The sequence below is a fragment of the Taudactylus pleione genome, unplaced genomic scaffold (genome assembly GCF_031769625.1).
Source record: "Taudactylus pleione unplaced genomic scaffold, aTauple2 ptg000038l, whole genome shotgun sequence".
NCBI lineage: Eukaryota > Metazoa > Chordata > Amphibia > Anura > Myobatrachidae > Taudactylus > Taudactylus pleione.
Genome location: NW_028284440.1, coordinates 901,851 through 973,939, shown reverse-complemented (window position 1 = coordinate 973,939; position 72,089 = coordinate 901,851). Strand labels below are relative to the sequence as shown.

The 72,089-nt window shown below is 44.6% G+C and overlaps 1 protein-coding gene across 1 annotated transcript; it reads right to left on the bottom strand.

The window, feature by feature from the left end:
- Positions 1 to 45,952: 45,952 nt before the first annotated feature.
- On the bottom strand, positions 45,953 to 54,561 carry DYRK2 (dual specificity tyrosine phosphorylation regulated kinase 2). The gene is made up of 3 exons (XM_088452480.1): positions 54,347 to 54,561; positions 52,470 to 52,594; positions 45,953 to 50,739 (listed from the first exon to the last, which is right to left on the bottom strand). The coding sequence occupies exons 1-3, from the start codon at positions 54,390 to 54,392 to the stop codon at positions 49,150 to 49,152; spliced, it is 1,761 nt and encodes a 586-aa protein (XP_088308606.1). The 5' UTR covers positions 54,393 to 54,561; the 3' UTR covers positions 45,953 to 49,149.
- Between the last annotated feature and the right edge of the window lie 17,528 nt (positions 54,562 to 72,089).

Below are 72,089 nucleotides of genomic sequence, written 5' to 3'. Positions count from 1 at the left end.
GATACTTCTTTTGGGTCGAGCATAACATGTCCCTGAAACTAGGTTTCAAACGGTGGCAAGTATGTCACCATGCTTTGCAAATCCAGGCATCTGCATATAAGGGCCTGTTTCAGACCCGCTCGCATTTTGCGGCTGCTCGCATCCTGCGTATACTAATTTTTAAAACTAACGTCATGGGATGCGATCGCTCGCCAAGACAAAAGCACACCCACTTTGGCTGTGCGGGCGATCGCTCTGCGTATGAAGCCGCCCATCAGAGTATGCAGAGCCGCCCACTAGCGCACGTCATCTCCTGGAAGTGTCTTAAAACATTAGTACATCAAGCACCATCAGAAGCAAATGCAGCACTTGTGGTTGCCTTACCCTACCGAAATCACTGCAAGGACTTCAGTGTAAAAAACAGCCAAGTGATGTGAACTATGACGCTGCCTGTTAATTATGCACGCCTTAAAAACAGCGTTGAAACACTCAGGCACGCCTGTGTTCGCACCTCCACTCCCCCGTTTTTTAATGGACTGCCCATGTTACCACCCACAAACGGCCTCTCCTGTCACTCACTCTGCTGGGCTGTCTTTGCTGGGCGAGCAGCCAGTATGCGATCGCAATGTGTAGTTTGCGCACACGAACTGCGGTGCATGCGCATGCATGTATGCAGACCATCGGGACGCTTGCAAGAACAAGCATATAGCGACCAGGTCTGAATCAGATACAAAGACTCAGCATCGGTCGCAGATCCTCAGATAGTCAGACTTTTGCGTAGACCTAGGTTCGCTTTGAATGGCCGCTTGTACTGAGACGCCAAAGCCACTCTCACTGCGTACAGGATCATAGACGCACGCTGTGACACACCTGCTTTCTTTGCCGCCACCCGCTGTTACCTCCCCCAAATGCTCCCTGACTGTCAATCACAATGCAAGCAAATAAGTCGCTGCAAGCAACTACATTCCCAGCTCTTAAACAGCTGCAGGCTGTTAACTAGGCTGGGGTGCCCAGAGCTCTGCGACCACAGTTGCAGTGGCATCGCAGCACTTGCGCACTGCAGCAACAGTGCTCCTCCCACCATCGGACATGTACACACACCATCTGCTTTGCGCACAAGTCTGAATCAGGCTCAATAACAGGGTGCTATCTAACCATTGGCCAGGATGGCACTGCCAGGGGCGCCGGCCAAAGAGGGGTCGCTGTCCAGCAGTGCCACCAGCAGCCAATGGGTGGACTAGCCCAGGGGCTTGAAGTAGCCCCGCTATTTCCCCGGGCCCCACAAGTGTAGGGCAGACCGCAGTGAGAGCGGTCTGCCCTACACAGTAACAAACACACACAGCTGCCAGCTGTTTGTTATAGCAGCCAGCCAATGACAGTCAGACAGACTCTCATTGGCTGCTGCGTCCATGGAGGGAGCCGGCTGGAGCTCACGCATGAGCTCCGCCTTCCGGCTCCCCCTGCAGCGGGTGATGGGAGAGAAGGCATGACGTCTCTCCCATCCCATAGTGCAGAGCGAGAGCGGGCCCGGAGGAGCGGTCATCGGCAGGAGCGGGGATCAGTTTGTTGTTTTTTTGTCTCTGTCAGTTTTCTCTTTTCTGCCACGGGGGAGGGGGGGGGGGAGTGTGGCTACTAGGGGGCACTGTATAGGGGGGCCATTACTGGGGGCACGTTATGGGGGGAGTGGCTGCTACTGGGGGCACGTTATGGAGGGGTGATGACCGCTACTGGGGGCACTGTATGGGGACTACTACTACTACTGGGGGCAATGTATAGGGAGGACTACTACTGGGGCCACTGCATAGAGGGGACTACTACTGTGGCCACTTCATAGAGGGGACTACTATTGGGGGCACTTCCTGAAATTATGGGGGGAGGGGGGGCACCAGTCCATTACCTTGCCAGGGACGCTCTGATCCCTAGATACACCCCTGTTCAGTAATAATACTTAGTTTGGCATGTTTGACTTTTAATATTACAGAACAATATAAACATTTTGTTATGGTTTCTGGAATCTGCAATAATACATAAAAGAGACCATTTGCAAAAACAGATAGTGTAAATATTCCAGCTGTTGGCATTGGGAAATGTCATACAGTACATAATGAACATTGCTTTACACATGCTGTCATAGGTATTGGATACACTGATCTTGCTGTATTACAAACTAGATCAAAGGTCACAAGCCAGAGCCCTCCCCCAACATTACCATTTCAGTTGGAGAAGGTATATTTGAGACAGCTGATTTCCCTGAGCACAGCATAGCACCAAAGTAAATGTAGTGTTATTGACATTGAGTCACTGTGTTACTTGCCGTTTTGTTTTATTTATTTTATAAACAGGGAAAAACATTGGAAACCTTACTGTAATTCAAAGTAAATAATTTGTGTACTATTTATGTAATTTATGGAAATGAGCACACATGAAACAGACAAACAATAATATTTTTCCCATGGGAAATTATCTACTTATACCTCTTTTCCACCAAAAACCCAGGTCCAACCTGGGTTTTTGGACATGGTTCCAACCCTGGTCAGACCCATTTACACTGCACCTTTGATCTGGGTTACTCCCAGGTCAGCCCTGTTCACACTGAACTCAGGGCTGCCCTGCTAAACCTGTGAGGTCATAAAAAGTGGGAGGTGACTGCTCCATAACCACCAATCAGCTCATTTTAGGCATGATCCAGATTAGATAACCTGGGTTGCACCGTTTACACTGCACCATTACCTGGGTCCATCCTGGGTCCAACCCTGGTAGCTACCTGGGTTGGATTGCAGGGTCACTTGACCCAGGTTATTTTTCAGGGACCCTTTTACACTGAGCTGCGACCCGGGTAGACCCAGCAAAAACCCAGGTTTTTGCTCTGGTGTAAAAGGGGTATTAGTCACAACCCTCTCACCAATTTGGTGGTTATTGGTGAGGAGATCTAATATTAAAAGTATTGCCATTTACACCTTTGAAGAATGTGGGATTTAAATGAGGCGACAACTAGTACTTAGCTGTGCTTCCAAACAACTTATAAATAAGATACATTTATTGTTTCAAAATTTTGGACACTTCATATTTTTGACACCTTCTGTGACTGCACAATATGCCTCGGTCTTTTAGCAAACAAATGTGAGAACAGATGGCTTTCATGCCAAACAATTACACACAAAACTGCTGCAACATGAAGATTTTATTCACGGTTTTAAAAGTGGTACAGAAAGTCAATTGTTTGTTTATTTTTTGTCAACTACTATCACCATTTTCAGTGCACATTTCATAAACAAGGGATTGATTCCCATTCCGGAACCACAGCTCACGAGGGATTTGGTATATGCTGTACTTTATAGTTTTGGTAACACAGCAAACACACACATGACAAACTGGATTATTCTCTTAAAAGCGTTGTTATGTACTCTAAGAATGCACCCACATAAAAAGCATAGCAATGACCATGTGGATACAGTACAGAAAAGCATGTTTATATTTACTGTAGAGAAAGGGAAGACTGTACCACGAGTTGATTACCTTTACATCTATTGCAAAATACGGAGCATTGTGTTCAATAAAGAGAACAACATATAATAAATAACACAGCTTTGACAAAGTATTGGGTAAAAATACTATTAAACATGGATAAAATTAATTTTGTCTGTAGTGTGTATATGCATTGCTGGAGAGTCATTTCTTATCATTACAGTTGCACACATTTCAATGGAAGAAATTGTGCTATATACTGTATATTATTAAAGTTCAATGTATCCAGAGTCGGGCAAGCCACAGACTTTCCTATTTAAAACCAATTTTCCCAGTGTGCAACAGTTATGCCTGTGACTACAAGCACCATGCACTCAAATAGGACACATTTTAAAAAAAAAGTCTGTTCTTTCTCAGAAATAGGTTCCTATATCTGCTTTTCTACAGAGTGACAGTGCACAGTGCACTACAAGTGGTGTCATGCGACCTGCAGTTACTTTAGCTGAAAATCAATAGAAAACAGCAGCAGCTGTGAGACAGGATTGAAAGCAGGCAAAACACAATATTGACTGCATTCCCACAGCACACCCCCATTCATTCTTCTGTCCCCATGTGTGCTCACTAAATATAGATGCCATTCTCTTAATTGACAGGAGTTCAAGCTGTGTACACCAAGCTCCTAATTTCCATTTCACACATTCCTTTTATGGCAGAAGGAGACAGGCAATCCCATGCAGAAGATTATTACAGTATACTGAGTGAATAAGGTTTGTGATTCTCACCCTGTATTTATTCCTCTTTTAAGTGTGTTAAGGGCCCCATACATCAGAGATTGATTGCAGCAATCGTGCAATTTGCAATCGATTGAAAAAGAGAAAGATTTTTATACACAATCAATTGCGAATTGCACGATTGCTGCAATCCATCTCTGATGTATGGGGGCCTTTACACTAACCATTTTGTAGGAAGCAATAACAATGGTGAGAAGCAGATGAATATCACTGCTATGGGCCTGATTCAGCGGTGTAACCCAACTGCGTATTGTGCCGCAGCGCGACTGCGTCTTTATGCTAATGCTGCAGCCGATGAGCTTATTAAGATGCACCATCGGCCACAGCATCGAACACTGCACCATCCCTATGGAGGAGCAGATTCTCCATCTGAACATGGCCCCCAATGTCAGTGTAACTGCGAGAAAAGACGCAGTTGCTGATTATCACGTACCCACGTCTGGCTAGCTGCCCTCCTGTTACCATCCACAAATGCCCACGAAATTGCCTCTCTCTGCGTCCAAATTAGTTTTGCGGTAACTATCAGGATGAATGTGTAGTGCGGCTCGGATGCATGAGCAGACTGACACAGTTTGCATTCGCCATCAACACTGCGTCTGGCTTGCCGACTATTTGGCTGCCTCTTTCGGGAGAAACAGCCAGCTCGGCATAGCTGGGGGGCGTGTCACAGTTTTGAGGGCAGGTCTACCCCGCCCCTGGCAACATAATGCCTGTAATCTCGGCATTGTGTTGCCAGGGGCAGGGCCACAATGAAGTGATTTAGTGCGAATCGCGTCATCAGCCCGCCCCCGCTGCAGGTATATTATTTCTATTCTATCCGGTCTGCGGGGGTAGGAAAAAATACCAGGACAAGTGCCTTCTTTTCCGGGAGGTTGGGAGGCGGCACTCGATTTTTGGGAGGCTCCCGGCCACCATGGGAAAGAAGGTATGTGTGCACTGCATTCACCTCAGAATCAGGCCCTATGTGTTTTTGTTGGAAACAAAATTAAAAGTAATATTAAAGGATAAAATACAGAATTTGCTGGTTACAACTTACAAATAGTAAGGAGAATGTCTTTATATAATATTTAGCCAGAAAACTAAAGATAACACAGCACAAGGAATTTCCCCACAAGGTGAGTACACAAATGACATGATCTGGAGGCTCATTTTTCAGCCTAGATTCCACTGTCCTGTTTACGCTTAGTCGTCCAAATATGGAAACATTCCCAATTTTGTCATGTACAGTGCATTTGTCATTGGGTTAACCCTTTAATTTCTGCTTTGCTTAGCTTAGGCCTGAGCTTCATTAGCGACTAGGGTCACATGCAGACATTTCCATCTGGTGTTTACATGTGACCACATATAACATTATGCAGTAAATTGCACTAGATTTGTCCTTTTTTTTTTTACACCTCTGTGTTGCATCTACCATTAGATAGTCAATGGGTGCCACAGAATCATGTATAATTAGACAAAGAGAGAGAACGTAACAGGCAATTGCCGGTGTAGCTAGATCCAATAGACCAGTGGTCAGGGAACAGGGGTAAATTACCCCACATGGGGTAAAAATGAAATTCCTGGGGGTAATGGATGGACAGCCGGGCATGCATATGAATCATTCTATAATATAGAATGATTCATATGCATGCCCGGCTGTGCCGCAGGGAGGCTCTAAGCCGGACGCCCGCTGAGATGTTATTATCAGCGGGCGCACGGCTACTTCCCTGCAGTGCCGCGTTAGCCGGAGGCTGGCGTTCTCTTCTGAACCCCAGCTTCTGCCTCTCTCCATGTGCACTATGGGAGAGAAGTCATGACATCTCTAACATAATTCCAAGGAGCAGCCGGGCGGACAGGACGGCGGCGGATGCAGGAGCGGGGATTAAGGTAAGTGGTTTTTTTTGTACAAGCGGCACTACAGGGGCATTATATGGGGGCACTAAAACGGGGCACTGTATGGGGGCACTACTACAGGGGCACTATATGGGGGCATTATATGGGGGCACTAAAACAGGGGCACTATATGGGGGCACTATTACAGGGCCATTATATGGGGGCACTATTACAGGGGCATTATATGGGGGCACTTCCTTCCTTTATAATCAAGGGGGTAACATCGGCGTATCTAAATATATTTTGGGATAAAAGGTAAAAAAGTTCCCTGACCTCTGCAATAGACTGTATTTAATATACTTAAGCTGGCCACACACTAGACCAACTTTCATCCAACCATCCAACTACTTGATTGGTTGGAATGAAAATCTGGTAAGGAATGGGAGTAAATGATGATCAGCAATTTGCTCCTAAATGCCAGAAAAGAGATGAAAATGGTCATCAGACAAGTTTTGTTAAATGTTTGATCTAAACAATTGTTCAAACAACAGTTTTTGTCCATTTTCCGGTGTTTGGGAGCAAATTGCTAATTGTCATTTGCTTTCTTACCTTACCAGATTTTCATTCCAACCAATTAACTAGTTGGCTGGTTGGATGCAAGTTGGTCTAGTGTGTGGCCAGCTTTAGTCTTTAGGGCAAATGTGATAACTATAGAGGACTGCATAATATAATGGCTATTAGGGCCATTAAGCAAGATATTGGATAGGATGTACTAAGCATAGCATCCGCGATGTCATACATACCTCCAATTATCGGGTACATACTGGCCATAATATCACCTGTAAGTACCTAGAAAATCTCAAGGACAGCTCTCCTGGTAAGAGCTGTCCTCTGCGACAGAGGGACTTCAATGTTTATGACTCAGATGTTCCTCTGGATGCACACGCCACAGAGGGGAGCTGGGAGGGATCAGAGTTGATCCTTGTGGGCTGAAAATAAGCCCATAGGCTTCTATTGGGAAAGGCCATCTAAAGGTGGCGTTAACCACCGGGTCGAAACACTGGAATGCAATGCTTAGTACATATGAGAAATGCGGTAAGACCCCCAAAACCCTCATTTTTGAGCTTAGTACATCCCACCCATTGTGAGATCTATAATATACTGTACTAAGCATTGCTGCTGTTCTGCAGTCCATAAAACCACTATTTACATCTTACTGTTGACTACAATTAGAGAACAGAAAGAATATAGGCGATAGATGCAATATTATCAAAGATCATACAGCTACTTCTTTACTAGCATCAATATAGAGCTAATGAAACTATGAATGTTCAATTTCAAATTACAATAAAGGGTAAATTTACTAAATGGGGGATTTGTGGCATTTCCCTAGTAGGATTGCATCCCACCAATTTGCTAATCTCAAAATCACACTTTAAAATGTATTATTTATTGTTATTTATATAGCACACACTGCCCAGTGGAGCTTACAATCTATTTTCCCTACCACATGAACACACACACACACTACACTAGGGTTAATGTTTTTCAGGAATCAATTAATCTACCAATATATTTTTGGGAAGAATATGCAAACTCTGCATGGTTAGGGCCATTGTGGGAATCGAACCAAAGACCTCAATGTTGTGAGGCAGTAATGCTATCCATTACAACATTTGTGCTACTCCTAAATAGAATCACCATTTTTACCTATTAAGTATATAAACCACCAGATTATTAAGAAACCCCCCAAATATGACTAAATCCCTTGGATCTTTGCAGCCTTTTCTAGATGATTTTGCTAAAAAAAAATATATGGGCCACTCCTAGGAAGAACCAGCCATGTGTGGTGTAAGCGGGGTTAGTAATTGTTATGGTTTCAATGGGAGCTTTATAATTGGTCAGAGTGTGGATAAGTTATTTTAAAATAATAATTTTGAAAATAAAAAATTGGAGTGCCCCACCCTTTTCTTACCCAAAAGTGTTGCCACCACCAGTGTTCACAGCTTAGACTTGAGGAGTATCCCCCAAAAAGCCGCTTCCAGCACTAGGCCATGACACTATGTACAGATATGCCCTTTCTTACTGTGGCTTCAGTCATGCCAAATAGCCCTTCAAAGCACGCCAGGTCCTGTGCGACTTGGCAACACCAAGCATCTTTTTTTTGCTGGAACTGTGCATCTTATTTAAATATATAAAACAACTGGGAGCGACAGAAATGCATTGTTAACATACACTGACCACTGGGGTGTGACTTAAGCTGGCCATACACCAGACCAACTTTCCTCCAATCATCCAAGTAGGTGGTTGGTTGGAATGAAAATCCGGTAATACATGGGAGCACATGACAATCAACAATTTGCTCCCAAATACCGGGAAACGGATGAAAGCTGTTATTCAAACAAGTTGTTTAAATCAAACAGATGTAACCAACTAGGCTGAACAACCTTTTTCGTGTTTTCTGGTGTTTGGGAGCAAATGGCTGATTGTCATTTGCTCCCATGCATTACCGGATTTTCATTCCAACCAACCAACTACTGTAGTTGGATGATTGGAGGAAAGCTGGTCTGGTGTATGGCTGGTCTGGTGTACAGTATTGTCAGGTTTAGCTTGAATCTGTGTGAAAATGACTCTGATGCGAGCAGCCACGACTTTTCCATCGTGCTTCATCTGCAACTTTGTACATGTGTAAAACCAATTCCTGTGTGGGGAAAGTCGCTGCCCAGGGTCTCTACTACACTGTGAGTGGCTTTTTCCTTAGTCTGCAATGCAAACGAGATGTAAAATGTAAAGAAAAATACTGTACGATCATCTAGGAGCCTATCGGTCCCTTCGGGTGCCTCGCACCATAGGGCATAAAGACTCCTAGTGCATGGGCTCTAGGGCACATCTGTACCAGTGAAACCACAAGCATGGGGTCCCCTGTCATATATGTCTCATCTTTAGCCTGCTTAGCACAGGGATGAATTTCCTAGAGTATCAGGCCTGTAAAAATAAATGTACCACTCCCTGAAGAAAACAGCCCTGTACTGAAAGCCCTCGATCTCTCCCAACATTTTAGCATATACAGTATTTTGGCTGCAGACAAAAAGGTTTATACAATGAGCTCCTATGTGCTTTCAATGTTAATTTCATTTTCCTGGCGATCAAGTTTTGACTTGCATAACCATTTTAACCAAAATACTGCCTGTAATCCAGACAATACTGTACCAGCTTTTCTTGTCCAGCTTCTTAACAAATACAATTAAATATGTATATTGAAATGAGCTATACTCTACATCATTCACCACTTCAGGGGAGATGCCGTAACGTATAATGTGGAATTATTATTTATTACCAGTTATTTATACAGCACACACATATTCTGCAGCGCTTTACAGAGAGTATTTTACCATTCACATGTGTCCTTGCCCCAGTGGAGCTTACAATCTATATTCCCTACCACATGCTCACAAACATACACAATATGGTCAATTTTGTGGGGAGCCAGTTAACCTACCAATATATTTTTGGAGTGTGGGAGGAAACCGGAGTACCCGAAGGAAACCCACACAAGTACAGGGAGAATATACAAACTCCCCACAGTTAGGGCCGTGGTGGGAATCAAACCCAAGACCTCATTGCTGTGAGGCAATAACGCTAACCATTACACCATCTGTGCTGCACATGGACTTTAGATACAGCTGGAGAGCTGCTTATTGCCCACCCCTGCAGTAGATGGTGAGTGGTACAGCAGTAGTCCAGTTCCTATCACTGTAACATTTCTGTAGGCATATTACAGGCCACCTAACATCACTATCATTCAAGAAAATGTTCTTGATTTGCTCACAGACTGCAATTCGGTCTTCACATAACTATACAAAGATCCAATAAATGTTTCTCTGCCCCAGCCATTTATTCACACGGTGAACAAACAGTTATGGATGTAGTCTTGGATCCCATTCACATTAATATACAAGTTACCCTTCTGGAAATATGGCTATGGAAAGTTTCCTAGATCAATGCTCTTCTGAGCCTTGAAATTGCTTACAGCGTTCATGATGATGAAAAATGTTTTCTGCTGGAGGAAAATGTAAGTTAAATTGCAATTTTGTCAGTTTACTGAAACATTTAATGATTAATATAATTAACCAGAATGGAAAATAAGCAATAGGTATTATTCACTATACAGATGAGAACTACTACTGCAAAATTAGAAATGTGATGGTCTAAATTGTGCTTGGTTTTCTCAGTCACAGGGCCTCTCACTGTGTACAAAGACGTACAAATAAAACGTATACTTTGATTACCTGTAAGATAAGACAGTGCTAAAATTAGGAGCATCTAATATAATATTTTTCTAATTGGTGCAACAAAAACATTCAAACCAAGAAATCTCTGATGAGGTTACACTGTTGATCACCTTGATTCACATTGATTATGATGGCCTTATTACTAAACTACATTGCGTCGATAAGCTAGTTCTTCAATATTGAACTGACCAAAATAAGAATTTTGCTTCCCACAAGCATCTTCTATTGAACCTAGTTTTTTTTTGTATAATATTTTGTATAATAATGTCAATCTATAGTGCCCAGTACTAATTATCAGAATCCAGGACGGCCCACATAACCTTTTGTAGCTCCCTATCTAACTCCCTTTTTATAGTAAACACCTATCACATCTTCTTTTTCTTCAATTTAACATCCTCCTAACCCTAAGCCAACTTTCCAGTGTGATTGGTTTATACAGCCCACCGAGAACATCTGCAATCGGGCTGGACCAGTTTGCAATATGTAGCACCTATCCTTATGTATCAACCCCTATTTCCCTATAGATTGTAAGCCTGCGAGCAGGGCCCTCTTACCTTTATGTATGTCTTTTACGTGTGTCTTTTATGTATGTATGTCTTTTACGACCCAGTAAAATGTTAATTCAAATTGTAAAGCGCAACAGAATTTTCTGCGCTATATAAGAAAATGTTAATAGATAAATGGAGCTAAATAGATAAATAAAAAACTTCACAAAATCATTGATGTGGTTCTTCATTATCTGCCTACATGTTGGGGATTCAGCAAAACAATAGGGATAATGTTTTTAACAAATTTCCAATTGACAACATTAGCATAGATTAGATACTGCACCCTGGAATCTTGAGGTTTGTAAGCAGTTTTTCATTAATTTAAGAGAGTTTTAAGTGTTCCACATACTGACTTTTGCATTACAGTTTCTAAAGCTATTTGATCAAAACATGAGTTGGATTTTGTGAACGCGGGTCTGTTTAGTTATTGTGTTATTGATAATATAATCCAAAAGTAAGCAATTTTTACTTCTTAATGGGCCGAATTCAATTCAATGCGAAGATGATGGGAGAGAGCTCCTGCAGCTATTCAATTCACCACGCTGTGTGCCTTGTCAGGAATTGGTTTAAGTCAGAGAATACCGGTTCTCGCGACTTAACCTGGGTGTTTAGGCGCGAGAACCGCCATTCTCTGACTAAAGTGCCAGCCGTGCGGCTGTTAGCGCTGCGCTAAGCCGTCAATCAGCTGCGTGCCCGGCACTTCTGTTAGATTTCTCCTCGCATCCCCATAGCCTGCCCAAACAGTGCGGTGTATTGAATAGCTTTGGGAGCTCCCTCCCGCTGCTATTCATCTTCGCGCTGAATTGAATTCAGACCAATGGGCCTTATTTATCAACGAATAAAACTCATTGCATATGATAAATAGTGCTCCAGCCAATCAGCTCCCAACTGTCATTTTTCAAAAGGACGGCAGTTGGGAGCTGATTGGCTGGAGCACCATTATCATATGCAACAAGTTTTATCACTCATTGCGTATGATAAAACTCATTGATAAATAATGTCTCTCTAAATTTTTATTTATTTCCTTTTGTTTGTACATGTAAACTTCTGGAACAGTTTATTGATTTGTTTTTACTTTCTCCAACTTTCTATGTATAGATGATATCCAGTACTGATAACTATAATTAGCATTTTTATTGAGGGTGTTACAGGTGTGACTATTTTTCCTCATAGTGTGCCATGTAATAATTATGTCTTCAATATATGCTACACAGTATTTATAGTTGTAATGATTTGTCACCAAATTGGAGTGTGTATTCAAGTTCAGCAGGATCTCTATTGTGTAACAGCAATACACAGAATGGCACAGCAGCACACAGGAACAGGAGTGGTGGAGTGTATACAAGTTCAAGTATGTATGTATGCAGGAGATACTCATACGAGGAAGATTATCACTGAGTCTAAAGCTGGTCACACACTGTGCAATATCTGGCATGATATATCAATCTGACGCGATCAGAACTATATATGTTGTGCAGATACACTGGTGTGCGGGGTGCGGGCCGCACCGGGTGTCACCAGCTGAGGGGTGACACCAAAGTGCTGGCTCCCCCTCAGTGACAGGAGCCGTGAGCTGCATTATGTGCAGCACTCGGCTCCTACCTCAGTGAGGGAGCCAGCACTCAAACAGGCTGGTGCCCGGGGGGACAGCCTGCACCTCCAGCACCCTCGATGTAACAAAAAACGGGGATTCAGCCCACGGGGCCCATGCCCCCACCTGCAAGGCCAGGCCCCCTATTTTTCTGGCCCTAAGAAGTTTAACCCCTTCCGCCAGGGCAGTCTAAAACATTGTAGGCCCCAGGCAAAGCAATGCACAGCGGCCCCTAGCCACCCATTCGCAGGAATAAAAATATAAACACTCAGTACAATTAAGCCTTTAGATTTACTGGTACTTTCATCAAAATCAATATTTAAACATAAAAAACACGATGTAAATCGAGGATTATGGACTCCACCTCCCTCTTCTCTTCTCCAGCTAGAAGTGCAGTTCCTGCTCTGCACTGCATCTGTGATTAAAGTATGGGGTGCCCCCTAAGAGAGGTGGGCCCAGCGAAACATGCTCCCTGTGTCCCCCCTTAATCTGGATCTGTGGCTGCAGGCTGGGACGGAGGTAGAGAATGCTGCCTGGCCGCTCTGATTGTGTGTAATTCACAATCCGTACGGCTGGGGAGCATCCTTTCCCATCTGCCCCTCAGCCGCTGCCCTATGGACGGAGGGAGAAGCCGCACGCTCCATGTAAATGCCCCCCCCATGTAGGCAGAGCAGAGATTGCCCTGGACACTCACCCATCCATCATGTCACCTCCTTTATATAGCCATTACCAGCTATAACTGATACATTGTATCTACCTGTATGTTACACAGCTCCACTCTGACCCTTCAGACCTAACAGACCTTTAAATGCTAAAGTGTGAGGTGTGTGGCCCCTGTGGTTATTGTATGATAAGATGGCTTATCTGTATAATAATGATTACACACTAGTAAAGGTTTCTGGCTTGGCTGAGATGATAAACATCATATAAAGAGCGAGAGAGAGATTATGTACCCTGGTAAATACTTCTGGCCAGGCTCCCATTCTCAGCCCCTCTCCCCCCTTGGACCTTAGTTAATGTGGAGGACGTCTACACATGTTTAGGGATATATTGGGGTTAAATACAAAAAAAACTTGACAATATCTTTGTGTAATATGTTTGTAATATGTAATATGTAATATTCTTTGTGACAATATGTTTGGTTACAGCAAAAATGTACTTAGTTTATTTAATTTTATTTTTACAACAGGTTTAGTTAGATATTCTCCTTCTTGCCACAAAAACGCAATCTGTCTCCTCATGCAACCACTATTTGCTGCCTACAGGAGGCTTGTGCAACATGTGCCTCTTGGCTGTGGTGGAACTACAACTCCCAGCAACATACCCTGCCAACCTCCTGCTAGCATAATAATAATGTTTACTTATATAGCACCTTTCTCCAAAAGTACTCAAATATGTAGCTGGCTCTTCTTGCACAGTAATGAGGCAGACCATCCTTATGCTGTCCTTTTATGAAGCTTACCCACCATTAATACAGCCATGCATGAATATCGCTGAGATGAGACAAATAGATTAGAAAAAAATACTGATACAGGGTGGGAGACTCTACATTTATATACGTCTGTATTGTGTGGGGGCTGTAGTCTGAGGGTGCTTGGAGGGTAGGGGGATTCTGGGTTTTGGTGGGTGCAGCCAGGGGAGACCCATGGGGCACGGGGAGCCAGCTGAAGCTGATCTATATGTTATACCAGGCTTGGACTGGGCCGCCGGGAATTCGGGGGATTCCCGGTGGGCCCCGCTGCTCCATAGCCACGCCCTCTATCACGGGAGGGCGTGGCTTAGCACTTTGTTCACTGGCAACTTGTTTTACAGTGGGTGCATGCGGCGGTCGGCGGGATAGTGTGCGCGGCGGTCGGCGGGTTAGAGTGTGCGGCGGTCGGCAGTCTCTCTGCACTGTCTGCACCAGCACCACTTATTCCATATTCCGGAATCAGTGGTGCCGGTGACGTCACGCGCCATCAGCGGGGATTCGCGGTGCAGAGCCACCTTCCTCCTCTAAGGAGAACAAGTCACCAGCATGGTCCTTCCTGCAGTTAGGACCCTGCCGCCTACCAATGACTGACCTCTTGTAGGAAGCTTCTCTGTCTGGCCTCTGAGGTAAGTGTATGCTGTTGCTGTAGATGCAGCTCATCCTGGAAGCTTTGGCAGCAGACTAGAAGAGGGAATCTGTAGCCTGAGTCCCACCACTGAGCCTTCCACAGCCTGCTCTCTGTCTCTTATTCAAAGCTTAAACATATTAAATAAATTATGGAAGTTTGCTACTTTATGTTGACTTAGCGCTGGAAAATAATTTGTCTATGATAAACAGTCCTCCTATTCCCACCCAGCCCATGAACATTAATTACAATTTCATTGTATAAGCAATAAAATAAAGTAAAACATGCAAGTTCTGACCACGTTTCTCTCTGGTACCAGCCAATGGGGTCCTGCTGCTCCCTTCTTCTGTTTCATCAGACTGCACCCCTTCTGTCTCCCCAGCCATCCTCCCTCTGTCTCCCCAGCTCCAGCCCCTGGCCCCCGCAGCCAACAGATACTTACCATCTTCTGTATCTTCCGGCTGCGTCTGCGACTGGCTCCTCATGCAGCGAATTTGACGTCATGATGTAATGCGCACTTTGTCTCAAAAAAACCCAAAACTTTTTTCATTCTATGAATCTGGCTGCCTGGCCCTGGACAGCTAGGAGCCAGAGGCGTACCCAGGACTCCAGTCCTGGCAGTCCCGTCTTGATTCTACCCCCTGGCTGCGGGCAGCACCGCCAGACGGTGCCCCCCCTTGGCCTGCGGCCCTGGCGAGTGCCATCCTGGACAAGGAGTATATACACCCCTGAGTGAGGATAATGCAATATGTCTGTATACAGTGGCATCCCTACCTGTTGATGCACCCTGTGCGGGTAGGGGTGGGTAGCTTTGCAGTGCACGCGGAATCGCTGCGCGCCAGGAAAAAGGGGCATGGCCACGTGACAAGGGGCATGGCCTCATGGGTGGGGGCAGGGCCACGCACCCGAACCCCAGTTTTAGTCTCTCCGGTGGTTCCCGGAGGTGCGGGCCGCCCCTGGGGACCAGTGCAGGGCCGTAGCTAGGGTAGTGCGGCCGGTGCCATCGCACAGAGCACCACAGGTCAGGGGGCGCTGTTTGGGCCTGTCAAATTTCTGTTTATTATCATTCTCACTTGTAGTTTCCTCTTATTGCATCTCCAGCATCTCCTGGCCTCTCCTATCTCTTCCCTGGCCCTTCCCCGTGAGGCCATGGCCCTCTCTCAGGTGCACTATATTATGTCCCTATATATCCCCAGCATCTCCTGGCCTCCCCTATCTCTTCCCTGGCTCTTCCCCATGAGGCCATGGCCCTTTTTTGGGTGCATTATTTCCCTTTGAAAAATGAGGGGGGCGCCAATGCTCTTTCTGGCACAGGGCACCAAAAAGTCTAGCTACGGCTCTGGACCAGTGTACTTGTAGTGCCGGCTCCCTTACTGTGACAGGAGCCGAGTGCTGCACGTAATACTACAGTGCAGCACCAGGCTCCTGTCAGTGAGGAGGAGTCTGCACTTTGGTGTCACCCCTCGGCGGGTGACACCCGGATGCAGCTTGCACCCCTCCCTTGTGATGCCACTGTCTGTATCAGATCTACCCAAAGGTCAAATAAGGCATAGCAACCATCATCTACAGAGGCATGGGCATATCTACCATAGGTGCAAGGGGTGCAGCTGCAATAGGGCCCAAAGCCTTGGGGGCCCATCTTCTTGTCAAACTTACATGTGTTATATACATATTTCACCATTGGGTGGTACATAGGGGCCCTTACACACTTTTGCTATGGGGCCTTGAAATACCTAGTTACGCCCCTGTATAGAGGTACAAGTCACAGTGACAAGGGGGGAATGGAATTTTGTACAGGAACAGAGCTCCCTGTTATGTTATATATAATGTTTTGCAGATCTCTCTTAAAAGAGAGAGGAAGATAGATAAACCCATAATCTGCTAATTATTTGTATAGCGGACTCAGAAGATGACTGTGAAGAATTCAGACGGTTGGAGTTTATGGATCCATATGGTAAAATTAATAAGTCCAGTTTTTAATGATTTATTGGGCAATTCATTAATTAATCAATAGTGAATAGTTGGTTCCGCCTCACATTTACTACTGGACATTTTTATAAATACACTATGTAACTCAGTGATGGTAATATTTAATATTATCCACTAACATATAATGAAAGAGTGACTATGAGATTCCTGATCTCATTGCTGGGATGATGTAATGTACAATGTCAGGGTTTATTTGAAGTCAGATCAGTAGCCCCTTTGGTCACTTTGTGAATACAATTCTCAGAGTATAAATAGATTAGAGCACTTATTCCCCAAATTCATGGAAAGGATGGGGAGAGAGTGCTGTATATACTGAGAACATGGGGTGGAATGTTACAAAAATATGGCAGCATGTAGTGAGTAATTTGTGATTGATTTTCTGAAGAAACAAATTATTTGGTATCCAAATGAACACAACACCATACATTGTACCCTCAAGTATAACATGAAATTTTATACATGTGCCTGAGGGCTGACCCCCCCCCCCTCCTTTGAATTATACATTGGGCTCGATTCTATTCTGCGCAAAGTGAATAGCGCCAGGAATCGTTTCCCGGAGCTATTCAATTCAGCGCGCTGCTAAGCCCGACTAAGGATTTCTTCTCGCATCCCTCCGAGGATGTGAGCAGAAATCCGACAATAGTCCAGGCACGAGGCTGTTTTCTGCTCTTCGCGCCTGTAAAACAGCATCGCTCCGGGAAGTTAGGTCAGGGAATGGCCGTTCTCGCGCCTTAAGCAGGGAGTTTCGTCGCGAGAACGGGCATTCTCCGACTAAACACCGCACAGAATTGAATAGCTCCGGGAGCTATCTCCAGGCGCTATTTACATCGCGGGCAAGTGAATCGAGCCCATTGTTATTCTATTAGGTAGTCAGTTACATAGTGGAGCTGGACCATTGATCAACATGGTGCTTTGTTCCCTTCTATAGAAACTAACTAGATTTGCCTAATCGTTAGCCAAACATACGTGATGGTTGGCCACACCCCTTCTGGTGGATGGCCATACCCTTTAAGTATGGGCCCTTATCCCTGCATTCCCCTGGTGGGCCCTTCATGTCCCAGTCCGACACTGTGTTATACTGTATATGGTACAGTCCCAGCCAGCCAGGTCAGAAGGCTCAGCCCTTCATGGCCTCTAGTATGGGCAAACCTGCATTACACCGTGGGTGTTCTTTGTTTTGTAGGATGTGGATGAGGTAGAATAATCCTGAGCAAAGAGGTCTTCACGGGGTAATGGATTAAGGGGTCTGCTGTAGGTTGGGGGGGGCACTGGATACTTTCTATGCTTGTTTACATTGCTAGAAGTCTGTATTATTGGATTGATGTAATTACCATTGTGACATCCATTAAAGGGACATGAGTGGGTGTTATCTGGGGGTATAACAATTTCTGGGGTCCAATTAGAGGGCATATTTGTGATATTTGGGGGGTAAGTTAGGTCTCTCTGTAGCAATGAGTTGTGAGTCTATTTGCTGGAGGTTTTCCTTGTTTTTAATAAAGTAGTTAAACTGGTATTAATAATGTATATGGGTAGTACTAAAGATCCAATGGGGTTTATTTTTGAAGCATACGGTTGTAAAACCTGGTGCTTCTGATCTTGTTTATGTAATAAACAACAATAATAATAATAATAATAATAATGAACACCATTGTGGCCACAGTCCTGTTTCACCTTTACAATCATCAAATACTTGGGGTATAGAAAAATACTTTCTAGCCTTTTTTATTATTAAGATTAGTTCTGTGTCCCAGGAGTCTAGTGACTGTTATTGCTGCCCCATAGCCTCACACACACATTGCCTGGGGCTGCCTATACTTGATATTTATAGGAGAAAACAGTGGTATATTGTTTATCTTAATTTAAACAATATACATGTACAGTACATAATACAGCCCAGAGCGTAAACTCCATGGGGCCTGGAAAGTATTCTCTCAGATGGATCTCAAGTACACTAAACATATATAACTCCCTCCCTCCCAGTCCTCACCTGTAAACTAGCCTCTTGTTCCTCCTAGAGGTTGGAGCCAGGAGTGTGTCACACACCACACACTGCTGTCAGTCACAGCAGCAGCAGTCAGATGGTCACTGTCTGACACACAGTCAGACCAGCCAGCAGGGGCAGGCATTACCGCACGCTGCTGAGTGTCCCGCCCCTGGGTTCTGGTCACGTCCAATTTAGAAATTTAAACAGTTTCCCCCCACCCCACAGTGGCAGGAGTACAGAAGCTGCCTAAAGAACACGGTGGACGAGGTATGGCTGAGCGGCTCTTCTCACTTAGTGCTCCTCATGAATGACAGGCATGATGACATAACTCCCAACATTCTGGGAGGAGATAAGGGGGAATCCAGGCCAGAGGCGTGACCTTAGCAGTCAATGAATCATTATGGACAGAGATAGCGAGTGCCTAGATGCTAGACTACATGGCGCCAGTGAGGTAACTGTGGCTGCGCGCTCAAGGAAGCAGCACCCCGGGCATTAACCTTGCCAGCCCGCTACTGCCTCTATAGATTTTATACATCTCCCACTTAAAGGTCACTTGCAAAATGCTAGTAAAATGTTCAACAAGGGACTATATTGAAAAGGAGATATGGACCATAGCAACCAATTAGCCTCTGCATCATTCTTCTGCTGCATATTGTATATTATATATTGGATTGCCTGTTGTGATCATTCTTTACATCATACACCAAGTCCATAAATTATATTTTATACTTACAACTAATACGCATTACCAGTACATTTACAGAGACACTCACGGAATGTGTGACAGTATAGGTGCACCTTGCACATATATCAACTTGGTTCCATATATAAAGAAACTGACTGTTGTGCTTAGTTTACTTCTATATATTCAGAATATCGGGTACTGTACACCTATTATAGCTTTTTCCACATGAAAGTCCCCATCTAAAGATATTTGCTGCTCCACAGTCTTTTATATTACTGGCAAATCAGTGGAGGACACGATATCCCATGGATGCCATAGCACAGCTGCTTTGTCAAAGTTAAATACAAATGAAAGCACAATTTACAGATCAGGACTGTTCTGCACAGTCCAGTAACAGCTTATTAAAATCCTATTACTTCTGATCTATCTGCCAGAAGCTTGAAGAGTGGGATGAAGACAGTAGAAAGCTAGAGCTCATCAGCAAGTTGGCTGTGAGTCAAAGAACAAAGAATCATTTATTAAACTATACTACATGCAGTGGGATTAAAATGGATATTTCAACTGGGATGCTCCACCAAATGTAGAAAGTAAATAAGAAAGGAATTTGCATAGTTACAATTGCATAGTCAGCCATTTACAATAAGAAGACACTTCCAGGTTATTAGTACTTGATGAGAATGAGAAAAGGAACCTATAATAAAATAAAAAAGGAGAAGGTATTCTTATATCATGTACTATTTGTTTACTTTAATAAGATTTGAAAGGTGAAAGCCAGTGACCATTGAATTTGCCCCTACTGCTGCAAACTGTGGATGGTTGTCAGCAGGGTCAGCTCGAGGGACGTTCTTGCAGTGCAGCATCAACGTGGCCGGCTCTGGAGGAGATCCCTGCCCTCCACCCAGCTGCTGGTGATGAAGGCTTAAGCTGGAGGGGGAGGGAAGGCGTGCCAGAGCCGCACAGCGCACTGCCGCCCTCTTACGTACCGGACCTGAACATGGTGCTATCATGGATTGTCAGATGTGTGTAAATTATGTGTAAAATTAAATTTTCTTTTTCAGAGTATGATTCTTTCATGCTGTGTTCCAGGGACATCTACTGTGCTACATTCTATAAGGGTATTTATTAACAGATGGACAAGATAAAAATGACTCAACATTCTGTAACAGATTAGGCATTACAAAGTGTGTAAATAAAATGGTCAGATATTTAGAGAAATTAGATAACTAGACTACAAAGGGAAAGAGCAGCAAAACATGCACTACTGTATAACCCAGAAATACAAGAGAATGTTTAATTATTCTGACCACTGCTTTTGTCCTATGTAAAAAGATACAATTTCTAATAAAAAAAAGTTATGGGTACTCTTCTTAAGTTACAAGTAGATATAAGATGTATATACCAGTGAGTACCATCAGAAAAAACACACTAATTCTAACAATATATAGATAAGTGTGTGACAGCAAAGAAATGCATCACTGATCATTGTATGATGGGACTCTGCGTATAACTTGTGGTAATATCCAGAAAAAAATTAGCAAGTGAAAGAATGTGGAGCAACCACCTACCTTTCTGATGAGTTACACTGACACCACCTTACTGGATTGGCAAGTGCGGCTAGAGGAGAGCACAGAAGCAGACTTCTACAACAGGTCACTGTAAGTAGACTTTGCATGCCAGCAATGCTACATTGACAACAGTGTAGCCAGGTACTAATTGAACATTGGATACCAGCAAGTGCACACTGGATGGCAGTTACTATACCAGCTTGTAGCCACATCTGCATGCACGGAGCGGACAGGCTCCAATGGTAGACTCTTTTGTTTGCTAAACATGGACTCTGAAAATAGTAGAATGACTGATCTACAGTATTTATTGACATCTTTCAAAATATGTCTGGTTTATAGGTAGTTAACTAACATATACCAATTAATGTACATTAGATAACACACAATTGCTCCAGAACATTTTGTGTGGACATACATCTCTAAATCTGTAATTACTGTCCATAATGAATCTATACTCACTTTAATCTAGAGACAATTACGGATAATAATATTGTCTGTCTTAATCATGAGATGTCAGAGTCTATCAATTGACACAGTGTCACACTGGCATCAACCCGGTGTCCTCCGAGATTTACGGATTGTGAAAAGTTTGCATTTAATATATAAGACTGTTTCTTATAGAGATGGAGATGTGCGCAGACCCCCGTGTTTTGGTTCTAAATCATTGTTGCATTTTAGTAAAACCACCCTCAAGTGTTTTGTTTCGGTTTTTAATTTCTGAGATGCAATCCAAAATACCAAGACTTGGTTTTTAGATCATAGTTCTGAACTTATGAGAATACCAGAGTCAGGACTCCGTTCTACTCAGAACCCCAAAGAGATCTGAGCCAGGACTCTGTTCGACTCAGAACCCCAAGGTTTGGGTGTGTTTTCGGTTTTCAGCAAAACCAAATCGTTCATCTCTAATTGTAAGGATATATACCACTGGGATATTAAGGGGTCTATTTACTAAGCCGTAAATGGTGATAACGTACCAGCCAACCAGCTCCTAACTTTAATTTTTCAAACACAGCCTGTGACATGGCAGTTAGGAGCTGATTGGCTAGTACCTTATCTCCGTTCGCTTTCTCTCCATCCAAGGATTAGTAAATAAATCTTTCTACAGGATGGGTACGGAATGCCGGCGCTCTGCATCCCAACCAGGTTACAATCTCTATGGCATTAGGTAAGTAACCCTAAACCTAACCACCCCCCTAGTGCCTAAACCCAAGCACCCCCTCCCCTTAACCTAACCCTCCCCCTTTTGTGCCTAACCTTAACCCCGCTACTTACCTTCGGGATCCCCGCTGTTGGGATTCTAAACTTATCCCCTATCTACTTACACAACCCCCCCCCCGATACCATATAAGTGCTGATTTTATTCTTATTTTTATTAATGTCTTTTATTATATTTATGTATTGTTTATATGCTTACTGAATAATTTGTTTGTGTAAATTGTTGTGATTTTTTTTTCATATATGTTAAAAACATTTTATAGAGTATCATAGTAGTTACTTAAGTGAATTTCTTTATGTGGTAAAATAATTTGCGCTCCCAAGGTGATATTCTTTTAATACACAAAAGCTGCTATTTCTAAATTCTTACCAAAGGATCCTGCATTGTACAGCTGAGAAGAGAGGGACAAAATAGGGGAAAATATTACATTTTAAGTAACTTAAGTCAAGAATTATTAGCAATAAAGAATATCACAGAGTGATTGAATAGCCAAAACATGGTCAGCCGGAATACATGTGGCTTTACTAACACATTGATTTTAAATATAAACTCTTCTGAAAATATTGAGTGTATGGACATATCGAATATTAAAATGAGACTCGCTCCAAATTTAATACGGCCCTAAGTAGTGTAAACTGGATGTCCCTGGAGTGAATCATATCAGCACATTACATAAGTTAGCAACTGCCAGAAAGTAGATACACAGAGGAAAGATCTCTGGTTGAATATTTACAATTGTCTTAAATTGTTGTCCCTTGTCCCATTATCAGATGGCTACGTCTCTGGAAAAGTCCATATTTTACAGTCCACAGTACAACTCTTCTTATTTTGTACAAAATGTAAATAAACAGTATACTGAACTTGATCATAAATAATGTAATTTTTTTTAAGCTAAGTATTTTAAATACTAAAAATTATGCTATGACCAAGTATTGTACACTTGTCATAATGTCATTTTTGTGAACCAATGTTCATCTAGACATGTCTCATATTACATGAATAGAAACACTTGCCCAGCAAGTTTCTCAAGTTCCAATATCTCTATTCCAAAGTGTTGATAACTAGGCATACTGTACTTTGCTATCCCAATAAAGGTAATTAGCGGCAACTGAAGTCTACACAAGAGATTTACAAGCTATACTACATAGACTGCAATCAATATACCTTATCTACACTGTATTCTAATACCAGTATACCTTATGTACACTGTATTCTAATAGCAATATACCTTCTCTCTACTCTCAAACAAAAAGTCCTAATACCATTCACTCCACTGGAATTTCCAATATTTTTTTCCATATCATATTAACCACACTGGAAAATCAAAATTCAAATACAGTACCTGGAGAAATATTTTGCATACATAAAAAAATCAACCATAAATTAAAGTAGTGCTCCCAAGTATTTACCTTAAATTAAACCTAGTTAGAAGAAAAGTAATTTAAAAGGAAGATTTAAAAAAATATATTTTATTGAACTCATTATGGAACAAACAGTACATGTTCCTCCAATGTGTTTTTATTATGATCTTACAATTAATATAAATTTTATTAACATGATCTGTCTTCAGAAATTCTTTGTTGCTTTTTTTATGAATATTATAATAATTACTTTATTTATATAGTGCTATATCATACAGTAATCATTCACATCAGTTCCTCACCTAACACAAGATAGGGTTAGAATAACCAGAAGCTAGCTATCCTACCAGTATGTCTTTGTTTTGAGGGGGAAAACCAGAGCATTTGGAGGGAATAAACACAAAACTGAAGAGAAGAAACAAAACTTCACACAACTTGGGGAGTGATGTATCAAGCCTTGGAGAGCGATAAAGTGGAGGAGTTGCCCAAAGCAACCAATCAGCTTCTATCTAGTAGGAGTGTATACATCTCTCCCTGGGCCTGTTCAGAATCAAACATATAGAGCCAGTGCTATGGGGCAGACATGCTAATTAATTATTGGGCAACTGTGCCTCCCATTGTGAGGTAAAAAAAAAAAAAAAAAGACAGGACGCAAATACTTTTAAGAGCTTCTAACACTACCGGTGAGGCATATGTTGCCTCAAATTTTACTTCGAAGTACTGGATCTTATAAGCACATTGTATAAGAATAGTTGTCTGTAACTTCACACTTCTGTTAGATGCTTTTAGAGTCCTTGTTTAGGTTTCACTTTTTATTTCAGATGCATATAAGTGCACATTTTATCTACATTAGTGGTTCCCAAACTTTTTCAGTTTAAGGCAGCCTTAGGGTCTACATGATTTCTTTTCAAGGCACCCCTAAGTCAAAATAATTACAAAGCGGTCCCTTTTTTAAAGTAGTTGGGTCAAAATAACAATTAGTATTTAGGTCAGGACAGAAATACTTATTAACTTGTTTGCAAAAATAATACACATAAATCCAAGGAAACATAAATGTATAATTTTTTTCAATTATACATTTTTATTAAAGAACAATTTACAGCACTCATTAAGAGGAATAAGAACAAAGTAAAAACAATGTACACCAAAATGTGTCCTCCTCCATGTGTCTGTCATTGTAGCCCCCCCCTCCACGTGTCTCTCAACACAGCTCCCCCCATAGTTCCCCCTCCCCCCTCATTGCGGCCCCCTCTATATTTCCCTATAGAACACTATGTGGCACTCCCTCAGCTCACCAACCCGACTCTCTCTCACGCATTGCAGCTCTCCCAAGCCCCCCGCCTTACTTACCTTTAGAATCTGATAGCCATGTCATTTCAGCTCCTCAGCTCATTCATGCAGCCAGCCAGGACCCCCTTCGGCAACACCACAGACAGTTCACTTCTTGGCTTCCCGCATGCTCATAAAAAACCCTCCCACGCCCCGCCCCCAGCTCCTTGCATTGCTCCGCTCCCCAAGCCTCTCCAGAGTCCAACTGTGCAAGCAAATAGCAAAACAAAAACAGGCAGCTTCTGGCAACAGGCCGCAGCACCCCGGAGACAGTGATCTGGCACCCTAGGGAGCCGCGGCACACAGATTGGGAACCGCCGATCTACATACTATAGGTAAATGTACCAAAAATACAGAACCAACACCTACAGTATAGGTGGTTTGTACACAAGAGGAAGCTTGTAGGGGTGCAACAAATTCTAGAACATTTATATTGTAGATTAAATTAAAATACCAGTATGACAATTATTCACAACAATAGTATACAATATGTTTTCACTTAGTATAAAACCATAGGTAATCTAAATAGTTTACAGAGATTCACTGGTAGATAGCTGTACAACTGCTTCAAACACGATTAAAATCAAACTTTGTAAGCTTTAGAGAGATCATTAAATCTCTGATAAAAAAATAAGAACATAACAGAAATCAAACATCATTTGTAGCTATTGGCTGGTGATCATCTGTTATCAGGAGACAATATTATCCCATTCAATGGGAAAAAATATTTTTTTAAAGATTGGGCTGGGGGGTGAACATTGTCTCCCATATTGGTCCACATATTGTACTTAGGGGCATCATTGTTTTTTCTGTTTTTTTTAAATGTGAACCTAGTTATAGCCTGGTGATCATCAGACGCTGACTGAAACAGTTCACAAAAAAATAATAATATATATATATATATATATATATATATAATATGTTTCCACAAATGGAGGGAATCTAAAGTGGATCACCACATTTAGGCCCTGATTCAGAGCCGGACGCTCTGACCAGAGCGCTCGCTCTGAATCAGGGCCCACTTCCATTAAAATGGAGCGTCCTCCTGGACGCTCGTATAGCTGTCGGTCACCACCCACAGCATATACGAGCGTCCAACAAGATGGTCGCGATGGTCTTGACCATCGCGACCATCGGACTTGCGAGTGAAACCCTGTGGTCGGGTTTCTCAACCGCAAGCCCTGGAGTGATTTTGGCTCTATCAGAGCCAAAATCACTCCCACTGACATCACTAGTGATGTCAGTGGGGCCGGCTTCAGACGGTAGGCATTCCCATGGGAACGCCTCCGTCTGGCAGGCACGCCCACCAAAGGGGGCGTGCTGTCAATCAACATCGACAGCACGCCCCCTTTGTTGCGAGACCCCGAGCGATGGAAAGTCCTTCGCTCGCCGGGTCTCGCGCATGCGCACGACGGAGCTCCCTCCGTCGTGCGCATGCGCAGTGGGGAACATCAACCCACTTGCGAGCGTACTGCCGCTCGCGAGTGGGTCTGAATGACCCCCTTAATGTGTTAGGTTTTCTAGTTTCACATTTTTTATTATACCTACATATAAGCAAGCTCTTAAATAGAGATGTGCAGATTAGCAGAAATAAAAAAATATATAATTTTTAATTGCAATTTATTTTATGAAAACCTACACATGGAATCCTGTTTGTTTCAATTTTGGAAATGTGGATTAATGCTAAAGCAAGGATATTTCTTTGCGGTGTGTTTTTTTTTTTTTAAATAATGTTTGCTGTTATTTAACTTTCAACTTCAATAAAAAAACATACTTACCCATTTTGGTAAAATTTTATTAGAATGAGTAAAAAGACTAATGGTAATTTCAGAAAATAGAAAGTCTTCTGAAAAACAAGTTATAATTTATGTGGGTACTCCATAAAAAAAAAAAAAAAGAAGTCAGTGATATTAATGTTGGAATGTGGCGAGTGCAAATGTATAAAAAAAAAAATGGCCTTCGCACAGGGTTGAAAAAAACCCTCAGTGTCACAGGGGTCAAGGGGCCCGGGTGTTGAAAGCGGTAGGAGAAGCTGTTCACTTTAGATTCCATGTGCATGATATATAATTAAAATGACTGACATGGAAAGCAAATGTGATTTTTCAATGTATCTACATAAAAAAATGATCGTGCAGATCACCATTTTTTATGCATTAAAACTTGCGGATTTGTGACTCTCACCATGTGGCTTAACATGCCTACCAATCCAGACACATGTTTTAGCCTAACATGTAACCAGACTCCTAGCAGCACTTCTAAGGGGTTTATTTACTAACCCTTGGATGGATATAAAGTACCAGCCAACCAGCTCCTAATTGACATTTTTCAAACACAGCCCGTGACATGGCAGTTAGGGGCTGATTGGCTGCTACTTTATCTCCTGTTCACTTTATCTCCTACTTGTTAAGAGTATTCTGATAAGGAGAGCGGGAAAGAGTGGTTTGTGACAGGTTTTGAAATGTTGTTTTCCACAAAAATATCACTGTTGAAGCAATGAGTAATAGGACTCCAAAAATTTTCTTGCTAAAATAAAAAAAACCTAATGTATATTAATTGCATTGATCACAAGTGTGTGTTACAGTGGGGATAAGGTACTCATGTTGTCCCAAGGAATCAGCCATGCTTAGTTTACCACATGCTCAGTGCCCATCCTATCATTAAGCTGGGTACACAGCTGTCGAATATTGTTTGTTCTGACATTATAACTGAGCATGCAAATTCAAATGCCTGCCCAATTTTGATTCCTGGCTAGACATACCAATTGGTAATTGTGTATAGCTTACAAAACCAGCTGCTGGGTCGCTCCAGTGTGTACCTAGCATTAGGCAACTGCCAAGGACGCCTGCACCTGTAGGGTGCCACTGAGGCTGCCTATACAATAATAAAGCATGTCTTATTTTACATAAAACTGGCAGCCGGCATCCACACACTTTTCCCCTGATCTGGCCAAGAGAGTTCTGACTTGTCTGGTGCAGAGTCCATCTCCTTCCCTTCCCTCCAGGGGCAAGCTGGACCTTTTTTGAGTTATTTGGGGTGCATATGATCTGACCACTATGTAGGCAGAGGATACTGCAGCCAAAGACCATGTCTGTCAGAAACCTCCAGCAGATTATTTGCAGAATGGTAATCACAGGAGTCAGCTACATCCATAACCAGGTACGGCTTTGCTTGTGCTATGCTGCATGGTGGCTGCTCCCTCCCCCAGGACCAGTCACCAATTTACTGCTGTCAAAGTCCCTGCCCCTTCCTTCCTCTCTATCCTTCTGCCCAGCAGCTACTTGATGTGAATGTTTAGAGCAGGGTTTCCCAACCACGGTCCTCAAGGCACACTAACAGTCCAGGTTTTAAGAATAGCCATACTTGAGCACATGTGACTTAATTAGTACCTCAGTTATTTTTATTTAACCATTTGTGCTTAAGCATGGATACCACTAAAACCAGGACTGTTAGTGTGCCTTGAGGACCAAGGTTGGGAATCATTGGTTTAGAGACCACAACACCTCCTGCAAACAGAGGTAAGTATCTGTGGCGGGATGGTGTTTCTTAATGTTATCTGGGAGGATGGGTTGTGTAGTAACATTAGAGAGTTGTGCACTCATGTTCTATTGAGGTTTGTTATTACTAATGTTTTTTGTTTTTTTTAAATTGAATCTGCACCTGGAAGCCCCATCCCGGGCTTCCAGTGTAGTACGCCTGTGTGACCTGGCAATACCAGCGATGTGGTATGTCTCTTCTTACCACTGCCTGCCATATTCCTAGGGAGTTGTCCTAAGATTTAGCCCTCTCCCCGATCTGGCTGGTAGCAGCAGTAGAATTTAGACTTAATATAGCATCAGACATCCATGTATCTGGATTGCTGCCTCGCCAGCCAGGAAACGGCAAGAATAAATATTTTTATATTTTCAAAGTCACATGTGTGAGGAGCTGGGAAGTGGGTGTAGATGAGACTATTACCAAAGAATGGCTTGATGCAGACCTGTGTGAAAAGTGTTTACTGTGCAACTGCTAACACCAGACTGATGATCACCAAGGCTGCCTTGCAGCTTCCGGGGAAGAGAGGAAAGCTGCAGGGGAGAACATTCCACCAGCCGCATAAACTAAACTCCGCTAACAGTTACCCTAGAGTACAGAGAAACCTTCCACTGACCAGAAGGCTGCGGAGAATAATTATATCTGGAAGTGCCAGCACTATAAAGTTATCTTAGTGTTTTGTCCAAAACAAGATCAGCATGAGGTGCTGGATGTGTTGTACCTGAATTTATCAAATATTAAGTCAAAGCAAAGCCTGTTTGTTTGCTCAGGCACAAGTGGAGCTGCAGTTGAAATGCGTAGGACTCAGCATCGCCCGTACTATCATACACTTGCTCAGTGTGAAAACCTCAACTAGATTTCAGATAAGTGGCAACACCACCTTTGGCTGCCTGGTGTGAGGCTGCTAAACTAGAGCTCACCTGTGTTTGTGACCACAGATCATCTTGTGTTGTGCAGGTTATACCGCTTTTATACCTAAATTCCGGGTCTGACCCGGAGGTTGGAACAAAGGAGCTCATTCAGACCCTCTCGCTATATGCATTCACTCGCACCCTGTGTATGCAAATCCAGCGCACACCCAGCAAGGCAGTCGATCGCACGGCAAGGCATCAGCATGCCCACTATGTCTTGGCGTGCAATCACTATCTGTATGCAGACGGCCACCAGCCATTCTTAAGACGCCCACTTCATCTCCTGGAAGTGCATGAAAACATTGGTACATCGAGCACCATCGGATACGATCGCAGTGCTTGAGGTTGACTATACCATGCCACAAGCACTGCGATCACTGCAGGCTGAAATACAACCAGGTGACGTGTACAATGACGCTACTTTGCGACCATATATGAATCGAGCCCAGGATTCCAAACCGGATCAGGCCCGGAATTTAGCCGGCTTTTCTGGCATTAAAGTGGATGCTTGGAGATGGCGTCATCTACAAGTGCCACTGAAGCAGGCCAATTGGCACGATTCAGGTCGTGACCCGGATCGCGCAGTTTACACTGCAGGGTTTCACGGGTTATTCCAGTGTTAAACCCTGCAAGTTACCTGGGTTGGATTGCCGGGTCACTCCACCCGGGAATCCAACCCTGTCCCCTTTTACACCAAGGAGCTACCCGGGTTAAACCTGCAATAACCCGGGTTTTAGCTCTGGTGTAAAAGGGATGGAGCCAGTGTGCAGATGATATCCGTGTAAAAGTACATGTTAATACTCTGACACCTCACCCAGCAGTTTCACATTGCATGGTAGGTGGGAACACGGCCTGATTCAGACCGGGTCGCAAGTGCTGAGCGCACGCAACCATGTCTATGGTGGCCCAGAGTGCATGCGCACGACTGAGCCGGCAATCCGTTGCTCCGGGTCTCGTACCAAAGGCGGCGTGCTGTCGATGTTGAGTGACAGCACGCTCCCTTTGGTGGGTGGGCCGGGTGAGTGGCTGCCCAGACGGAGGCGCTCCCATGAGAACGCCTACCGTCTGAGGGCGGCCCCACTGACATCACAAGTGGTGTCAGTGGGAGAGCTTTCTGCTGTTTGAGCCGAAAGCTCTCTGGGGCTTGCGGCAACGAGACCCTACCACAAGGGTCTCGTCGCAAGCCCGATGGTCTTGACGTTGAATAGTAGAATGTACTGTAGTGAGGAGCTCAGCTGTGCCATTGTCTCATTGAGGGAGTTAAATGGAAATATAACCAGATATGCCCTGATGTGAATCTGCTTCAGGAGAAGCTACCCTCCCCTATCTCCCTCTCACAATGAAAGGAGCCTGAGATTGTTTGTGTCAGCTCACAGCAACGTTGCGGAAGACAATCATCGATGGTAAAATTTACCTCACCCACCAGAAGCACAGAATTGATATTTCTGTCATTTCATCATTCTATTTCCAGCCCTATTAAGGGATATATGGAAAGACATGTTTGTTGGGATGTAGTCACCATATTGACATACAAAATGCCAACACCAGAATGTCGACAGTTATGTGGATATGGAACATGCAGACATCTCCAGAGCGTTGACACGTTCACAATATCGGCATGTTACATGCCATTAAGGGGCATATTCATTTTGGGCGCAAGGTATAGCGAGGAAAAAACCATGCGCCTAGTTTTTGATTACCACGGGTATGCCCGCTGCCCATACCCAGGGTATTCAATTTTAAAAAAAAGTAGTTGCAGGGTTTTTAGAGCTGAAAACCCTGCACTGCGTAAAAAAATAAATTACACTTACCTGCCCAGGGGTCTCTGCTGCTCCCGGTGGGCTCCCCTCTATCTTCTCACTGGGGATGGGGCTCCTGGGAGGCTCCAGGGGCTGCAGGAAGACACAAGGGCTGCTGGGCGATTTAGTTCTCCCAGCGCCCATTACGGGGGCGGTTACTTACACTGGGGGCACACACACACACACCGGGGGTCGCACACTCACTCAAACACTCACCGTTGCTGCAGGAGACTGGGTCCCGATGCTGGATGCAGAAGACAGCACTTCGGAAGGAGAGTATTACTAATTAAGCTAAATTGGAAACTTCCAATTGCTTCGTCATTAGGAGGAGTGCCGCCGGGGTCCCAGAGCATTTCCCGACCATTTTTCCTAAAATTGTGGATTTTAGGAAAACTTGGTTGTGCTCTGGAGGTGCGCAAAAACAAAAAAACAAAACAAAAAAAAACCACACACTCCCGTCGTTCAAAAAAAATCAAAAACCCTGCTCCTGATTAGCAAAATTCCTGCACCTGCAGGCAAAACCCACACATGCAGGATTTTTGCCCCCAATTAAATATGCCCCTAAAGCTGGCCACACATCTACAGATTATCTGTCCAACCAGCCAACTTGTTGATTGGTTGGAATGAAAATCTGGTAAGGAATAAAAGCAAATGACAATCAGCAATTTGCTCCCAAACGCCGGAAAATGGACAAAAACTGTTGTTAGACAAGTTTGTTAAATGTTTGATCTAAACAATTTGTTCAGACGGCCATTTTCATCTCTTTTCTGGCATTTAGGAGCAAATTGCTGATCATCAGTTACTCCCATATGTTACCAGATTTTCATTCCAACCAATCAACTAGTTGGCTGGTTGGATGCAAGTTGGTCTAGTGTGTGGCCAGCTTAAGGCTAGGGAAAGGCCGTGAGGGGAGAGGCTTAGGACTAGGCTGCGGAGGGATGGTCAGGGTATTATTTAAAGTTAGATTTAGAGTGAAGGTTAGGGACAGGGATTAGCATACCCACCGCCGAGACCAAGTTTTGTTGACAGTCTGGGCGTGTCGACATTTCATCAGTGTCAGCTTGCTGAATGTCCAAATGGTCAATGTTGAGAAAACATACCATACTCTGTAATGTCTGATCAAGTTGCTGGGTGTCTGGTTGAGCACAGGAATGTAACTGCACTCATCTCATGGGGTCTTGCTGGCCACAGCACAGGGCATCTTACAACTTGCTGAACATATTTTTGGCATATTCCATTGTTAGTGATCATACTTGAAAGATTACATTGTGTTTGATACGTTACATTGTGTGCAATTAGCGTCACAGGTACACAAACCTTTCATAGACGATCCCGATGTTGACAGTGAATATGATGAAAGCAGACTGTCGGCAGTATTATCCCGACAGTTGGAATGCTAGTTACAGCTTTTTAACTGTCAGGATCATAAATTTAAATTTTTAAAACTTATAATGCTGACATGGTTAAAATGCTTTAAATAGCATTACAACAAAGTTGGCATAATGCTGCTGGCATTCTGCTTTGGACATATTCGCCATCTACATAGTGATAGTCTATGAAAGGTATATGTACATGTGACGCTAATTGCTAAAGGGATTGTTGACAAAATGACAGCACACCGCTTCACATATTACATCTTACTTTGCTAATCACTTAGCAAATTACACCTTGGGTGCAGCAAAGTGTGTAAGCTATATTATTATTATTGGGTTATACAGTATATGGTGGCATGCAGCAGCTATTCTGATTTTTTTATTAGTGGGCAGTGGCATCATGCCATGCACAAATAAGTATATTTTCCATACCAAACATATGATCACTATTCCACAATACCGTACACTTTTTACAGAATACTAAACCCGTTTGTGGTATAGTGTGGGCTATAGCATGCTGTACCCTGGCATGTTGTGCTGCATATATATTGACATTTACATTGGATACAGTATTTAAGGAATAAATTACAGAAACAATCCCTAATTTGACATCAAATTGTTTTCTAGAGCAAAAATTCAAGAAAAAGGGTGCACTGACTGATCTCTTTACTTTTAGGTCATGAATCATGTATGGACTTTAAGGACATTTAAACCATCAACACCAGTTTTACTTGTTGAAAATAGCACTTGACGTGTCATAGGCCTATTCTGCTTTTTTATATATATATATATATATATATATATATATATATATATAATATAGTATATTAGCGTACATTGAATTCCAATAGGCCTTTGTGCGGAGTTTATTCCTTTTGCTGTACTGTAGTCCCTTCTACCAGCAAGTTATTCACGCATCGTTACTACAAACATGACATGTCATTATTATTAGCTTACCCACTTGATTTATTGATCTCAAATTCAGGGCACCAAGAGCGAGGCAAGAGGTCAGAAGCTTTGAAGGACAGTTGGGAAACTGTCTCAGGTTGTAGTAATTACTTTTTTTTGGTCAGTTTGTCATTTTGCCACTAAATATTAATACCAGTAATATTTAAAAGTGGTAATTTCTTACCAATACTGCTAATTACTCCAGTGACCACAGTACACCAAACCCATCGCTTGCTTCAAAGTAATGTTGTAATTCCGTGTAGCCCTACTCTACCAAGTTGTTCTTCTAAATTCTCATTTGTTTTACTGAATGTCAACATGTAAAGAGTTAAGGATAATGCAGTCAAATATTAAGCCATAGTTCTGAAAAATTAATGATCAAATTATTCAGAAGTACCACTGACTTTGGCCACTTCATCAATACTACCAACCATTTTCTATACTTAGAGTTATGAAGTACTGAAGTGGAGAATTTAATTCAAGGTGGTTATTTTGTGCCTGCTATTTGTGACTAGTACTTAGTTAGCAACTCTTATATTAAACTTTCTAACTAAAGAATTGCCTACTGCGCACTAGACCCTTCCTGTATAAATAGCAATGCTCTGCTCTTACTGCTCTATTACAATATTTGGGACTTTGTCTCTTTTTAAAAGCCCAGTACTCCAAAACTGTTTTGTAATGTACTTGTAAAGCAGGAAAACAATATAGATTTGATATTAATAAAAAGCCATGTAATATCCATAGAGCACCTATCTTTATCACAGACATAATGCCTGTATTGCCCTTATAACATGTAAGTACTTGGGATAATTAACTATTTGTATAAAACATTTTAAGCAAGTGTATCAAAATCATATTCTTCCTGCCCTGGAATAAACCTCAACTATCTCCAGTGCAGAAAGCACAACCACAAAAATATTATTTCTGGCTAATGATAAATCCAAGGCTAAAGGTGCATACACACGTGGAGATATTCTGTCCAACCATCCAACTAATTTATTGGTTGGAATGAAAATCTGGTAAGGTATGGGAGTAACTGATGATCAGCAATTTGCTCCTAAATGCCAGAAAACAGATGAAAACGGTCGTTCAGACAAGTTTGTTAAATGTTTGATCTAAACAATTTGTTCAAACAACAGGTTTTGTCCATGTTCCGGCATTTGGGAGAAAATTGCTGATTGATTGGTTGGAATGAAAATCTGGTAAGGTATGAAAGCAAATGACAATTAGTTGGATGGTTGGACAGAAAATCTTTACGCGTGTATGCACATGTAGAAGGACAAATGGAAGCAGTATTGCATTTAGTGAATGTTGCCACAAGGCATGTACAGCCAATAAAATTCCTCTAACACATGGCCATTCACTTTTAGTCACATAAATGAGGACACAAGTCCACACTAGTGCCACTGGTATAAGTCTGGGCCCACACTGGAGCTAGACTTGCACATACTTAGAAGACACAGGTGAGACATAAGAGCCCAATCTCCAATTCGCCCTACCATAAAGTTTGCTGTTGGGACAGGCAATGCCATGTTCCACCACTGCCCATAGCGACTTCTGTCCAACAATGCTTTAGTGATACTGTTATTTCTATTTACTGTACTACTATGATTTTCTATTAACTAAGGGGAATAGAATACCAACATTAGCAAAGGTCCAGATTTCTACATCAGAATTAAAAAAGTCACAACACAAAGTTATGCCATTACCAACATGCCTACTGATAGAAAACAGGGAATACGGAAATGCCAAATAGAAAAAGAATGTCCACAGCGACCAAGTTAAGTATAAAATGTATCTTTTATCACACAATAACATACAAACGATAAGAACAAAACCAGATTAATGTAAAAATGGTTTTACTGTGTTATGTAATCCCATAACAAACACCTTGAGGCTTGGTCACTTTTATGAAATGAATGGCCTAGCATATAATGCAAGAACATTATTCTTTAAGCAGGATAGTAAAAATGACTGGGGGATGACTAATTTAATAGAATCACTAGTGCAACAGGACATGTTTACCAGGAGAGCAGCTGTTGAGTTTATACATTCAGCAAATGATTGGATGTGACAGGCAGAAACCAAAGACAATGCGACTGAAGCTTGCTCAGGAATAAGGCAATCATACTCTAATGCACCAGCCGGAAACACTATACAGCTTTATAGATTTTGTGGATAGAATAAAAGACCATATAATTCATGGTATGATGTTTTTAGAACTATTCAATTCTAAAGCAATATTAGAATAATCCTAACCAGCATATTCCTTGCCTGTTTAACATGTATAGTTTGCTGGAAGTGCAAACATAAAGCAGTTTTAAAATAACATACCAACAGCAAAAAAGTAAACCTGAATGTACATGTGTTCAAACAGATCTATCTTCCGTTATTTTGTTTTTATTTTTAAGACCAACAGCATTATGTTCCGGTTCAGATGCACAAGTGCCCATTGTAGATTTGTAGAAGCTTTCATCGGTGGAAGGGTCAGCATGGGTACACTGACCGGTCTGCAACTACGCAGGCCCATACGCAGCAAGCTCCAATGCACTGTGCGTACCTACATCTTTCTATCATAGTCAGCATTACCTTTTGTGCTGTGGTAGCTCTTCTGTGGGATAGGACCAGGAGTGCTAGCCTTCGCTCCCCACGCTCATCAATGAGCCTTGGGCACCCTTACCCACCCTGTCACAGGTTCACCGGTTGTCCTTCCTTGTACCACTTTTGGTAGATACTAACCACTTCAAACTGGGAACACAGTCGTTTATGAAATACAATTTGACCCTTGTGAAAGTTGCTCAGATCCTTACATTGCCCATTTTTCCGGCTTTCGATATACATCAAGTTCAAAAACTGAGTGTTCTCTTGCTGCCTAATATATTCCACCCCTTGACACGTGCCATTGTAATGAGATAATCAATGTTATTTACGTCACCACCTGTCAGTGGTTTTAATGTTATATGTAAAATATAACAAATGTATAGCCTTTGTTGCTTTTCTTTAGCTCTCCTGTAGAACACTATCCAAGCAAGACCTGATATACTTAAGCTTGCCATATCATCCCTTTAATTTGGGAAACACATGAATTACACAAATTCTGTGGCTGGCTGACTTCACGGCTCATAGGGGCAGAATGAGTATCTGTTGCACGGAGAAATTTATACACAGTATTTATAGATTTCTAGTCTCCTCTTCACCTAGTTTTAATTAGTCACATAACCTGTGTAATTCACATGTAACCCAAATTAATGGGATGCTATGGTAAGCCTTTTTATACCCCCCCCCCCATAAATAATAATACATTTAAAAAATAACTTCCAAATTAAGCAAAATTATTGTTCATATTCTCATGGCTACAATCCATATTTTACACTTTGCTGAATACTGACTCCACACTAGAAGCTAAGGGGCATATGTATCAAAGCTAGGTGAGATAAAATTGTGAAATATATATCACCAACCAATAAGCTCCAAACTATCATTTCTTAAACACAGCCTGCAAAATGTAAGTTAGAAGCTGATTGGTTGGTTATATATATCTCACATCAAGCTTCGATACATATGCCCCTAATATCGTTAATGTAATCTGTTTCCACTTCACAATCAATTCACCTGCATTAGATCAAAGTGAATATCTTGAATCCCTTAGTTGGGGTGGTGCTCCCAGGTGAAACAACAATGCAAAACAATTAAATTATTGCTTTGGGACAGCCCATGCAGAATTTGAAAGCTGAAGTTCTAGGTGCTAATTCAAGCTACTATATTTCAACACAGACAGGTAGACAAGAGCCTCCCCTAAATGTTGTACTGTTCTATTTACCGGTTGGTGTTGAAATAAATTATTTTAAGACTGAGTGCTGAAGTATGGATTAACTATAATTCTTACTGCCAAGGCTGTGACAGTCTATCTTCAGTGGCCATTAGCCACATGGTTAGGTTTACTTTAAAGCTTTATACCCCAAAATATTACACTAAAACCCTTCACAATTGGAAACAACAGGGTGGAGTTCTTAAGGTAGGTACCACAAGTGCATTAAACTGTTTATTGAGAACATGGCAGAAGTAGTATCAGACCATGGGGGAGATGTTAGAAGCCCAGAAGTGGTATAAGCGCACATTATGAGCGTGGATACCGCTTCTCCCTGATGTATGATCGGGGGGCTGGGCGGTAAATGACAGAGGCGCTGTGCGCCCGTCATTATCGGCGCTGTCGGCCATGTACGAACGGTCAGATCGTCTGACCATTCGGCCCGCTGTAGCTGTCGTTATCGACAGCTACAGCCTGGAACTGCCCTATCCGGCTGCCGGCTGCACGCAGGGATCTCGTGATACTTGCGAGATCCCGCGCATGCTCAGTCGAGCCGGCGGGGACAGAGATACAGGGCATCAGCACTAGGCTGATGCGCTATGGTCTCTTGCAGGTAGCGCAGGAGGGGGGAGTTAAGGCTCCTCCTCTCTGGCCGATGAGATGTTCTTACATCTCATCGGTAGTGCTTCCTGCTTCGCCTTGGTAAAGAGGCGAAGCGGGAAGCATTATAGCGGCACGGTAAGTACCGCTATCATACATCTACCCCCATATTCCTTTCCTCCACTGTTCTGAATTCCATTTCCTGTGTTTTTTGCACCATTTGTAAAAGTACAAACTACATTGCTGGGTGTGATGTGATGATTTCTGCATTGAAAACCAACAATGATAGCCTGCTCTGTTCACATCATACTGGTTTTATGAAATGATCTGCTTTTTGTATTAGTGCACAAATATCACAATTCTGGATTATGTGCTTATGCTGACTGTTAATTTTTGCTGATGTTTTCCCTTGGAGTTCCTTGCTGACAAGACCTTAGACACTGTTGCTAATGAAACACAAGCAAGCTGCACTACCTCCCAAACATGCCCCAACAATCACCCCTCTTCAAAGTCACAACTATAGGCAACCAGGACAGACCTGCGATTTTATACATTTCCAAGCCCATGCTGGGAAGTTATCTGCATAAGCATCACCTGTGCAGAAGTCCTTGCTTTCAATATGCTTGGTGCCTCACATAGGTGTTATGTTTTGACTACTACCTGTAACACTAACCAGTTTCCTATATACAGTAAGAAAATATTTTTTGAGTTTAAAAGCTGCAAAATATGTGCTTAACACGCAAAGAGACACTTAAAAATGTGACTGTATGCCGAGACGTTAACGGACAAACAGTTAAAGATTTTCTTTATATACAATGTAATAATTAAAACCAATGTAAAAATACAGGACACTGTTTTGCCAGTTACTACAACCATTGACGTGCATTCTGGGAATTCTATTTTATAGCTATTGGAAATGACAGCATACTGAAAGTATGGGCCTCATTTCACAACATGACTTTAGCACTTGCTTAAGCGGTTATGTTCTTCTTTCAGGATGTAACAAACAGCGGCAAGCTTAGCTCACCGCTGTTTGTCACGGTAGCGCTTACACCATCTATAGAAGGCATGACACAGCAGCCCATTGCTGGCAGTTATAGGCTTCCAGCAACAACGTGGAGGATTCTACCAAGGAGGGAGCAGTTGCTGGACCTCGCCAAGATATTAAAGGAAATATGCCACTGGTAATAAGGATCGTTGTTATATGGGGCCCTATATTCTATGTTGACACTCAAATTCATTTTATGCAATCAATGGCACAAAATGATCTCTCTGCTATCTCATTACACAGATTAGTGCCGCATTTCCTGCTGCACACACATATATGCAGTATGTACACATATGTATACATAAATACACATATAACCAGGAGGAAAGTCACACAATGAGAATAGTCAGTGTATGTACTGTGTACATACAAAACAGATTTATGTGAACTGAGGGGCCTGATTCAGTAGTGCATTGATGAAAGCAGATTCTGGATGTTCGGGAATCTACGCAGGCGCATGACCCGTTCTGTGCATGTGCAGAACGGGTATGCGATCCCGCTCACAGACTGGCAGCAGACTGTCGGTGATTGACAGTCTGCTGCCGTTGGGGGGGGGGGGGGGCAGAGGGAAGAGGCCAGGGGATCTCCCGCGGCTGGCGAAGATTTCTTGGCCTCTTCCACTCAACTGTGGCTGCCGGCTGTGTGAACCCATGGGTCACCATAGCTGGTCGATGTTACGCAGATTATCCGATGCTGCGTTGGACAACGCATCTCAGATAAGTAATGCACGAGGGGCGTGATGCCTCCTGCTGCATTACCATATCTGTAAGGATCGCAATAGCAAAGCTGACTGCGTGCATACATCATATATCTATAGCCTGTGTACAGCTTTGCAATTGCGATCCTTGCTGAATCAGGCCCTGTGTTTTCATATAAAACATGTATGTAGATGATAAAAATTGATGGGTAACAGTCTGGCTGCATGTAGCCATCCATGAATTTTCTGTGGACTTCAGTTTTCCCAAAGAGTTTATAAAAAATATGAGATATGGTAAGAACTTACCCTTGTTATCTCTATTTCTACGAAGTCCATAGGGTTCCACAGGATACCTTGGGGTATAGGTGTGACGTCAGTCGCAGGGCACCAAAGAGTTAAGCTTTCAGCCTCCCAGGATGCACTAGGTCCCCCTCCTATACCCCGCCCCCGGGCCAAGGCACCTCAGTTAGTTACCAAGCCATAGGCCGGAGGAGGAGAAGGAAGAGAGAGAACAAAGATCTGGACACATACAAGAATCACATTCTCACCAGAGGGAGACGGAAAACCGGTGACCAGAGTAAAGCCCATCTGCAGCACAGGTGCGACAGGGCGGGAGTCCTGTGGAACCCTATGGACTTCGTAGAAATAGAGATAACAAGGGTAAGTTCTTACCATATCTCATATTTTCTACTTCAGGGTCCATAGGGTATCCACAGGATACCTTGGGGATGTCCCAAAGCAGTATCCTTTAAGGGTGGGGACGCTCCTGTGCAGAAAGGAGAATCCGCCGCCCGAAGGAAGCATCCTGAGAGGCGAAGGTGTCAAACCTGTAATACCTCACGAAGGTATGGACAGAAGACCACGTAGCAGCCTTGCAGATCTGAACTGCCGAGGCACCACGTCGAGCTGCCCACGAAGGACCCACAGACCTAGTGGAATGAGCCTTCAGAGAAGGAGGGACCGGTAGGCCTTCATGAAGATAAGCTTCAGAAATAGCCATACGGATCCAGGCTGCCAAAGTTTGCTTTGAAGCAGGCCAACCCTTTTTACGGAAGCCATAGAGGACAAACAAAGCGTCCGACTTCCTAAACGAAGAAGTGCGGTCAACATAAGTCCTTAAGGCCCGCACAACATCCAAAGAGGCCTCACCCACGGAAAGACCCGGTGAGTTAAAGGCCGGAACAACTATTTCCTCGTTAACATGAAACTGGGAAACAACTTTGGGAAGAAACTCGGGCCGAGTGCGGAGCACTGCCCTGTTCCCATGAAAAACCAAGAAAGGGGGTCTACAAGAAAGAGCCCCTAACTCAGAAACACATCTGGCCGAAGCAATGGCCAGAAGGAAAACAGTCTTAGCTGTTAGCCATTTAATATCCACTGAGCCCAGTGGTTCAAACGGCGGTCCTTGGAGAGCCCTCAGGACCACAGCCAAATCCCAAGGCGCCACAGGTGGAACAAAGGGCGGCTGAATACGGAGAACACCTTGCATAAAGGTGCGCACATCCGGGATTGTAGCAATCCTACGGTGAAACCAGACAGATAGGGCCGAAACCTGTACCTTCAAAGAAGCAAGGCGAAGCCCATGATCTAGTCCCGCTTGCAGGAAGGCGAGAATCCGAGACAGACGAAACTCCCGCGGTGCATAACCTCTCGGTCGACACCACTGGAAGAACGTATGCCACACGCGATGGTATATCCTCGCGGAAGACGGTTTCCGAGCTCATAACATGGTACGCACCACAGAGCTGGAAAACCCCCGGGACCTCAGCATGGCCGTCTCAACAGCCACGCCATCAAAGACAGCCGAGTCAGGTCCGGGTGAAGACAAGGACCCTGAGACAGAAGGTCCGGTCGTAGCGGCAACCGCAGAGGACTGTCCACGGACAGACCCTGAAGGTCTGAGAACCAGTGCCGTCTGGGCCACGCGGGAGCTATCAACAGGAGCGTCCCTCCTTCCTGTTTGAATTTCCGGATTACCCGTGGAAGAAGGGAGACCGGAGGGAACAGGTATGCGAACCTGAACGTCCACCGGACGGACAGAGCATCCACCAGAGACGCCCCTTCGTCTCTTGTGCGAGACCCGTACACCAGCAACTTGTTGTTGTGCCGGGACGCCATGAGGTCGATTTCTGGAAGACCCCACCTGTCCACCAGTAGTTGAAAAACGTCCGGGTGCAGGGACCATTCCCCTGAATGAACGTCCTGGCGACTTAGAAAGTCCGCCTCCCAATTTAGCACTCCCGGGATGAAGACCGCTGATATGGCCGGAAGAGTGCGCTCCGCCCAAACCAGGATCCGAGAGACCTCTACGAGAGCCGCCCGACTGCGAGTTCCTCCTTGCCTGTTTATGTAGGCCACGGTGGTAGCGTTGTCCGACTGGACCTGCACCGGGTGACCCTGGAGAAACCGCTGTGCCTGCAGGAGAGCATTGAAGACCGCACGGAGTTCCAAGATATTTATTGGAAGCTCCGCTTCTGTCGGCGTCCACCTGCCCTGGAACAAGTGTGGACCCGAAACTGCTCCCCAGCCCCGAAGACTGGCGTCCGTTGTCAACAGGACCCAATTTGGAACCCAGAACGGACGTCCCTTGTTGAGGTGGGTGGTCTTTAACCACCACGCAAGGGACAGGCGAACCTCCGGGGTGAGCACAATCGTCTGGAACTTCAGAGACTGAGGCAGCCCGTTCCACTTGGACAGGTGCTGCAGAGGTCTGGAGTGAAACTGGGCGTATTCCACCATGTCGAACACCAACACCATGGAGCCCAGTAACCTCATCGCCGAGTGTAAGGACACCCGGCGGCTGTGCAGACAACTGCGCACCCTTGACTGTAAAGCAGAGATCTTGTCCTCCGTCACAAAGATCCTTTGCTGTCCCGAGTCCAATAAGGCTCCAAGATGCAGAATCCTCCGAGACGGGATTAGAGTGGACTTCTGCCAGTTGATTAGCCAGCCGTGCCGTTGCAGCAGTGCAATGGTCAGGTCCAAGTGGTGTAACAGGAGCTCTGGAGATCCTGCCACCAATAACAGGTCGTCCAAGTACGGCAACATGCGGACTCCCTGCAGCCGCAGAGAAGCCGCCATGACCGCCATCACCTTGGTGAAAACACGTGGTGCTGTCGCCAGGCCAAAAGGTAACGCCCGAAACTGGAAGTGGTCGCTGCGGATTGCATACCGAAGGAACTCTTGATGGCGCAAAAGAATAGGGACATGCAGGTAAGCGTCCTGTATGTCCAATGACACCATGTAGTCCCCAGGTTCCAGCGCCAGAATGATGGACCGTAGGGTCTCCATCCGAAACTTCGGGACCCGCAAAGACTTGTTGAGTGCTTTGAGGTTGAGAATCGGACGATATGACCTATTGGGTTTCTGTACCAAAAATAGATTTGAATAGAAACCCTGGCCCCTCTGGGAGAATGGAACAGACACTATAACTCCAGCCTGGAGCATAGTGTGCAATACCTTCCGCAGCTCCGTAGCCTTGTTCCGGTCTGATGGTAGACCCGTGGTGAAGAATCGAGCCGGGGGTCTGTGCCGGAAGGAGAGGGCGTACCCATGGGAGACCACCTCCAGAACCCAAGTGTCTGTCGTAGTGAACGACCAACACCGGGAGAACTGCAGCAGGGGGCCTCCCACCCTGGGATCCCCCAAGGGGAGACCCGGACCGTCAGGCCGCAGGCTTGTCATCTGGCTTGGGGGCCGGACGTCTGGTACTCCATGCCTGTTTCCGGGGCTTGACCGATTTCTTAGGGCCAGCCTGTTGAGGAAACGACTGTGGTTTGGGCCTGCCCTGGGCCCTAGATGACCGAAAGGACGATGGTCCAGAACCAGAAGGAGCAGCGGCCGACGGAAGACAAGCAGATTTGGCTGCCGCCAGCGTGGCCACAATCTTATCCAGATCCGGACCGAAGAGAACTTCTCCGGTAAACGGCAACGCTTCCAGACCTTTCTTGGAATCTGCGTCCGCCTTCCAGGATCGCAGCCACAAGGTGCGACGAGCAGCTACCGCTGCAGAAGAAATTCTAGACACCAGAGTACTAATGTCTAGAGCCGCCTCGTTGATGTAGGTGGCCGAATCACGGAGATTGCCAATCAACTCCGCCTGTTCGGCCAGACAGTCGGATTCAAAAGAAGCCTCTAATGAATCCGCCCAGCGCTCCATCGCTCTGGCAACCCAGCAAATGGCCATAGCCGGCCGTGCTGCCCCCCCTGCAAGGGAATAAGCGGACTTCAGGCAGATTTCTACCTTGCGGTCCGTAGCATCCTTAAGGGAGGACATGGATGGCATCGGCAATGTGGCACTACGGACAAGACGGGTCACGTGAGAATCCACCTGTGGAGGGGATTCCCACTTAGCAAAATAATTATCCGCGAACGGATAAGCCACCGCCAGGCGTCTCTGCGGCTGGTATCTTTTGCCAGGTTGTTTCCACGCCTCCTCTAAATGGTCCACCAACTGACCCGAAAGAGGAAAGACTGTGGCATCGCCCTTCACATCTTTGAAAAAGGCATACTTAGATTTAGCCGCTGGGGGAACTTCGTCCTCAATCACCAAGGCTGTGCGGACCGCCCGAATATGTCCAGGAATATATACTTTGGACTTAGCATCAGCGTCCTTAGTATGGAGAGGTTCCTGATCGTAAGGATCCAGAATCTCCCCATCATCAGACGTCCCTTCGTCATCCTCATAAGGAGCGGACAGAGACGCCACCGGCCTTTTATGAGGCCGCATCACAGACTCCCCTTGCAACACATCCGATAAGTGCTGTACAGAACTCGTCAGGGAGTTAACCCACGCTGGCTCCTGAGAACCCGGGAGCGGGGAAATAGGGAGACTGTGGGGTACCACCAATTGTCGGAGTAAACGCGGGCTGCGGAGCTAACTGGCCCACTAAAGCTGTTAACGCCTGAGCGAAACAAGCCCAGGGCGGCTCCTGTACCGGTGCTGTAACCGTAATAGGCCGCGCCATGGACAAACACTGCCGGCAAAGGCCCTCCGCGCTACCCTCCCCCTCCGCTAACGGTACTTTGCACGTGGTACACTGTAGCCGGAGGGGAAAATCACTTTCAGACATGATGGCACCACGTATGTGACCTCTCTCACCAATTAAGTATTAAATAGGCGAGAGACCACCCTGCAGCACCGCACCGCAAGGGCTTTAGCAGAAAGAACAGGGACAGTAATAAAGCTGACAGTTTAGAGAAGAAAAGTTACAGGCAGCGCTAGCACAGTCACATACAATGCAGAGAAATAACAATTCCTGCACTAACAGCGTTGATCACTCAACTACGCAGACACAGGGCCTGGTAAGACACAGCGCTGCATACACAGACCTGAGCCACAGCGGAGGAGAGGTATGCGGGGGGACCCAGACCACGATGCTTCCTTCCAGACTTCCAGCAGCGTTCACCATGCGTTGCAGAGAAGATGGCCGCCGAAGAGCAGAGAGAAGCTGGCCTGGGGGAGGAGCGCTGACACAGGGCCAGTCAGCACAGTGCAGAGAGGGCTGTGTGCAGCGGGGGAGGCGCCGGCTGTGAGACAGGGAAGGCGCGCTCCCCTGGCATGCATTTAACCCCTGGGACGCCACAGCGCTACCGCTCTGCTGCGGTCCGCTGTCCCAGGGGGTAGTGGAAAGCGCAGGTTCAGTACCTGGCTCCACGCTGCAGCCAGTCCCCAGGGAGCCCCCTGCTTGGGGACTTAGGACCATGTGACCAGCGGGGACCCACCGCGGGACCCCGCTGCTTGCCTTTGTCCCCCTTGGATCCGGCCATGGTCCGGAACATCTGGGGTCACCGCTAGCTGTGACCCCAGATGCTCACCAGCATCCCCGGATCGGTACCGGCGTTCTGGTACCGGCGGGGGTGTAGGGAAGACAGCATGGACGTCAGGACTGACTGTCCATGCTGTTCATCCAGATGTGCAGCCACAGCTGCATGAAGAAAAAGCTTCAGGGGCTCTTCTAGCCCCCACTCCAACAGGTGCACCCGACTCGGGCCGGGCACCAAACTAAACTGAGGTGCCTTGGCCCGGGGGCGGGGTATAGGAGGGGGACCTAGTGCATCCTGGGAGGCTGAAAGCTTAACTCTTTGGTGCCCTGCGACTGACGTCACACCTATACCCCAAGGTATCCTGTGGATACCCTATGGACCCTGAAGTAGAAAAATATATATATATAACCCAGCCCACCTTAGATGTACTTGGTAAGGCATAGCTTTAGATGTATGGAGTAATAAGACTTTCTTGATCCATAGTGGTCTATTCCATCTTGGAACAACTATGATTCTAACATTCGGACAAAGAGATAGATCAGGTAAGCACAACAAATATGTTCAGCAATGCATAACACAATAATGCAGATCAAGAGCAAACACCCATAAGACACAGGTTTGGGGCTTTTATCCAGAAGACAATAGTACATAACTACATAAATCAACCTGTGTTCAGATGGATAAAAATAGCTATGGTTTCTCTCATCTGTGCATAACATAGGATCTTTCCAGCTGTGATATTACAAAGAAATACAGGCGTAAGGGACATACATTTTTATTCTGAAATGATTTCTGGCCACGACAATAAAATTTTACAAATATTCACTAGAAATTTGTACTTCTGTCATTTGCTGTACAATACATACAGTATTATAAAACTGGCCACTAAATCTAGTCCACTAGAACATATCCAATGTAATGTGGAGCCAGCAGCATCTCACAGAAAAATGTACACAAAATATACACAAGTCCACATTCAATCCAAGTATTTCACATATGATCAGTACACACAATTGCAGCATATTACAGTCACGTCTAGATGTTGCTCAAGAAGCGAAGAAACAGCCTAGACCTGTGGTTCTTATCTGCGAGCTCAGACAGTTTCCCAAAATAGCATGTTTTCGAGATATCCTAGCAGAAGTACAAGCGTAATATCTAGTATCCTACTCATTCACCTTACTTATTATTTCACCAGGCTCTGTGAGGACATACAGAAAACATGAGCCATTTGGGACGCAGGACAGGAATAAGAACCCTGGTCAAGACCATTGCAGCGTTATTGTGAGCATTCACATACACATTTTTCAGAACCAAAATGTCTGATATAAAAAGCTTCAAGATGAGGAGAACTCATATCATGTTTATGATAAAAGTAAGTCATTGGGCTATGCTGCAATCTATTGAGAAGTATTGTTTTGCTGGAGCCCTTATTGAAAACAAATAAAATATAAAAGTTACATTTCTACTTCTCTCTCTTGGTTACCGTACAGCCCAATTATAGTCATATATGCCCTCCCAAGTCATACATGTAATGATGCCTTGCACCTAGTTAAATTTCCTGGCTGTTGTTATCAAGCCAAGCTATTATAAAAGGAATGCACTTTGGTTCTGACCAAATGCCCTGGGATTGAACACACTACAAAAATGAAAACAGTTTCAGGTAAATATTCCAAAATGAAATTGCTTCCACTATGCATAACAAAACATTGTACAAAAAGAAGGATTGGTGTAGAAATCCAGGTAGTCTGTAAATCATATAGTACCTGTTGATTGACCCATAGCTTCCGTAAACCTTAAAATTCATGGAAGTATTATCCTGCAGTGTGATTGGTCAGCAAAAAAACAATACCACTGTTATAGTTGCTTGTAAGGCCTCTACGCATGGTGGAAATATTTAAGACAGTTAGCATATTTTGTAATATAAATGCCTTCACCACTTTCCATTTAAGAGTAAAATATGAGCCCAGAACATGCCCAACATGGCATTAACAAAAAGGCACATTGTTCACAAAGGGCACAATTTATTCCTGTATTGTTCATATTTACGCCTTGTGTTGTTAAGCAGTTGTTACGCTTCAATAGCAATACACTTGTGTGTTAAGTAAGCCCCTATGGGTGTATGAATCCAAATCAAATGAGACTGCAACCAAAGAAACAGCAACATATTGTGCTATCACTACTGCTGTAAATAGGCATGTTGTCCCTAGACAACAGGAACCTATGAGACACAATATTGTTTCCAGGACAACACCCAGCAGCGCAGCCACCAGGGCCCTGAAACGACTGACAAAGTTGCACTCCGCATGCTTCCTGTCTGCACGTAACACTACAAAATGACTCAGTGAAGAGAGCAGCTACAAATTCAGAAAATACAGAACTGTGTTTGAGAATTTCAATATAAATTCACTGTAAACAAACAGCAAACCCAGAAAATTGAATTCAAGAAAACATTAGGGATTGTTCAGGTTGTAGTTATCCCTTACTATGTAAAGGGTTTCCAGCACAAACTACATAGAGGAAAAATAAAAAACAGATGACAACGCAAGTGCATTCAATGCCCAGAAAGCATAGGAAACAACTGGGCTCATCATTGAATTTCAGAATATAAACTTTATATTGGTGCCCAAATCAATGTTGGCCAGGGACTTCATTTTCCACCAAACAACGTGAAAAATTACCAGTGTGGATATTTTAATATGTTAAATATGTAAGAATTGCTCACTATAATAAATACATTTCTAGAGAACATTCTTCATATTTTAGTTCATAGTTAAGAACCAAATGTGTACACTTCTAGATGTGAAAAGATTAATTACAAACACTATAAAACAAAGGTGTGTTGAAATACATCTTGTCCCGCATTTGACTGTGCTAATATAAATTCTCTTTTAGAAGAAAAATGGGAAAACATTAGGACAGGTTTTCGCTGGTTGGGGGACCATGCTTTAAGTGTCATAAGTAACGCAAAATGCTAGTAATATGGATAAATGCACTTTTTACCAATCTGTAGATGTTTACAGTGTAATTATAAAAGGATAACAGTCAAACACTGCTTTGGGTAGCATTCAAAAATTAAAACTCTGATAAGTCCTAAAACCATATATTAAATATTTCTCTTCCCAGTAATTCTTCATATAGACATTTGTAATACGATCTGCTTAGAGTACCTAGGGCTCTCTCAGTTATAGAATCTTTTTAAAATTTTAAACATACATATTTTTTTCTATCACAGTTTACGTATGCAAATAAAGTAATAGTTTAGCATTTTCTGGTGTTTTGTGCCACGAGAATTAATTATACTAGATGTGATAAAATGCAAATAAAATAATTGCAGACTGACTGTGCCATAAAGTATTGCAGATACTTTAAAACAATTTTGTGCAGAAAGCCGATCTGAAACTTCATTAGCTATGTGCGTAATGTACAAACTATTCGTTAACTTTTGTACGCTCCCATATGTTATTAACATGCTCAAAACATGTTATTCATCTACATCAATACCTGTAAAGTATTTCAAAAGTATATCAAACAAATAATTCATTTCAAGTGTGCGCAAATATGCATCATAATGTGCAATGTGCAGTATACAAACTGTGGTGCCAATTTCTCATAGCACTTAAAACATTACCTTTAAAAATGAATTACTGGTGGCTAAAACTCCTGACACCAATATATTATGTTTAACAGTCAAGCAATAGTCAGTGGCCCGCCACTGATGTTGACACTTTCTAAGTAAAGCCAATTATAATTAAAAAAAAAAAAAATTATTAAAATCCTTAAAGCATCGTCCCCATTGTTTAAATACAAAATTGCATTGTTACAAAAAAAAAGAAAAAAAAAAACCGAAAGTACAATTGCTGCACAGATTAATTGTTGATATAAGCAGAACATTTTAAAAATATTCTGATTTTCGGCTGTATGCATAAGGCTCAGCAAGGTGTTCAAAAAAAAACATGTCCATAAGATCAGCTGACCAACTTTGGCAACACTGTCCTTTGCTGAATATTTCCATTGGCATCAGTCATTTGGGCCAAATTAGTTCTTAGTTTTGCAGCTGAGCCTGATGTGGGAGGTAACTTAGAAATGGATGTTATAGCACCAGAGCTTTTGGATGAGGTCTTTTCCCCAGTTGGAGGCTTTGGCAAACGTCTACGTAGCCAATGATGCCGCAAAGCCTGGCTGGGTGTCATGCGCAGAGTAGGATCCCATTCTAAACATTGTGTCAGAAAATCAAGAAACAATGGATCATCACAGCCCTTCAAAGCAGTTACCCAGTCCCTGCTTCCAGGTGGACCTCGTAATTTTCCTCTTCTGGAGCGACCACCATTCAGTACCACAGATCCATCTGGCAGGGTTGTAACAGTGCAATAACGAGGATAACCTTTGGAGCTGACAAAATTCTTGCCTCGTTTCGAAGAATCAAGTAGCTTTTGGGATGGCATCCCCAATAACTCAATCATGCATGCTAATTGATCAGCTTCATCTTCTCCAGGTAAGAGTGGATAGCCAGTCAACAGTTCTGCTAGAATACAACCCAAGCTCCACATGTCAATAGGCATACCATAGCGACCACCGAGAATTACCTCTGGAGCTCGATAAAAGCGTGACTGTATGTATGTGTAAACACGCTGATGCTCATAACAACTAGAGCCAAAATCTATGACCTTTATGCCACTTCTACCCTGTTGCTTTAATAAAATGTTTTCAGGTTTAAGGTCACAGTGGATTATTCTATTTTTGTGCAAAGCATCCAAGCACTGTAAAATGGAGTGCGCAAACTTGCGGACTAAAGGCAGGCTGAAGCCCTGAAACTTGTTTTTCTTTATCAGCTCATAGAGGTTCATGCTCAGCAACTCAAACGTCATGCAGATATGATTGCGGAATGTGAAGTTCTCCAACATGTGGATGACATTCATGGTGTTATCTTTATCCTGTTTCTTAAGGTGCTCCAGAATTCGTATTTCTTCCGCAGCTTGTCGGTGAAAACGTTTTTCATTTCTCACCATTTTTAATGCTACATGTTGATGGAGCTTGTGATCATAGGCCTTCACAACTTGGCCGAAACTGCCTTTCCCGATAACCTTGAGAACTTCATAACGGTACGCGACGTGATCATGCGGCACCTGCACATATGAGCCCTGATCATCATCATAGCCACCATTATTTGGGCCACCGATCACACCTTGGCGTTTCTTTGCATTTGGACCCAAAAAATATATTTCAGGATAATTGAAAATTTCATGGTGTTCAAAAGCTGTCAGTTTTTGCATGTATTGCTTCATTGCTTGCTCTGGGGATAACGAAGAGGACTTCAATTTGGTTGTCCCGTCTGCAGATTTCAAAGAGCTGGAGCTTCCTTGTCTCCGGTGTGTGCTTTCAAGCGGCCTTTCCGAAACGGCAGGTAATCCGGTTTTACCAACAGTGGCGAGCCCGTTTGGTTGTGTTGTCAGGACAGTCCTTTTGTTGCTGTTCTCCTCATACAGTTGCTGTACCTGGATTTGCCCATGGCTGCCAACATGCAGGTGTTCATTCATTGTGTGCTTATTGCCTCCAATCTGAAAGAGATGCCAAATATTTTGTCATGCAAGTTGAATAAAAAAAAAAGAAGAATACTTGTGCAGATTTGAGCGTAAAGCAATAGTTGTACAGATATATCAAAGTCAGTATCCAAAACAGCAAGATTATATCTGTACACAAAACTGGAATAAGGCAGTAACAGACCACAACACTCAAGGCTATAGCCATACCTTCCTTACTAATAGTGCAGAGCTGATTTAAACAGTTATCATACACAGTTTACTTGAAAGCGGTTTCTAATTGTAAACTACTTATGTTTAACTTAGGAGAACTTTGGTGCTTCCAAAGAAAGCACGATAAACAAATATACTCTTCTATGGTATTCAAATGGGGACGGGTACTACCATTGCTATACAACAAAAGATACACCAAGTGGAAATATTAGCAATAACAAACAAAATAAAAGCAGAGCAAAATGTAGAATGAGAAATATTTATGTCACTTTTTCTATTCCATAGAATGGGTAAGCTATTAAAATGTTTGGAAACCATCCAAAATATGTACACAACATAAATAGAACTGGGAAATCACCTCTATGTTATTTATGTAGTTTAGATTATGTTGCTTGTGTTATTACAACAAAGAACACTACGTAATTACAAGAGGTAAAGATATGTTCACAGGCATCAAGGTGAACAAGAAAATACTAATGAAGCAAAAGAAAGAAGCTATTAAAAATCAGAAACTTTGCGCTATCTTTAGATGGGAAATAGCAAGAACAAAAAAAATATATAACACAAGGGTCACTGCAGGGAAAACGTCAGTAATGAAAAACAATATATATTAGCCACAAAGACTAATACAAAAATTGCATTGGAGACAGTTACCAATATAAGGAAATATCTGAAATTGTACAATAGCGAGCAGCCGCCAGACACCTGTCCTGTCAATACACTATGCAGATAACAGCTGTTATACACTTAGAACTAGAAATGAGCACTTTGTGTAGAGCAGTCAGCAATTGATATGGGCTGTACATGGGCAACCAGCACAGAAACAACTAAACTCGTCTTTCTTTCATGAATAGAACTGAAATAAACTTGTAGGCAAAAAAGACGTGTGTTGTTAATATTTCAGGTACAGTTAAAGGAAACAACTAAATACATAACTGCATTGGACATAAGGTGCTTCTTTGATAAATAAAACTAAAAAATAACAGCCTAGCATTCTGGTATGTGACATGAAAGATTACTGCAGGCTATACTACTTAACAAGTCACAAGAGCTGCATAGGCTTGAATCAATTATGTAAAAATAATAATATTAAAAAAACTCACAAATGTGTTTGTATAATGGAGTTGAGAGCAAATAATTCATGTCAGTAAGGTGGTTTACAAAATAGCATTTAAAAGGTTACTGCATTTACATGTTCTCTAGAGCAGACTGATTATCTCAATAAATGTTTTTAAAAAAGGAGAACTTACCTGAATAAAGGGCATTTCTATTAACAATATTAATTTTTCAGCTAAGAAAACGATCTAACCATACGAGTTCAGCCTTTCCCAGCTCTGCTCCAGTGACATGAAATAGAGACTAAAATGTTGCTTGGCTGTCAGCCTGACTGTACCTTGCACATTTATTTCTATTAATACCAATCACTTGGCTAAATTTGGAAGACAAGGAGACTGTCAAGACACCAATGTTTAGGGGGCAGAAAACGGCCCCTGGAAAAATAACCAAACTCAGTAAAGGCCCATTCATAATTTTACCGTGTGCACTGTGTTGCCGGTTCTGAGGGGTGGCAATGATACAGGCGACGGTGGTCCTGTTCCGGCCGCAGACCGTGGTAATGCTGGAGAGGGCTGCAATTGGCTAGCACCTTCGCTTCCTCTGCCTAAAGAACAAAAGAGACACAATCCATATTTCAATAATACATGAATAGGTGTCCTGGACCAGGGGTGTATCTAGGGATCAGAGCGCCCCTGGCAAGGTAATGGACTGGCGCCCCCCTCCCCCCATAATTTCAGGAAGTGCCCCCAGTAGTAGTCCCCTCTATGCAGTGGCCCCAGTAGTAGTTCCCTCTATGCAGTGGCCCCAGTAGTAGTCCTCCCTATCATTGCCCCCAGTTGTAGTAGTCCCTATACAGTGCCCCCAGTAGCGCGTCCCCCCATACAGTGCCCCCAGTAGTAGTCCACCCTATGCAGTGCCCCCAGTAGTAGCCCATCCTATACATTTCCCCCAGTAGCGGTCATCACCCCTCCATAACGTGCCCCCAGTAGCAGCCACCGCCCCCCATAACGTGCCCCCAGCAGCGGCCCCCCCTATACAGTGCCCCCTAGTAGCCACACTTCCCCTCCCCCGTGCCAGAAAAAAGAAAACTGACACAGAAAAAAAAAAAAAAAAACTTACCTGATCCCCGCTCCTGCCAACGACCGCTCCTCCGGGCCCGCTCCCGCTCTGCACTATGGGATGGGAGAGACGTCATGCCTTCTCTCCCATCACCCGCTGCAGGAGGAGCCGGAAGGCGGAGCTCATGCGTGAGCTCCAGCCGGCTCCCTCCATTGACGCAGCAGCCAATGAGAGTCTGTCTGACTGTCATTGGCTGGCTGCTATAACAAACAGCTGGCGGCTGTGTGTGTTTGTTACTGTGTAGGGCAGACCGCTCTCACTGCGGTCTGCCCTACACTTGTGGGGCCCTGGTAACTAGCGGGGCTAGTTCAAGCCCCTGGGGTAGTCCACCCATTGGCTGCTGGTGGCATTGCAGGACAGCGCCCCTGGCAAGTGCCATCCTGGCCAATGGGTAGATACACCCCTGTCCTGGACACACAACATCCAGAATCCAATCATCTTGCTTTACATTGTAACAAAGGCTTTTGTAGTCACAGCAGCAAGTGCACAGGGTTGAATAGGACACAGACACATTAGCCATAGATGGTAGTACCCCAGTCAGAGCTCAGACGGCACGATCTGCTGTGGAAATTATGACATTATTAGGGATAAACCCATGGTCTAAGATTAGTCAACCATAAAATGCCAATGGAGAATAAAGCAAACAGGATTTCCAAGTCAGACAGCATTTTATGTGCTAGCCCCGGTCTGCTCATCCACTCAGCCCTGACACACTTCACTGATTCATTTCCCCCTCTGACAGGGGGCCCGACTGCCGGTACACCCCTATGCAGGCTGCCAGGGACAGCGAGAGAAAGGACAAAACAAAGATTGGGGGAGGGAATTTAACCCTTGCAATGCCGGGGAGGCCCGGAGCACGTTACCAGCGCGTCTGACCGACAGTGGCAGCAGCCGGGAAGTAATAATAATTCGTCTCCTCATGCGGCTCAGAGACTGAGAGCAGCGTGTCTGGGAGAGGGGCACACACATATCACATACACACAGTCTGCACATATACATCACATACACACAGTCTGCACACATACATCACACACACATCACATACACACAGTCTGCACACATACATATCACATACACACAGTCTGCACACATACATATCACATACACACAGTCTGCACACATACATATCACATACACACAGTCTGCACACATACACACAGATCATACATATATCACACTTCACATACGGCTACCGCGCTCTTGTCCGCACTCCGGCCACTTGTCTTTCCGTTCTTACCGGACGGGTGCACCGCGGCAGCCGCACTGGGTTTTCGGGTTAACATGGCGGCTCCCCCACCGTCTCCGCTACCTCTGCTCCCCGGCGTCTCCGACCAGAGAGGCAGCGGCCCGGCATCCCCGAGCCCGTCACTTCCTCGCACGGCAGCAGCACGCTCGGCCCCGCCGCCTCCTCCTCCTCCTCAGCTCCCAGCCAGGCAGCAGCAGCTCCCAAGGGGTCGGTGTCGGGGGTGGGGGGGAGCAGCCTTGGACACAGGCCCCACCCACAGCACTGCGAGCACACCCACACACGGGGGGCACCTTCACACCGCCCACTGGCCCCAGCACCGATACACGGTCAGAGTCAGGCTGGCATCGGAGTACTGCCGGGGAGCGGAACAACAGCTGCTGAGCCCGGCCTGTCTGACACTGCGCCGGGCGGCGGTCACCGGTCTGCTGCTGGCAGGGTGGAGACGCGGCGTCTCCAGGTGACCAACAGATCGCAAGCGGCTGGGGCGTTGCTAAGCAGCGGATTCACACACTATTCACATACCTAAAATACAGAGAAGACGTGTGGGAGGGCGTTTGTTTTTAACAATTGTGACGTACGGTTAAAGACAGATCGTATCACACGGATGAACTGAAGGAGACGTACAGTTATATATAATGTATTGGCATAGAAGATTCGATATAGACAAGGGCGGGCACGATAAACATGAATTACCAAGCTGCTGTCGGGCCTGTAACTCGCTTGGTGACAGGACTCTGAGGATATGATTGGTTCTCTCCCAGCTGCTCGCTGCCAGCCAGGCTCCAAACATGGGGCAGAGAAGACAGACTCGGCCGGGGTCCCGGGGAGGGAGCAGCAGCCGCCCGGTAATGTCCGCCAGGTCCTCACTGTTGCTGGGTGTTCTCACTCATCTCTGTGTCACCGGATACCTCCTAATGATCAGCATGTTGCTGGGATTTCATGATGTGCTGACCCTGGCAGCCAGTCGCTGTCACCTGGGGCCCATGTGCCAAACCATTCGTGCGGTCAGCCCTCCAGAAGCAGCCAGAGGATCAATTAAGGATCGGGGTTATGGGGTCTATTTAAAGAACAGTGGCATTTTAGGAATTTAAAATCTCGCCGCTTTTCTCGTCATTTCCCGTGCAAATATTGCTGCTATCTATTTACACGTGTGTTCCGCCGAGGAGAAAGCTTGCATGCTCAGCCGTCTTTTGTCATTGCCCAACTGCTGTTGCCCAATGCCCATGCATAGCTGCTGGGCTTTCGACATCAAGGGGGCGATGCATTGAGCCTTGCAGAGTGATAAAGTAACAACCAATCAGCTCCTGTCGTTTTTTTAAACACAACCTGTAAACTGACAGGAGCTGATTGGTTGGTACTTTATCACTCTCCAAGGCCTAATGCATCTCCCCCAAATCACGTGATCGCATGAAAACCATTCAACGGTGTAACCATCCATGGACAGGAATTGTGGGGCCCGGGACTGACAAAATAGGCTTGTCCTGCGGCCCAGCCAGACAGCTTTCAGAGGGTAGTGGTGGGCGGCCGCAGCGTGTTGGCAGGAGCAGGCCCCGGCCAGGCCTGTAACTCACATTTTTTCAAAGGGATGTGTGTGCCGGCCACGACATAGGTTGGCGGAGCGGGAGGACAGCTGGCACACACTTTTACAGTGCGGTAGCAGGGGTGTAGGAGCGGGCCCCCCCGAGTGTCCTGGCAGGCCCCCCCTGATGGTGGCCCTGTCCGTGGATATACCTTGTGCATGCATAGAAGCAGTCATAGCTTTGCATGTGCGCCCCTGTAGCTGAGCTGTGGGCACCACTTCCGTGTGTACGCAGCTGAAAGAACAGCCAGCAATCAGATGGGCTGCGGAAAGCTTCACATGATGATTGGCAACTATCAAATACCCACAATTAAATGCAAAAAGTACTTCCATTGAATCTGGACCATCAATAGTTGCTAACCATTGACTTCTGATGTTCATCCCTAGAATGCAGGAGAGAGCAGGAAAAGATTGGTCTCTTCCGGCTTTTCTCCGTGAACATTGGGCCTGATTCAGACCCACTCGCGAGCGGCTGTCTGCTCGCAAGTGGGTCGATGTTATGGACTGAGCATGCGCACGACGGAGGGAGCTCCGTCGTGCGCATGCGTCAGATGCGACGAGCGAAGGAAAGTCCTTCGCTCGTTGTGTCCGATCAAAGGGGGCGTGCTGTCAATGTTGGTAGGCGTTCCGGGGGCGTGCCTCCCTGACGGGGGCGTTCCCACGGGAACGCCTCCCGTCAGAAGCCGGCCCACTGACATCACTAGTGATGTCAGTGGGAGTGATTTTGGCTCTGATAGAGCCAAAATCACTCCGGAGCTTGCGGTTGAAAACCTCAACCGCAGGCTCCGGCTCGCAATTTCGATGGTCACGACCATCGCGGCCATCAAAATGCACGCTCGTATAGGCTGTGGGTGGTGACCCACAGCTATACGAGCGTCCAGGAGGACGCTCCATTTTCATGGAGCCCGGCCCTTATTCAGAGCGTGCGCTCTGCTCAGAGCGTATGGCTCTGAATGAGGGCCATTGTTTTTTACAATAAATTCACATTGTAAAACTATTGTAACTTCTTTAAATTGCGAAAGTGCCCGGACCACATTGTTCGTTATAGGGTTGGCACCTGTGAAAAAATATAATGCAAAACAGCGGAGATCTGACAGTCTCTCTCCACTGTTTCTGCTCTTTTTGAATAGCAAGAAGCCTTTTCTCCTGCTAAAAGTAGTAGTAGTATATATTTTGTAAGTAGAACAAGGGTACAGTGAAGATATCTGCTGTTGTCTGTCAGGTATTGGTGGAAAATGCAGTTCCCATACTTTTCTAATGGGACTGTGAAAATGGCAAATATCAAGTTACTGTATATAAATCTTTTCAGTTTGGCTTTTCACAGATTGCTTCCCGATAGTCAATAAACATCTTCAGACGGCATTATAAGCTACAAGTTCACAATTCTTTACAGAGAGGAATCTTTCGGAACCCTCTCCAGTAATGCCCTTTATGGGCACCAGCTCTACTGGGCGTGAACCTGTTATGCAATAGCTGTATTTTTTTCTCTTCTATTGGAGCCTGTGTTCCTGCGAGAGCGTTTTGATAGAAACACCTTAGAAATCATTTCTTATTGACGTGATATGTGGCAACAATAAATTATAATTATCTAGTTTAGCGGGTCCACATGGTGTGAATTTCATCAATGCAGTTCCTCCTCTCACTGTACCAGACCATTTTTAGTTGTATGTTTCACCAAGAATCTCACCATTCTTTGGGAGAGTGGGGAGAAAGGGGGAGCCTGGTCTGCTGTCTAAGATTCTATAGTCTCCTGGTCATTCCTGGATAGTAGGCAAGCATGGTTTCTACAAAATCCCTTAAATCATTGATGGGCAACAGACAGCTCTCTGAGCTTTCACTTGCATCTATACCATTAGGTGAACCTAAGCAGTTGCATAGGGAACAAATTAGTAGGGAGAGTATCTAAAACAGAACATCACACAGAGAGCCAGCTACTGTCATGATGGTGAAGCAGACGATCGCTTCTTTCTTGTAAAGCTGTCGGCTGCTGCTTCTCATTGTCTGTTAGTGTGGCACTTGGCAATGTCAAAGCTAAGGACCGCATTCCCACTCTTGAGGAGCAGAGGATGCTGCTCCTGCCTGTAAATAACTAGTTGTAATTGGGTTGCCATGACCAGACAGAGGTACTGTTTCCATGGAGGAGGTGCCCCAGAGCCAGCACTGGCCCTGCCTAAGGGTTAGAACCACACTACTAATTCCTATTGAAAGCTGCCTTTTTGAAAGATAAGGCAATAGGAGAAACTAGGAATGACCATCAACGTGTCCACCATTGATGATTCCATCGGTGGTACATCGATGGCAGGAAACCACTGATGGTTTACACCATTGAGGGCGAGCAATTCAGCGGCATTGAAAGAGTGGAAGGCAGGACTTAGCAGATGGCAGGCCAATAAGGGAAGGAGGCAGGGATTAGGAACACAATTGTGGCAGAACTAAGTACCTCCTGCACCAGGAGGAAAAAACATTGCTACCCTATCTACCATAAATGGAAACACTATTGCCCCTCAGTGGCAAACCATTGATGGTTGTTAACCATCAATGTTCAATGGCCATCCCTAGGTGAAGCTTGCAATTATAAGACAGAACATACTATTATTATTATCTTTGTTAGGCACCAGAAGATGTACACAGTGCTGTACAAGAGATATACATAAAAACAAAGCATATATACAATGAACAACGAGTACAACGCATAAATACAAACATTGCAGTAAAACCATAAACAGTTCCAAGTACAGGGGTAGGGATAGAGAAACTAACTATAGCCAGTGTGGTAAAGCACAACAGCTTTCAATGATCCTGTCCCGATCGTAGGGAAGATCAAGAGGGTAGAAGGCCTGAGATGTTACTTCTACAATGATGGGGTAAATGGAGTGCAAACTGGGATTTCTTTGCCCGTAGCAGCCAACTTCCGTATCATATGGCCTCTACATCAAGTGACCTCCTCGCAGAAAGGAGGGTTGTGCAGTTAGCACCACATGGTCCCCTTCTTCTGTGTGATTCATATTTTATTCATTATAGCATGGTAAGAAATGTTAAAGTATGCAGTGCTGTAGCTGGTAACATTCGTTTTGCTTACATTAAAGTGTGTGTGATATATTATAGATAGGTTTTTCTTGGTTCAATCGGCACTAGGGGGAGGTTTACGGTTAGGCTGTGGGAGGGGCAGGCCCGGCAATGGGGGGACTAGGGACACAGCCGCACCGGGCCCTGAGATTCTCGGGGCCCACAGACAAACACGTTGAACTGCTGGCTGCGATGCAGGGTGCACTGCAGGCACCCTGCATCACTGACAGAACGGGTGCCCGCAGCGGCATTGACAGCATTGCTGTAATGAGTCAGACTGACTCATTACAGTACACTGCTGCCACGGGCTGTAGCAAAGAAGGGGGATGATCCGACCCCCTTCCCCTCTATTCCCCTCCCGGCTCCTCCCCTCCTCATACCTTCGTCTCCCTGACAGTGCAGTTGCCGGGGTCCTGACGTCACAATGTAGTGACCGGCCCCAGCGCAATAAATTGAGAGTGGCCTGTGTTTCTGCTTTCTAAACCAGCTCGGTCCTGGTCTCCTCCGTTACTTTGCCCTGCTGTGTCAGCCTAGGGACGTTACCTGCTGCAGAATGGTAAGTTCGGTATTCTTTTTTTTTTTTTCCTCTCTTTTCTCCCCCCTAGAATGGTGGGGGACCCCTAAATAAATGGAATCAGTATGTTACACCGCAGGCCGCATGGCCGGCAGTTCAAATCCCGGCAGCATCACCCCGACGTGGAAGGAAATCCCGATCGTCCAAAAGGTAAGTATTTCCTATTCTAATCTACCCCCTAACCCTCTTTTAGGGTGCCTAACCCTAACCTCCCCCCCTGTGCCTAATCCCCCTCTAAGTGCCTAAACCTAACCCCTCTCCCCTAACCCCTCCTTTCCCCACCGTCTAAACCTAAGTCCCCCAGGGGGGGGTGCCTAACCCTAAATTCCCCCCGGGGGTGCCAAGCCCTCCCTCCCCCTAGCCTAAACCTAAGTCCCCCCCGGAACCCTAAACCTAACCCTCCCCCCCACGGCTGTCCGCACCCGGGCATCCCTTCGATCGGGATGCCGGGCGCCAGTCTCCCGGCGTAGGTTAATTAACCCTCGCAGGGATTCTGTAGTGGAGATGCCGGCGGTCGGCATAGTGACCGCCGGCATCATAAACATATACCAAATAAATATATGTACCGGGCCCCGTGATTTCAGGAAACAGAAAATAACAAACAACCTTAGCTCCTGTTTGGGGCGACTAACTCACTTCTTCAACCCTCTCTATAAGGGAGCAGCTAGTCTGCCAACACAGTCTCTGAGATTGTGGTCCTTCCTGCCACATGCAGGACTGGACCTGACCTGCTGGCCTGGTATAGCTTCCTCAGCTTTACAAACAGTCTTTGGGCCTTCCCTGTATCCTCCAAGCATACAGAGGCCCTGGTTTCCTCAGCCTGCAGCTTCACTGTCACAGTCTGAGAGTTTTGTGGTCCTCCCTTGCCTCCTGCAAGGTTCAGACACAGGCCTTCTGGCCTCCCAATGGCTCGCTCAGCTTCACTGGGCTCTCTGACCGGTCTGCCTCATCAGCCCACACCTGAGCTCTCTCCACAAGGCAGCACTTACACAACTCCTAGACTCCTTTTCTTCTCTGTGTGGGCGGATTTCTCCTGCCCCACACAGAATCTGCTGCTCACTAGTGCCACCTCTGGTGATACTGCCACAATACTTAGAAAAATCTGACTGTTGGGATGCCACTGTCTGCATCATGACCATCGGGATCCCATACTCAACCCCTTTTGCATTGGGGGCAAGTACAAAGGTGGTGATTATACTTGTTATATTATGGAGTGTGTTATCTCCAGCTAAGGTAACTAATCAGCCAGCGAGTAGGGTACTATTAAAACATAGATTATGACAGCATGAAATATAGTTATGTTTGTCACTCTCTGACAGGGATTAGGTATGTTGTAACATGAGTGAAATATATTGCTAATACCCCTTTCAGAAAGAAAAAAGGACCCGTTAACAACCCGGGTGGAAATTGCAGAGTCTTTGACCCTGGTCGCTACCAGGGTTATTCCCGCATCCGACCTGGGTTGCCTGCTGTCTGAAAGGCTGCGCCCCGGGTTATTCAACCCAGGTTACAGGAGCGCATACACCCACTTTTCATGACTCATCTTTGTGAGCCTGTAACATAACGTTCACTTCTAATGACTCACACATTTGGCAGAGCTGACACAGGTTAAGGGGTCAACCTGGGAATAACCTGGGTCCAAACTGCAGTGTGAAAGTATTCACTGGCAAAAGTAAATAAAAAAATGATAGCCTTAACCAGAGCCGTAACTAGACTTTTTGGAGCCCTGTGCCAGAAAGAGCATTGGCGCCCCCCTTCCATTTTTCAAATAGGGACATAAAATGCGCGCCTAAAAAAGGGCTGTGGCCTCATGGGCTGCCATCAAAAATGGTGGGGCAGATAATGTAGCTCCATGTGTAAGGTGTCTGACTGCCATATGAGAGGTGATTGGTTTGAGTCTTGGGTATGACAGTATTTTGAAATGTGTGTAAATAAAGAGGATGTGACTGAAGGTGCTTGGGGAATAGTATGTATGTAGGAACCTACAGTACCTGCTATGTAGGTTCAAATCCCGACGCTGGAAGCCCGGCAGGGGTGAAGATCCAGACAGCGGATTTAGGCAAGTAATGCTAACCCTACCTCCCCCTCCCCCCAACCCTCCCTTAGGGGTGCCTAACCTCCCCCCGCTAAGTGCCTAAACCTAACCCCCCGTTTCCCGCAGCCTAAACCTAAGTCTCCCGGTGGGTGCATAACCCCCCCTTTCCCTAGCCTAACCCTCCCGGGAGGACTCAACCCTGAAACCTAAATCTCAAACACCCACCCCCCGCGGCTGTCTGCTCCCGGCTTACCTTTGTTCGGTCTAATGACAGGCATCGGGATTTCGACGCCAGTCATTAGTACCCTGCCGGGATTTGACAGTCGTGAAGCCGGCACTTGACATTTCGACCGTCGGGATCCTGACTGCATCACGTGCTTGGGGAGGTGGTCAGATGGAGTGGGGGGTCAGCCAGGGAGGAGATAGGGGAGGCCAGGAGATGCTAGGAATAAAAATAAAAAAGCTACAAGTGAGGAGAATGATTATAAACAGAAAATTGACAGGTCCGAATGGTGTCCCCTGCCCTGTGGTGCCCTGTGCCATCGCACATGTCGTACCACCCTGGTAACGGCCCTGGCCTTAACCCATTTTTTTTAACATTTGGTTTCATATGTTTTAGATGTGTAAAGCATGAACATGCTGTTTGATCTACAGATATGTAGTGTTCATTCTAGCGCCTTGCACCTGTCACAACATGTGCAATTCTGCTTTCCTGTCTGGGGTGTCGATTTCTGCTCTGGTGCTTCTAGCACACTCTGGTTTTATCTCAGCAGTTTGTGGTTTCAGCTGAGTGTGCTAGAAGCACCAGAGCAGAGGGCAACACCCCTGGCAGGAAAGAGGAACTGCACGGGTTGTGACAGGCGCAGGGTGCTAGAATGAACACTAGGTGTGGCATGTATTTGTGACATAAGGTTTTTAAACTAGACTATTTTTTTTACATAATTTAAAACACCATACCTAAAATATGCCACCTAATCATATTCTTTAGCAGTGCTCCTCATGGAATGGTAGCAATAAATACTTAGTTATGTTGTCTTGTATATGACAAAACCACAAAAATGCAGCAATAATTTACTTGCAGCTTTCATAACTGTCTGGATAAGAAGTTTTCAGATAAAAGTGATTATATCTGTTTTACTTTATAATGTTTACAGTTCTCTTCAGAAAACTGATTGCAAAATAAATAGTGTATTGCTAAGCACTAGATTCTAAATTAGCCTGCATCTCCCATTTTGTTTTAGCCTTTTATAAAAATTATTCAGTTTACGCACTTTTTTTTTGTAGTTAAAGGATAATTTTATGTTATGACAGATGGTTGTGGTTTGTTATGTTGAGTAATGACCTTGGCACCAGTGTATACACCATCTGATTAATGAATGTGCCAAAGGCTGTCTGTTTCTCACCAGGAAATTTACTAACCAATCTGTACTCTGGCAAACGAGACATCCATTGAGAAAATATAAATTGAATGTACTACACTCTTATGTGGTGGGATGGGTTTCCTTGTAAAGTAGTAATTGGTTGCAGGGAATTTATGATGGTAGGTGCTAGCAAAGATATGATGTTAGTTATAGGAAAAATAGCTTTGTGACATTGTCGAATATAATTTAGATATAATAAATTATAATAACAGTAACATTGTATTAATGCTTATTAATCTTTATAGTGCACTACAAAGAGACCACAGTGCATTACAGAGTACAAACGTAATAGGATATAAAGTGCATTCAATTATAAAACAAACAAAGCAGAATAAAACAGGATACCAATAAATATGAACATGTTAGACAATAATAAACATTTATGTGTATATAGTAACCATCACCATAAGCTCTCGTTGAAACTATTCCCTAGATGATGGGCGCAGCAGACAGGTCCAGAGCTAAGTATCATCACCATAGAGAGGAGCATATAGGTAGACAATAAGGGGGCCAAGAACCGAGCCTTGAGGGTTGCCAAATGGTAATGGAAGTGGGGGGAAGTGGAGTCATGAGAGGAGACAGAGAAAGAACAGTCTGAGAGGTAGGACGACAGCCAGGAGAGGGCAGTGTCATGCAGACCAAAGGAGTGGAGGATTGGCAGGAGTAGAGGTCGCAATGGGATTAAGAAAGCTGAAAAATGTGTAATGACCCTTTGATTTGGCAGCAAGAAGGTAATCTTTGAATTTAGAGGGCAGTTTCAGTGGGCTCGGCTGGTATAGGTAGGTGCCTGTATAAGTAAAGGGCACAAATGATTTTGTGACATCATGGGGCTGATCTGAGTTGCTGTAGTTGCAAGCAGCTGCAGAAGCCTCATTCCCTATCTTATACTCATGCAAGTATCCAATTAACTAATGCAGGGGTTCGATTGGGTGCAAGCGGAAACCCATGCCGCCCATTGATTTAACAGCTGCCACAACCATCATCATTAGTACGTGCACTTACATCAGCCTCCTGCTAGATGCAAGAGATATGTCAGAAACAAGCTTCCCTTCCACATACACATAACTCAGAATCACACAGAGCTATTGATACACTCCAATGACACTCCCATAAATCAGGGTGGTTACATGTGATTGCATTGTCACCACCCAGAAAATGCCCTATTGCACAGAAAGAGATATCCGGACAAGTTCCTTGCGACTCAGAATAGGACAGATACATGCAGAGATGTGTACATTCATTCACTATTTGCATCCATGCCGGGAGATCCATCCGACTCAGAATCGGGCCCCACCTGCCTATTTTTCACAAATGCTGGGGATGAGCTGGCAGAGACTGGGGTAAACCCGGGCATTCTGTGCTGAATGCAAGGTTCACTCTCACGCTTTGTAGTACACCCACATTCTACCAATGTGGTAAAACGCTGAAATATACAGTAGGATTGTACTCATTCCCCACCGAAAACTATTCTTCTCAGGCTGGGATCTAGAAAATGTATTTAGGGCCTGATTCACTACCGATCGCAACTGCGAGTATGCAAGCAATCGGCCGATTGTTGAGTTCTGTGCATGCATACGCATCGCAGTGTGCGCGTGCGAACCGGCCACTGTGATCACAGTGACTACGCAGACCCATCGCAGAGTGATTGACAGAAAGTGCCGTTTATGGCCGGTTGATGCAGGGGTGGTCGGTGAATGCAGACGTGCCAGTGCGTTTGAATGCCGTTGCATGGGCGTGCATAAATTATCCACTGCGATATCAGGCATCGCCTGAGGTCTCATAACGTGTGCAGAAGTAAGGTCTGGGCTTCATTAATTGTACGATGTTACTCAATGTTACCGATTGTTTTTCCATATTGGTCAAGTATACGGATGTGAGTAAGGGGAAGTGGTCGTCCTTATGTCAGGCTGCGATCGCAATGCGAATGCAAACATTTACATAGCACCGCTGATATTAGCAACCTTGTTGCGTGCGTATAAGCAGAATAGCAATCTGTAGTGAATCAGGTCCATAATTTACATGTAGTTGTCGTCTGTGCAATGGGCCTGATTCAGCAGTGATCGCATGCAACCGGCCAATTGTTGCGTTCTGCGCATGCGTATGCATTGCATGTGTTGAGTACTCATAGTGTGCAATGAGGTTAGCAATTCCTGAGTAAGATCAGAGCTTGTGCAAGTGTGCATGAGGCTGCAATGGTACTCAATGTTACCGACGGTTTTGCTGTCTTGATAAGGATTACGGTTTTGTGTAAGGTAAACTGGGCATCCTTAGGTTGTGCTGTGAGGGTGCGTGCGTAATTGCAATTGCCGTTGCTATCTGTAATGAATCAGGCCCTTAGTTCCTTAAATCGCATCTCCTTCCAGAGGTGCACTTATCGTTGAAATTCAAATGAGAGGCTAACCTGGGCAGGGCCGCCATCGGGGGGGTCTGCCGGAATTGGAGTCCCAGGTCTCAACCTTCGGGGGCCCATGGTGGCAGACTATGACAGGCCAGCCGGGTCCCGCTCCTACCAGCGCACTACAACCACCAGCGCCCACTACTATCCCCCTGGCTGGGCCCCACCCGGTGCAGCACAAATGAGTGAGTAAAGTGACTTGTGAGGCACTTCTCACCCTGCTGCCCTTCCACTCTGCCTCCAACCTTATCTACACTGCACTGGCCAGCGTGCCCTCAATAAAGTTTCTTTGTGCACTGAAGCTGGCGCTGTGTGACGTCATGACATCACGCCGCTGAATGAGAGAGGAGCCACGTTGGGCGGGTGGTGTGAGAAGTCTGAGGAGCCAGAGCAGACAGATAGAAAAAGGAAAGTGTGTAACTCACTGAATGTGTGTCCTTTCTCTCAGAGTCCCAGGCAATTCAGTATTCAGACAGTGGACAGATCATGATGGGAGTCAGGGAGAACCAAACTGTCCCTGCTCCATGGAATTGTCTTCATGCTGCCAGGCTGGCTCCAGCTATTTTTAACATGCCTCAAGGTGGAAGGGTAGTTTGAGGGGGGTGGGGGGTCATTCCCGAGCCCCACAATTTCTAATGGCCGCCCTGGACTTGGGTGCCTTCACTGATGAGGAGTGGGGACAGATTATGGGCTGTATAAGAGATACTACTTCATGCATTAGGTATAACCAGGTTCACTGGTTTGTGCTGCATACAGCTTATCGTAGCCCTCTCTGTTTTTTTTAAATCTGTCTGTCTCCACAGCAGAGCTGATTGCCCGAACAGTGGATCTCCGTAGGCTTGTCCTGGTGCATATGACATTTGGGTGGTGTTTTGGCTTAGTATTAGGGCTACTGCTCCCATGGTCCCACGCCTATGGATCCTTTACAGCGTTTGTTTGAACTCTCTCTGTTTTTACTCTCCTTTGAAGAAAACTTTCACAAAGTTATTTATAACTATATCCTTTGTCTTTCTACTTTTGCTATGGTCTGGCTTGCTCCATAATGTCAAGGTATTTCAAAATGGAAGTCTCTAGTTAATGACATAGCTGGCTATGAAAGATAATTGTACATATTCTCAAGTACCACCAGATTTGCATATCTCCGACTGTTACAGACTAATCTCGGTTGGATCTGTCTTTGCATGAAATGGGCGTTACAGGGTGGAAACTGGGCGTGACTATGCGATCACATGGAGATGTTTGCAGCTGTGGCCGGAAAAGCTGCAAAGATCCTACGGAAACTCGTATAAGGTAGTAAACCAGGCTTCCCCGATGTCACGCAAACTTAACCACTTGCGTCAGACTCAGATTCTTTGGAGTACCTGTTTTGCTCTGTGATTCTACTTATTTATTTGTATATATTGTTTAACTTTTAAGCTATGAGTTCTTTATTACACTTGATTTAATTGTAGTGCTATATTTCATAAAAAATATTTTCAGGAAGTGCTGGGGCAGAGGTGGGTGGAAATGTGGCCCAGCTATAATGGGGTGGAGCATCAATATGTGTGTTTGCTGTATTTCTTTAGATAAGATATTATAGCATGAAAATCTATTATATTATATATATATACACAGAAATCTAGGAAAGAAAACTTTTGTCCCTCACAGAATCAAGCTCATTTGTGAAAACCAGCATTCACAGTCACTTTATGATTTTGAAATTTAATTTAAGGCATTTTTTAATTCTGCTTACGTAATCACGAAATCCCCGGACATCCTCCCTTTCATTAACTTGCAGCCTTATTGATAAATTTTTTATTTCTTTCTAGATATGTTCTGGATGCATTTTCAGGCCAGCTAGCTGGATCTAAAACATGACTCCATTCAATTAAATTTGTTTCGTCACTGTCATAAAGCCATTCTGGAACTGATTTTTCTAAAGCTGGGTACACACTGGCAGGCCGACATATCGGATCCTAGGTACACATCAGAACGAGGTAATGAACGAAGGAACAATACCTTGTTCCATCCTTCATTACCTGCAAAAGCGGTGCTTGCGATATCGTCCGGTTGGATGTGCAGCAGGGCCGACCGGATGATGTCGCAAGCTGACGCAGGACCACGCGTATTGGCCGTACACAATTAGCGATGCGGCCGATATGTCGTTCCGATTCGGCCGGAAACGACATATCGTGCCGACATCGTCTCAGTGTGTACCCAGCTTAATTGTTCATAAAACATTGCAGGAAAAATAAGAGGATCATGTTATTGTTATTTGTATGGAGTTAAAGTCCCTGAGACTTTAACTCCATAACTCCAAGAGAAGCCTGCAGTGTCCTTCTTAATCAGCAGCTTCCTGTACTTAGCTGCTGTGGGCGGACAGAGGCGGAACTGGTTCTGCCTCCAATTACAAGTGACGGAACGCAGTTCCGGCCCACTTTAACCCCTGGGCATCACACATCAGTGCTAAGTTAAGCACTGTATAAATATTTTGACAGAATTTTTCTATACAGTCCCTGGTACATGCATCTTTTTTATCTCTTGGAGAAAGTTTCAGCTTCTTTGAAGTGTTTTGTCAAGACTTCAAAAGTTTCCCAAAATGCAGAAACCATTGAGAAACTTAATGCCACCCATCAAGTATTTAAAATTCGGACAATTTTTAATAACTAGATCTCCAAAAAAAGGATAATAAATGAATTGTGGGCCTGATTCAGAGCCGCTCGCTCTGAATCAGGGCCGCGTTTTTTTTTTGTTGGAGCGGCCTCTTGGCCGCTCGCATAGCTGTGGGTTTCCACCCACAGCTATAGCGAGTGGCCATGATGATGGTCGCGATAGTCAAGACCATCGGGCTTGCAATGAGACCCTTGTGGTAGGGTCTCGTTCATTGCAAACCCCAGAGAGCTTTCGGCTCTAACAGAGCCAGAAGCTCTCCACTGACATCACTTGTGATGTCAGTGGGGCCGCCCCCAAACTGCAAGCGTTCCTTCGGGAATGCCTTAGTTTGGGCAGCCACCCCCCGGCCCGCCCACCCACCAAAGGAGGCGAGCTGTTACTCAACATCGACAGCTCGCCCCCTTTGGTGCGAGACCCGGAGCGACGGATTGCCCGTCGCTAGCCGGCTCCGTCGTGCGCATGCGCTGTGGGCCACCATCGACCCGGTTGCGAGCGCTCAGCGCTTGCGACCGGGTCTGAATCAGGCCATGTGTCATTTGCATATTAGCATCGATGGAATCGCAAAGCTGCCTGCGTGCAATTCCGTCCGATGCTGAATCACCCCCTAAATGCTGTACTGTTGTTGAGGAAAAAGACTGCAATAGAATATCACTCAGGGTTGAAAACACAAATGTGGTAGTTCTATTTAAAGTCTTGTTCCTGCTCTCCTGTTTCTGTATTATCATTAACAGGAACACTGCTGCTCAATGACAAGTTTAGCAAAAGTGAAATAAACAAGGAACAAATAGCCAGTTTCCTGTTGCTTCTGCACGGGAGCAAATTACTGTTTGCACCTGTAGGATTACTGTGGAAGACAGCAGATGGAATGCTCCATGGAGGAGTGGAGATGTCACAGTAGCTGTCTCCGGAGATGAGAGAACACAAGAAGTGGGCGTTCATCAGTATGTTGAGAGTAGAATCAGAATAATTTTTCCATACTGCACAGCGCAGACAGGAATAAATGCCTTGCATAGCCAACATTTACTTTTTGTGGCAAACATGTCAGGATTAAATTCCACGACTAGATGTGCAGTAGTATTTCATTAGAATTCCTAGGAAAATGGTATGAATGGAAACACGTGGGAAGATTTTCATCCTATTTGATGCTGAAAGGTTTAGCTCACTATTTATTTTTGACAGATGTATTTAAAGCATCATAATGCATTATACATTACTTGCCTACTCTCCCAGGAGTGCGGGGAGATTCCTGAATTTTCAGATAGTTCCCTGCACCCCTAAAAGAGTGGCCAGGTCTCCCGCATCCCACCCACTTCCTAGTGAAATGGGCAGGGTGGGGAGATAATACCTGGAATTGCTGGTCTGTAGGGAGGGGGCAGGGCTAAAATGATGCATAAGTTTAGTTTCGCCCCTCCACACCGACCCATCCAATGACATGAGAGTCCAACCCCAGCCTCTAAAGTGGTATGTGGCATCTCCTTCCCGGGCTTTTGCTGGAGAGGAGACTTTATAAGTAGGTACAGTAAGTATGTAATGCATATGATATTACCTTTAGTGTTTTAGGATTTAAATTTTTTTTTATTTCCTCTCAGAAAGAGCAGAATGGTAGAAACCCAACCTTGCGAGCCCCAGTGTTCCCCCCCCCCCAAAAAAAAATACAACATAGAAGATGAAAAGGGTGTGTGGTTATGTGATACAGTAATGCTCCTTATAACACATTATGCCACACATTAATGACCCTTATAACACATTATGCCGCAGTAATACCCCTTACACAGTACAGTAACCAGTGACAGATATTCTGAAGAAGAGACTTTATGCTCAAAACGCATCAAGGACTGCATGGCTGATTTACCACAAGAAGGGACCCTGATACCTGGTGACCGGAATTTAGGCCCTCATTCAGAGCCGCTCGCAATTAGCGCTCGCTCGTTCATAAAAAGGGGGTGTCTATTCAAATGAACCGTTCGCTCTTTGCGGTCTGTTGCCGCCTCCATGTCTGAACGAGCGAGCAAAACATACGCTCGTTTCTTTGATAAAAACGCCCCCTGGCCGCTCGCATCATACGTCATGTCCGCTATTTATTAGATTAATCGAGTACATCGAACAGCGTATGAACTGCTCGCTATTCTTGTGGTTGGTTTTTTCAACCACAATATTGCGAGCAGTTCTGACTATAAAATAACCCAGTGACGTGGTGAATGACGCTGCTGTATTAATTATGCACACCCATAAAACGCCCGCTTTGACCTTTAAGCACGCCTGCGTTCTGATCTCCACTCCCCCTTTTCAAGCACCTTCCCCTGTTACCACCCACATACGCCTCATTCTGTCACTCAAATTAGCAGGCACTCGCTATATAGCGAACAAACGATTTTCGGCCGCACTGACTGGTTCGCGCATGCGTACTAAAAACCGTACGCATGCGCAGATGTGCAAATATCGCTCGGAACGAGCGTACTGCCGCTTACGAGCGGCTCTGAATGAGGGCCTTAGTTTGTTAGACACTGTTGGGCATTATCCAGATTGCCGACAGTGCATATACAATGCTGACTATACTGTACATCCTGATTCCGGTACACAGGCTTTGGGCCACCACTGGCTACATTCATTTATATGTATTGGCTAGTTGGAGCCTTATTCAATGTTTATGTTTCTATGTGTTGGCTGATTTTGGCCTAATGATATAATAAATCTGTCAATATCTGTTACAATTTTAGAGATAGCCCTCAGTAAGGGCAGTGGCTTTACTTTGGAAGCGCTTTCTGCTAATCGCACACCGGACTGCCAGTCTAGACCGCGATTAGAAAAACGTGCTACCAATGGTAAGCCACTCCCCTACTCTTCTGTCTTTATTTGCTACTAAGGATGCAGCCAATGCAGTCAATATAAGTTGGGTTTTATTTGTGCACATGTGCAAGTTTGTTTTTTATAAATGCCACAGCACAGCCATGCAGCTCCCCTCAAGTCAACAGATAGTACAGTAGTTGCACTGCCAATTACTACAAAGTGCCAGTATAACCTCACTGTTCCTACTACTAATATCTCTTCCTAGACATCATTTATTTCTGTACAAGCAAGTATTCTACTTACCTGTGTCTCCTTACGGCATACAAACCAGTATTCCCTAAATTATTCAGTGTCCCCCCACATTATAGCTGCCAAGGAATGCCCACAGTATAACGGTTTTCTTTAATATACCAACCAGCATTTTGTGCACCACAGTATTTAATAAAGTGATATCCCCCCACTAGATAATACCAAGCCGTATCTGCCAATAGTATACAAGCCATTAGCCTCCACAGTTTGCCAGCCAGCATCCCACATAGTAGCCAGTTTTACTTCTTAGTATAAAAGCCAGTAAAATGCCTCAGTTAATCAGGTAATGCACCTCCATGGAATGCTATATAGCACCTATCCACACACCGTCTATATATCCATCATCCCACTGCATCATCAGACTTGCTCATGCAAAGACCATTAATTGAGTTTTTCCTCACAAAAGTGGGATTTTTGCCTACCCTTCCCAGGTCTACCAATGTTCTGAGAATTTCCTGGACATTCTGAGGGTAAAGCATAAGATGGGGCAGCACTACCAAGTAGGAGAGGAGGCGCCACCTAGGGCACCCCCAGGTCCTTTCTCAGTCCCTTGAAGTCTCTGTTCATGAAATCAGTTTGACTTTAAGATCTTGCCTTGTACCCCTTTCAAGTTCCCTGGCTCATGAAGTTAGAGAAGGAACAGTTACTTGTGATGTTAATCAACAGTTATTTACATAGTGCATGCATGTTATGTATTGCTTTACAGAGAGCATACAATCTATATCCCTACCACGTGCTACTAAAACAATTATGGATAAAATTACACACATAGAGGACAGGGCTGCCAATAGATCTGTCAGACCCCAATACAAGAGGTGTGTGGCCAAAGCATGTAGACTTGTTACTATGCTCCAGTGTGAATTCTATGGTTCTCTGAGCAGTTGACTGGGGCATGGTCCCATCATTCTGGGGACAT

Bases quoted from the DNA above. Each gene is read 5' to 3' on its own strand.
- DYRK2 (XM_088452480.1), bottom strand. From the start codon at position 54,392: ATGTTAACCCGAAAACCCAGTGCGGCTGCCGCGGTGCACCCGTCCG. The intron at 52,595-54,346 runs GTAAGAACGGAA...TTTGTTCTTTAG, and splicing joins TGCCGCGGTGCACCCGTCCG to GCAGAGGAAGCGAAGGTGCT. The intron at 50,740-52,469 runs GTAAAATTATGA...CATCTCTTTCAG, and splicing joins CCGGCAACACAGTGCACACG to ATTGGAGGCAATAAGCACAC.